The sequence below is a fragment of the Pygocentrus nattereri genome, chromosome 11 (genome assembly GCF_015220715.1).
Source record: "Pygocentrus nattereri isolate fPygNat1 chromosome 11, fPygNat1.pri, whole genome shotgun sequence".
In the NCBI taxonomy this organism is placed as follows: domain Eukaryota; kingdom Metazoa; phylum Chordata; class Actinopteri; order Characiformes; family Serrasalmidae; genus Pygocentrus; species Pygocentrus nattereri.
Window position 1 is genome coordinate 34303598 of NC_051221.1, and position 71259 is coordinate 34374856.

At 39.8% G+C, this 71259-nt stretch overlaps 5 protein-coding genes across 6 annotated transcripts; 2 read left to right on the forward strand and 3 right to left on the reverse strand.

Moving 5' to 3' along the window:
• Positions 1 to 1296: 1296 nt before the first annotated feature.
• Positions 1297 to 10159, reverse strand: psma4 (proteasome 20S subunit alpha 4). Of its 2 annotated transcripts, none has more exons than XM_017706647.2 (9): positions 10046 to 10159; positions 9452 to 9523; positions 9291 to 9333; positions 8825 to 8987; positions 7855 to 7932; positions 7638 to 7726; positions 7390 to 7520; positions 2528 to 2651; positions 1297 to 1562 (listed from the first exon to the last, which is right to left on the reverse strand). In XM_017706647.2, the coding sequence occupies exons 2-9, from the start codon at positions 9452 to 9454 to the stop codon at positions 1408 to 1410; spliced, it is 786 nt and encodes a 261-aa protein (XP_017562136.1). In that variant the 5' UTR covers positions 9455 to 9523; positions 10046 to 10159; the 3' UTR covers positions 1297 to 1407. The 2 variants fall into 2 exon arrangements, with proteins under 2 accessions (XP_017562136.1, XP_017562137.1); XM_017706648.2 differs by having other exon boundaries at positions 9452 to 9519; positions 10046 to 10142.
• Positions 10160 to 11190: 1031 nt separating this feature from the next.
• On the reverse strand, positions 11191 to 25922 carry ireb2 (iron-responsive element binding protein 2). Its single transcript, XM_017706786.2, has 22 exons — positions 25850 to 25922; positions 23803 to 23898; positions 23059 to 23224; positions 22825 to 22962; positions 22315 to 22539; positions 21682 to 21751; positions 21342 to 21525; positions 21025 to 21164; positions 20736 to 20907; positions 20523 to 20623; positions 20199 to 20315; positions 19731 to 19890; positions 18925 to 19060; positions 18176 to 18260; positions 17879 to 18035; positions 17642 to 17766; positions 17040 to 17144; positions 16782 to 16924; positions 15822 to 15969; positions 15529 to 15651; positions 15150 to 15335; positions 11191 to 13153 (listed from the first exon to the last, which is right to left on the reverse strand). The coding sequence occupies exons 1-22, from the start codon at positions 25872 to 25874 to the stop codon at positions 13040 to 13042; spliced, it is 2916 nt and encodes a 971-aa protein (XP_017562275.1). The 5' UTR covers positions 25875 to 25922; the 3' UTR covers positions 11191 to 13039.
• A 98-nt stretch (positions 25923 to 26020) lies between these two features.
• Positions 26021 to 34793, forward strand: slc25a44a (solute carrier family 25 member 44a). The gene is made up of 4 exons (XM_017706787.2): positions 26021 to 26217; positions 27877 to 28556; positions 30009 to 30136; positions 32423 to 34793. The coding sequence occupies exons 2-4, from the start codon at positions 27920 to 27922 to the stop codon at positions 32612 to 32614; spliced, it is 957 nt and encodes a 318-aa protein (XP_017562276.1). The 5' UTR covers positions 26021 to 26217; positions 27877 to 27919; the 3' UTR covers positions 32615 to 34793.
• A 697-nt stretch (positions 34794 to 35490) lies between these two features.
• Positions 35491 to 43214, reverse strand: wdr61 (WD repeat domain 61). Its single transcript, XM_017706789.2, has 11 exons — positions 43001 to 43214; positions 42640 to 42703; positions 42446 to 42473; positions 42155 to 42260; positions 40219 to 40391; positions 38295 to 38443; positions 37645 to 37738; positions 36999 to 37092; positions 36701 to 36793; positions 36515 to 36593; positions 35491 to 36107 (listed from the first exon to the last, which is right to left on the reverse strand). The coding sequence occupies exons 2-11, from the start codon at positions 42649 to 42651 to the stop codon at positions 36018 to 36020; spliced, it is 918 nt and encodes a 305-aa protein (XP_017562278.1). The 5' UTR covers positions 42652 to 42703; positions 43001 to 43214; the 3' UTR covers positions 35491 to 36017.
• An 8839-nt stretch (positions 43215 to 52053) lies between these two features.
• crabp1a (cellular retinoic acid binding protein 1a) lies at positions 52054 to 67759 on the forward strand. Its single transcript, XM_017706649.2, has 4 exons — positions 52054 to 52251; positions 55082 to 55260; positions 63678 to 63791; positions 67396 to 67759. Exons 1-4 carry the CDS (start codon positions 52179 to 52181, stop codon positions 67444 to 67446), a joined length of 417 nt encoding a protein of 138 aa, XP_017562138.1. The 5' UTR covers positions 52054 to 52178; the 3' UTR covers positions 67447 to 67759.
• The last annotated feature ends 3500 nt before the right edge of the window (positions 67760 to 71259 follow it).

The following is a 71259-nucleotide window of genomic DNA, read 5'->3' on the forward strand; positions in this document are numbered from 1 at the left end:
AATAAAATGGTAAATGTAAACTTGGTGGGCCTGGAGTTCCTTTTTCTATAAAACAAGGATTGCTCAAGGTTATCATGCTTCCTGACTGGTTTCTCTAAAAGGTTTCTGAAATTCATGTGGTTTGTCTGCAAAACAGAATGAGATGAATGAACAGATTTCAGTTTTTAGCTTCATTTCCATAGTGCCTGTTCCCTGGGTGCTTTCTCTGACGCACTCTCCAATCTCCAGGCAGGGAGACAATAGTTATCCAATCAGATCATAGATGGAGCTGTGGCGCGCTGCCAGGGCCACTGATCTTTCTTGCTATTTTGGGAGCAGCAGAACAAGCATGGCTGTGCAGAATGCCTTATAGCCCCATTCAAATTCGTAACACTGAATGCACCAGTGGTCATTATGGAGCGTATGTGACCTGACCCTGTTGCCAGGTGAGGAGGGGATGTGACCAGCTGTCGCACTAATGTAGTGAAGTGTTAAGCATTAAATAGACTTAATCACTCGTAGCACTTAGTGGTTACATCACAAAGAACTTAGAAGTATTTCACAGCCACACATTCTGAGCCATATGATTGCGTTGCCCGGTTACTGTGCAAACTTTGACGTAACCTCTGAAAGAAATCCCGTTTCTGTAAGCCACAATTCTGAGAGGACAGAAAGAGAGGGCTACTTCTGACCTTAATCTATCATTGACCTTACATAATGCACTTCAGTTTGGGGCAGTTACCACATCAAAGTCACACAGTTCTTAGAATCCTCCTGAGTGAAACAGAGTGTCCTGCGTTGTCCTGATAAAGGGTTAGACAGGAATTAGGGCTGGCAAGAGTCAGTAACTAATCTCCACTAATACTGCATCCCAAATAACACCAATGCATAAGCTGACCAAATAACATCTCCAACCCCCAAACATGTCAAACATTTTTCCACCAGAAGCTGCTTACTGGATGTTTCACCTGACCACATGTGACTACATACTGGTCTCCATCACTTGCACATATGCAAACCCACTAGGATGTCTACACTATAGCTGGGCAAACTTAATGTTACACAACAGTTACACTGCATTAGAGGCAGAGTGCCTTCCAGGGGAATGCTTTTATTTTTGATCTATTATTCAACAACATATTCAAACCATTCCACCTCCTCTGGGTAGACGGTGCTTTTAAATGCTGATCTAGGATCTGCTTCCTTTGCCTCAGAGCACAGCTGGTTTCAGGCTAATGCTTAATGGCAAGAACTTCTAGAACTTTCACTGGAATCAGTGCGCTGCAGTCAGAGCAGCAATGAACCCTCCACACTCCATTAACTGTGTTGTGTGTTTATTAAAGAAAACAGTAGACATAAAGACAGACTCAGTGGTAACCTAACCTTGTTTTTTTTATATTTCATAGAAAAGAAGAAGTGCGAGTTTTCTCATTTGTCTTTCTCTTTCTGTTCCTTCTCTTTCTTGTCTTTCTCGGCCTTCGCTTCCTCCGCTTCGTGCTTCTTGATCAACTCCTCCACTTCCTTCTGTTTCAGAACCTTGATCCTGGTCTTACCGTTCTCTCGTGTCAGTGTGGCAATCTCAACTAACAAAGAAACAGAGAGACAAAGAATCCGTCACGGACAGATACGAAAAGAGTAAGACAAGACCAGAAAAGGCACAGAACTGTCTGTTTTCTGGTGCCCCTGACCACATTTCACAATTTGATCAATTAAAATGGAAAGACCGTCACACAACTGGCCACTTTTAACAAACTTGTTTGGTCAGACATGAAACTAATCAGACAAATTTCATACTTTGTTGCAATGTGTTAACTGTAACCATGGTGACAGCTAATGTGACAGTTTGGTGACAACGATGAGCTGGTATGCCTGGCATCATAGATGCTGTTCCATTAGGTAAAAAATGCTAATATCATTCTGTAAATTAAACTGTTAAACAAAATAATATAAAAAGTAATGAGATGCTATAACTGCAGTAGCTCAATAGTACTTAATGCAATAACCCAGACTGGATGACTTCAGGGAAGAGCAGCTTGACATGGAGGGGACCACCATCGTCATCACAACGTTTAAAATATTTCCTTTGTCAAAACGGCGCTTGATTGTTTTTTGATAATGAAACATGTTTGTTAACTGTAAATTCAAAGTATATATGCTAAACATGTTTCTATTATTCTGGCCACAAGATAAACTGACTTAGTGGCCCCAGCAGCCAGAGCTAATCTTTATATCTTGTCTACCATTGAAAAGCTAAAAGCTACAGTTTGTGCAGTCTATTACAGAAACCATGGAAAGCTCATGCTATTACTCTGTTTTTGCAAGTATAGACTGCTTAGCAAAACAAATGTTGCAACTTTTCCAATGAGTGGAGTTAATGCTGGTGGAAAAGGGTTGAAACTGTGCCAAAGCCACAGCTATGCATAATGCATTTGCATGCTTTAGTGCCAGGCCAACTCAATTAAGCAGTCTAAGGTAGCTATCTTTTTCCATTACTCATGTGCCAAAGACACACAAGCAGACAGACAGTGAGACACACGCATGCACACACCTTTCTCTGCAGAGAGCTTGCTGACATCCATAGTTTTGTTGAGCACTTTGATAGCAAGGGCAAGGGCAGCTGAAAGTGTCATCTCTCCCTCTTTATAGTCCTGCTTCAGCATTGACACAGCAGCCTAGAACACAGCACACACAAAAGACATCATGACTTACACGTTCATACAGACCGACAAAATAACAATTATAAGAAGTGACCGTTCTGCATGTATAACTACTTAATAACTGTGAACTTTGCTTACAAACCCTTCCTTATAATGTTAGGTAATGGAAGGTGGAGCTGTTAAATCACTTATCTGATCAAAGTCAATGCATTTTTAAATGTGAACAAAAACCGCATGTCATATGACAACCTGTAAAAATGCACAGAATGTGGATGACAGGATTTTAAATGGATTTCACAAAGCCTTGATTTCCAAAACAATAATGCAATAACAACAACAGGATATTTTAACATGTAAATGTTAAAATGTATAAATTGAGGTGTTCAAGGATTTCAGCTGTGACCCAGTGGAACAGAATGTTCTTGAACATGCTGATGTCATCGGCAAAGCTCTGATGCCCCCTATTGATCAGGACTTAAAATGACCACAGGCAGTGTATTTCTACTGTTATCCACTATGCATTGTGCACATAATTCTCACAAAATGACTTTACATGCTTCTATACACAGTAACATTATCTATGAATGCTTGATTGGAAATGCAATGGTTTTGAAGCCCCCATATTACCTAGAACAGCTGAAGTGAAAAGTGACGAACTTCAATGTTTTAAAAAACATGTTCTCTTGCAGCTACTCACCATTTACAGAATCTCAGGAAATAAGCCCCAGTTTCTACATGCTAAACACCACCTCACTTCCTTTTTCACTAACTGTTCAGACTATTGGGTTTTCATGCATTCTTATAATGTAAAGAGAGATTAAATAATTAACAGTACACAAAGAAATACACTGCATGGAAAAGTATGTGGCCACCCTTTCTAAATAGTGAGCTCTGCTATTTTAGACATCCACACTGCAAACATGTACATACAATCAAGCAGCCATACAATCTCCATAAACATAATCCTGCTTCTGCATGACTTCGCACTCAAACACAAAGTGGGCTCCATAAAGAAATGGTTTGCTCAGTTCAGTGTACAAAGAACTTGACTAGTCTACTATGGCAGTAGAATGAATCACACCAAAGACCTTTAATGTGGTACTCTACAATGCATCTTACCAACAAGTCAGTTCATCAAATGTATGCCTTGCTAGATCCGCAAGTGCTGTTACTGAGAATTGTAAATGTCTAGGAACCACATCTTTCAAGTGAAGTGCTCACACAAAAGATCACAGAACAAGCGCTGAAATGTGTAGTGCGTGGTTCCAACTCTCACTAGCAAGCGCCAACTAACTGTGGATACATCATTACTGTTCTTTAGGAGCCTCATTGATTAGGTTTCAATGCCTGAATAGCCACACAAAAGCCATGCACAATACAAGCGTCAGCTGAAGTGGTGTACAGCACACTGATTGGCCTCTAGAACAGTAGGAATGTATTCTATAAACCAACAGTGCCAACAGTAAAGAGAATTAAATAGCTGCTGTTTTTAATGGTTTAGAGCCATAAAGTTTCAGTGAAATTAATTTTAAAGCATGCATGATCACATTTTAGACAACAGTGTGCTTTCAATTTTGTAGCTTTGGTGTAGGAAAGTCCCTCTCCAGTTTCAGCTCGACTGTGCCCCTGTCCACGTTGCAGACTTTGGCGGAAAAGAACTTGAGCAGTCTGCACAACCAACCTTATTAAATGCATTTCATAACAGCTGCAATGTGACAGTGAGCTGGGCTTTATCACCCAACATCAGTGTCAGACCTCGTTTATGCTCATGTGGCTTGAATGAAACCTAATCCAGATAATGCTCCAAAATTTAAGCTGGAGACAAGCCTTCCCAGAAAAATTGGAGACTGCAGCAGAGGTGGGTCCAACTCCATAATCATGTCTATGGTTTTGAAATGAGATGTTCAAGAAGCATAAACATGTCCTATGTGCGTACCCACACACTGTTGACCATGCAGTGTATTTTGTTTTAAAAAATGAATATGATCAATGTTACAGCAGCAAAACCCAGACACACAGGGATTTCTCAAAAGGATTCCTGGCACTGTCAATCTCAGAGAAAGATAGATGCCTCAGAATCCAGGATTTTAAACACAGATATTTTTGACAGTGAGACTTACATGGATCTACAAAATATTTATGACGCTTCTTGTAGAGCAATGCAGATAAGTAAATATTCACAAAGACATGCATAAAGGCTTATACTCCATATGAAGTGTCAACTGTTTTCATGAAGATCCTAACACTGAATCATTCAAGCAAAATTAAACAATTGCTCTGATCTAAAGTTCTGAAAGCTGGGTTTTACACGTGACCTGACTGCACATCACCTAATATCAAAAATGTGTACACAGTGCAAATTGTCACCTCTGTTGAAAGCACAACGCATTTAGCTTAGCCTATTTGTTCATGTCATTCGGTTGCTATTTATTCATTAGGGATGCACAATCAGAATCGGGCAAGCTAAGTATTGGCAGATTTTTTGCTCAAAACATGACACTGGCTATAAGATAATTTATTGTTTTTACTTTTGCAGATCTCTGTTGCAAATTGGTCATAAACTATGTTAGGCAGGTACGTGCACTTTGCATCTAAATACTGATGTTCTATGCATACAAACATGCTGTAGAATAGTTATTCATGACTTTATTACACAATTGTACTAAATAGCCAGTTATTTTCAATACAGGGCTTTAATGGATTCATACTGGATTCAAACAGGGAAATGATTTAAAAAGTAAAAAATTAAAAATGAAAAAAATCAAAAGCTTGGCCCATTAAAGAACAAAATGTTTTAATGTTTTAAATGTATTAAAAAGTACCAGAAATGTGCTGAAGTGTTTCATTTGTTCATTTATACCACTCAGTGTGAGTTTGAACTTTGAGCTTTTGAACTTAAAAGAAAATAAAAATGTATAAAGGCTAATACAAGTTGGCCCCAAAAAAATTGACTTTAAAGAAATCAGAATCATAACTCACTATTAAAAATGTATGATACATGCATCTCCGTTTTTGAGGTACTTCAACTGCTGCTGACAATTCAATTTGTCCAGAAGCAGCAGCGTCAAAAGGTTATTGTGACTGGAGCGAAACTAAACTAACAGATGATTATACACAGAACAAGCACTTCAAACTGCTTTGGACTTTTAAGTATGAGGTTTTATAATGTTTGAGAGTGCTCAGTTGTAGTCTCACTGGACTTTTCTATTCAGATATACACTATGTGCACAATTATTGGGCAAGTGAGTATTTTGACCATATTACCATTTTTAGGCATATTTTCTAACTCCAAGCTGGATAAACTTGAATGCTTAATGGATTTAAGCATAGCAGGTGATGTGTATCTGTGTAATGAGGGAGGGTGTGGCCTAAGGAGGTCAACACCCTATATGAAGACGTGCATAATTGTTAGGCAGCTTTTTTCTTTAGGCAAAATGGGCCAAAAAAGAGATTTAACAGTCTCTGAAAAGTCAAAAATGACCAAAAGTCTCTCAGAGGGATGCAGCACTCTTGAAATTGCTATGATAATGGGGCGTGATCACAGAACCATCAAACGTTTTGTTGCAAATAGTCAAAAGGGTCACAAGAAAAGTGTTGAGAAAAAAGACACAAATTAACAGTCAAGGATTTGAGAAGAATCAAGTGTGAAGCTACCTTGAACCGGTAAGGAAGGCTGAAACCCGACCACCACTGAACAAGACACATAAGCTGAAGCATCTAGACTGGTCCAAGAAATATCTGAAGACAGATTTTTCAAAGGTCTTATGGACTGATGAAATGAGAGTGACTCTTGACAGACCAGATGGATGGGCCCGTGGCTGGATCAGTAACGGGACAGAGCTCCACTTCGAGTCAGACATAAGGTGGAGGTGGGGTACTGGTATGGGCTGGTATTATTAAAGATGAGCTGGTTGGAGCTTTTCAGGTTGAAGATGGGCTCAAAATCAACTCCCAAGCCTACTGCCAGTTTTTAGAAGACACTTTCTTTAAGAAGTTTGCATCTTTCAAAACGACTTGTATTTATACTTATGATTTATATGATTTATATATTATATGATTTATATGATTTATAAAGCTCCATCACATGCATCCAACTACTCCTCTGCATGGCTAGCCAGTAAAGGCATTAAAGATGAAAAACTTATGACATGGCCCCCTTCCTCACCTGACCTGAACCCAATTGAGAACTTGTGGGCAGTTCATAAACAGGAGATTTACAGTGAAGGAAAACAGTACACCTCTCTGAACAGTGTCGATCATCAACAGATCAAGAAACTGACGGACTTCACGAATGGAAGGCTTATCACTGTTACTGAGAAGAAGGGTGGTTATATTGGTCACTGATTTTTTTTTATATGTCAGAAATGTTTATTGGAAAGTTTTGAGTTGTTTGTTTATAATTCTCACTTGAACAGATGAAAATAAAAAAGTGAGATGGGAAAATGTGTTTTTCATTTAGCTGCATAACAATTCTGCACAATAATAGTTGTCTAATAACTGTGCACATATAGATATTCTCCTAAGAAAAACTCACTTTTACTTTCTTAAACATTCACGTTTGAGGTTTATTAACATTTTGGACAAACCAAGAGCACTGTAGTTGGTGATTAATAAAAATAATCCTAAAAAAAAACTTGCCTAATAATTGCGCACACAGTGTAGTAGTTCTGGTGACTGTAAAGTGCAATGAAATTCCATTGAAGCTATGCTTTTAGAGTAGTGTTACAGCTATCAGCCCAGATAATGCACTTACTGCGCTGTTATTGCCGATGCAGGTAGCTTTCCAGCCTCCGTAGTTTCCACTGGGGTCACTCTGATAGAGCTGGAAGCCATAGTGCTTATCCCATCCCATATACAGCAGAGAAACACCAAACGGCCTCTTACCTACACACAGACGAACAGCAGCAGTGTTAAAACACCAATCTTTCATCTAGAATAAAATAGTTTCTCTAAAAGGCAGAACAAATAGCAGTTAGAGAGTGTGCAGTAAAGCTATAGTACCTCCAAACTGTGTGTAGGCTTGTTTGATGTCACAGAGTGCTGTAACAAGCTGCTCGCAGGGGATAGGCTCCTGATACTGAAGGAGATACCTGTAAATACACACCACACAGCATGGTGTTGCTTCATATATAAAAAAATAACTGTTGAATTTTCTAATTTAAGTGCTTTCAAATTATAAATCAGCACTGTGGCTTCTTTAGATGGTCACTTCGCTCACCTTTGTGCAATTAACCTTAGTTCATTAGTGAGGACATTGGCATCAGATGTGATTCCTGCTACACTGCAGGCCATGTCTCTGCAACACAACAGGTAAACACGAGTGTTTAGATTAAATCCTACCAAGTTTCACTTACATTTATATCCTAAATGATCAAGTCTAAACAAGTCCTTACCAACACCGATGCTGATGCTTTTAGATACTGAAGACTAATGTTTAGGAATCTGCATATACATACAGTATCTTCAATGCAAATGCAACGGCAGAAGTAAAGCTACAACAACCCAAATATATGTCTGCTGTCGGAGGAAAACTACATATCTCCATTTTTGCCTTTTTTTCAATCTTTTATGTAATTTGAAAATGCGTGTTGGCATTTACGCTGTAAAACATGAAGAATAGACCAAAAGAACAGCACAAAATGATCTGGAAAAAAGGTTCTCTCTTGACAACAGTGATATGTATTATGTATTAGCCTGTGAAATGCATGCGTGCCTTAAAACGAAACCACATTTCACCCAAATGACTGTCATTTTAAAGCACTGAAATTTGTACTATAAAATCTACAAGAGGAAAATGCTTTGTGGTCAGGTGTAAAACCTTCTGAATGACATACAGGGATTGACAAAACGGAAAACAGTATATCACAATACTTAAAGAGATCGTAACGATGCAAAATACAATATCATGTGATGAAATGTCTCAACTGTTCTTCAATTTACACACTGTACTGCACTGAACTCGCCGTGTTAACATAGTTGCTCAGCGTTCCATGATTACTGATGATTTCCACAATATTCTAAGCACCCTGCATATCACGAAAATAAATTGTATCACAGTAACAACAAAATACTGTCATATTGCCCACCAGTAACTGCATAGTTGCTTTAGCATCTCACAAATGACTCTCACTTTATTGCAGCAGCACAAGCAACCAACAAATACCAGAAACTCGTTCTGAACCACTTACTCGTTGAGTTTGTAGATCTTCTCTGAAAAGAACACTTCATCCAGCAGCTTGTGGATGTTCCTCCTCTCTGCTGCCAGCAGCACACCATCATTGGCGAGAATTCCTAAACAAGTACCAGCGTGGCCAATAGCTTCCATGGCATATTCTACCTGATACAGACGCCCTGTTAAAGAAAGGAAAAAAAGGAAAACCATTCAATAGGAGGATTTACCCTCTTCCATATTCGTACTGACAGCACTTCCTCACGTTCATTCCTGGTTTAAGTCACATGCACTTACAGCTGATAATTTAAAAGAAGGTTAAAGAGGAAAAAGCATCAAATTTGGTACTGGTATCAAATTAGTATTGTATTATTGTGTATCGTATCAAAATGTACTAGTATCACTGAGAACGACACCGAGTTTATACTCAGGGTTAATAAAACTTTAACCTTGCACGACAGAAATAATACAAAAATAATAATTACCTTCAGGGGAGAAAATGGTGGTTCTTGAATCATATCTCCGAGACTATATAAAAAGAAAAACACAATTACATTTCACAAAATATTAATATATATCGCACAGCCTTCAGCTCACTGTACATTGTAAACAACAGTGACGGTGAAGCGACTTCGCAGACACTCACCATACTGTCCTCTCAACAGGCGAATCCGGCTCACACAGGGAATACAATCCGCAGCTCTGCAGCGTTTTCTATCTGGATCAATTGGACAGGACGACACAAAAAGGCCAATTTTAGGAATATGCAAGCTATATCTCGCTGGGCCCGATCCACAGTAAACACAGAGAAACAGAAAGAGAAAGTACCACAGCTAGCATTAGCCCGCTGGTTAGCTTAACTAACCTGGTTAACTAGCTAACCTACCATCAACTGCAGCGATTATTCACGTGCAGACCTTTCGACACTAATTGGTGGGTTTATAAAGCTAAATTACAAACTCCTGAAGTTGTTCTGGTTGCTCGAATCCGGGTCTCTGAGTTAAAGCACAGCTGTGGTTCAGCTAAGCGCTGTTAGCCATGTTAGCTTGCTCGCTCACTCAGCGAGCATGAAGCAGCAACTTTTGGTTTTCGGCAAGAAACCAGCGAAAAGCCAAAACAGCGCAACATACAGCGAACACAGTTCAGCTCAACGCGGCGCGGTGTGAAACATTCATCATCACTTTGTCTTTAACTGAAAACCCGGGAGAGAATCAGCTTTATGCTCTTAAATGTCAGTTACCGTTTCAGCGCCGCCGGCTCGCTCAGCTCCCTCCGCTACAGACACACAGGACCACAGAGAGAGCGGGAGACCTCCACTCAGAGAGGAGCAGCGCCCGCAGCGCCTCTCACAGGACTGGAGGAGCAGAGCGAGAGCGAGAGAAGAAGGAAGAGGGACAGTGAGTGACCACACACACAAATATGTATGCACACAGATACACATACACACACACGGATACACACATATGTATTCATTGTTTTTATTTTGATTATATAGTCTTTTTCTGAATTGACAGCTCTACAATTTAGCAATTTTGCAATGTTTAACATTTTAGAATCTTTTTTTTTCTTCTTCTGAAATTGCCAGATTCTACTGTGTTCACCTCTTAAATCCTTGATGTTCTGTTTAAAAATCTTTGGCAAGCTTTGGCAATACAAATGTAGCATATTTGTCATGCTAATAAAGCACCTTGAATTGAAAATTGAGAGAGAGAGAGAGAGAGAGAGAGAGAGAGAGAGAGAGAGAGAGAGAGAGAGAGAGAGAGAGCGCGGCAGACCTCCACTCAGAGAGGAGCAGCGCGCGCAGCGCCTCTCACAGGACTGGAGGAGCAGAGAGAGAGCGGCAGACCTCCACTCAGAGAGGAGCAGCGCAGGACTGGGGAGGAGAGGAGAGAGCGAGAAACCTCCACTCAGAGAGGAGCAGCGCAGGACTGGGGGAGGAGAGAGAGAGAGCTCCACTCAAAGAGGAGCAGCGCAAGCAGCGCCTCTCAGGACTGGGGGAGGAGAGAGAGGGAGAGAGAGAGGGAGAGAGAGAGAGAGAGAGAGAGAGAGAGAGAGAGAGAGAGAGAGAGAGAGAGAGAGAGAGAGAGAGAGAGAGAGAGAGAGAGAGAGAGAGAGGTGGGGGAGCAGCACCTCTCACAGGACTGCAGGAGCAGAGAGAGCAGCAAACCTTAAGGTACACATTTGTAAAGGAACTGTAAACGTGATATTGCAGTTTCCTCAAATCTCTAACCAATTACAACTCATCTATGTCTGATCCTGTAGGACTGGTCTTGGTACTCATGATCCTACTTGAATGAAAACCTTATGAGGGCTGACTTCACAATACAGTGAAACTTACTTGAGTACCAAGCTTTTCAAGTCAAAACAGGCAACAAGCACCACACATTTACTCTTGTTATCATTTATTACAAATTATTTACAACGGCAAAACAGAATGATATGTATTCTTTTCTTTAATACTAAGAGAGGAACTTCCTTATCTTTACCCCACCGCCCATACTCAGCAGGTGCGTTTGCATACGGTCATTTCACACGAAGAGTGAAAAGGATCAGCAATACATCCAGAACTGTTCTAGACAAACAGTCATTGTAGTACACGTATACAGTAGAGGTGTGTGTGAAAAGAAAAACACCATGTAGATGCATAATCAGAAAATGCAGTCCATACAGGATCGCACTTCCGAGGCAAATGATGTTACTACAAAGCAGAACCATTAATTGGGGTACATGTTAAATTTACTTTCAGCGTTCCTGGTATGATAAGCATACTGGGATCGTTGTGGGATAGCTGTGAGATAGAACTAAAGGAGAAAGAATTAGCATTTTTCAGTCCTGTATTATTACTCAGTGCTGTTCATATAGCTGGCCTTATAGCTCATCACATTACATTGAAAAGCAACTCAGCTGGCATCATGATAAGGAAAGGCATTTTCCTCCAGGCACTTGCTCTAGGCAGTCAAAATTTCTCGCTCCTTCATAGATATGATTGTTTGAAGCATCAACAACAAATGTGCATAAACATTTAATTTCTAATTTGGGCCGTTTTCAGTGACTTCAATGATCAGTGATATAATGATCACTTGTCTAAACTTTGTTTTTCACCTAATCAATCATTTGTATTCTTTCCTAAAAGTGGCCAGATCATCAACCAGGGTCACCACTTAGTAATATTATTCACCTTTCAAAAATGGAAACATGTTATCTAGTTTCATAAGGAAAATCCCACTTAAAGTGATTTAGTTTAGCTTAGATAAAAGCACCAAGTCAATGGCATTGTGTTTATTGCAGTAACTAAATCAAGGCATTGATGCTCTCTAATACACCTGAAGGGCAAGTAATATCCGTAAACTGATAAAGATTCTGCACTGGATCGGATCAAGACAAATAGTGCTTTTATCTTCATAATGATGGCAATCTCTGAGGTAACATTCATACTACTAAAAAAAAAACACATTTAAATTGAATAAAAAGAGAGTGGGAATAAGTGAGATGACTAGGCATTTTGTTTGACTTCGTACACTGTAACATAGTCTTTTACACAAGTAAACAAAACAAACCCACTGAAACAGAAAAGAAGCTCCACCCATTTGCCTGTAAGCACTATAGCAGAAGTAAAGACCAGTATCAGTTTAAGAAGCACTGACGAGAGTGAGGACATCGTGTAGTCTGTGCGAGAGCCTAGCACCAGGATCTTAGAGCTTGACTGGAAGTCCACTGGCGTGCTGAGCAGATACGGCATTTCTGTTTTCAGTACCAACAGACATCTCAAAGACCATGCATCTCAGCCCAATGGGAGCAATCCAGAATCGATTCAGGAGTTCTTACTGTTCTAGAGCTCTAGAAGCGAACTCTGCTTCTTGCAAATCATTTACTCAGAGCTACAGAACTGACACTGCGTGCACTCTGGATTTCTTCTCACATCCTTGTAGGACAGCTAGCCTTTACAGAAAGAAACAGCAGACTTTTTTTTTCTTCTTTTTTTTTTGTGCAAGAGAGATGCATCCTCTAGCAGAAGCCCTGCAGGGGGGTGCGATAGAGGAAACAGCAAAAAACAGGCACAGCAGAGTCCAGGGCCTGAAGAGTCACTGATTAGAGTCCAGAGCCATTGCCAGGCCTTCAACAGCCCTACACAACCAGTCTGTGGCTCAATCTGGATGGAGCTTAGCAGTCTAGATTACGAGCTCTTGCTCAGCATCTGAGTCTACAGCCATTGACAAAGCAGGCTGGAGAGACGTTACTGCAGCATACTGCGGGCCACGTATTTCAGGAGGCCTCCATGTCTATAAAATGCCACATCCATCTCGTTCTCAAATAGGGTCACCACACTGAAGCTCTTTCCAGTGCTGGTCTGAAACACAAAAAGAAAAAAAAAGAAAAACATTAGGATGTCGCAACTATCAATTCTACTCAAATTCAGTTCTGGGTGGGTAGCTTTTACACAATCAACGATGGAAGCAGCTAATTTTAAATAGCAGTAAATACAAGCTCAAACTGCATCTAAACATTGACAATGATGGTAAAATCTTGTGTTTGAAGCCATAACGTCAATTGTTCACAAGAACATAAAAGGTTAGATTTAAGCTGAGTTCACACTACAAGCCTTAGTGCTTCATACAGATTTTTGCTCAGATCTCATCTCTTTGTTTTTCAATCATGTAGGTAAGTCACTCAAAACTGTCGTTACTGTGAACAAGCAAAGATAATTTGGTCTAAACTGCTCTCAGCTGTACAGTATCAGACTGAGACAAAGGTGAAAAACGGTCAGATGCATTACTTTTGCAAAGTTTTTTGGCCGTAACTTCAGGTTTGGTGCTGCCATCCTGTTAACACTGAATGATGGCACAGGAGCAGTGAAAAGAACTACATGTAATCTGAGTTCTCATTTCATGTGCATGGCAGCGAGTTTGATAAGCATCCGATCTAAGACCACATATGACAGTGATTCAGGTCAGATTTGAAAGTCCACACAGCTCTAAAACCATCACATTCAGGCAAAAAAATTGGATTTGTACCACTTCAGCCTGGTAATATGAACATAGCCTTAAAGTCCCATGGGGTCACACTGTAATTTACCAAAAATGTTCGTATGATACTAAAAGTTGCTATATTAAACATCCAACTTAAACACCAAGTTTGTATGCAAAAACAGGGTAGAAATATAAAAAGCCTTAGAAATTGTTTATCACAAATATCTGAGAACTGCCTGGCCATGGTTGTAATATTCTGATAAGCATGCATGATCGACAATCATCAATCCAACACTCCCATCACGCTGCATTATTGAAGTAGAACTAAACAGCACCAGTGGAGGGAAATGAGTGACCTTTACATAATGCAGGTGGTCTTGTAGACCGTTCTCACTGTGAACATGACTCACTTATATGGCAAATGTCTTAATGAACACTTTATTCATTTTACTGCTGGATGTGCATCCAGGATGTGGCCAGTTGACCAAACAAATGAATGAATGGTTCTTGCTAGCTCAGTTATGCTTGCTAGGTTGGTTTTTGTTCGTTGTTGAACAGAGTGAGAGAGACACCATGGGGGAACAAACTTTTGTTAAACCTCTTTTAGCAGAACAACTCACATCAGTGATTGTAACTGGTGAGAATAAAATTCACTGGCCATTTATTAGGTACTGAAATATTATTCACAGCATGTGCGCTGCACATATATGTTGTTTGCTCACAAAAGCAAGATTACCCTACTAGGTTCCCTGGGGTTTCCCGTTCTTAACACCCCGGGAAGTCTGAAATTGCTTCCTCCTACATCCGAAGAGCTTGCAAGTCTGCAACATTCTCATTTATTCTCAGAAATAAATGCAACCGTGAGTATGCTAGCTAGCAATGGAGTTAAAACTGATGGTCAACAAGATACGTTAGGAATGTAGTCTCGACAGTTGTGTTCATCTCTGAAGAGGCTGCTACGCTTCTGGTGACAAGGGAAAATTTACCCTGATAAACAAACATTTGTTACACAGAGGTGTCTGGTTTCATAAGTCAGTCAGCTAGACTTTACCGTTTTATAGCATTTTAATTATTGAATATTCTGGGAAATTCATTGCAGCTCTCAAGAATTATAAAAAAATCCTGTGGTAACAATGCAGCACTACCAGCATAATCCACAAGGAAGTAAGGTTTTTGCTGTTGTGACAATGCTATTTTGTCATATTAAAGCCAATAAATAATTATTAATATAAAGCTTCTTAAAATAACAAGAAACTATTAGGTACTTACAATGATAAACAGCCACAGGACACATACAGTGTACAAGCCAAGTAATATTATACTGCGGCTACCAAACAATTCAAATGCACATCTGTTGATAGTATAGAAATATCCTACCAGTACGGTTAGCTCTTGTTGGGGAGTGAGCTCCTCTGGGAGTGAGATAGAAAACCTTTCCTTCCCACTGAGCTCCAGTGAGTCAGCATTCTGCCCAGGTAGGAACTGCAGAGGCGCAATTCCCATCCCCACCAGGTGGTTCTTATGCATCTTCTCAAAGCTCTCTGCAATCACTGCCCGTACTCCCTACAATCACATACACAGTGAAAACATCTGATCACTTGATAAAATATCAAGATGCAAGATAAAAAAAAAAAAAAATTCTTGCTTTGTTGCTGAACTCCTGTTCTAAAGAGTGGGAATCATTCAAGGATCACAGCAGAGGAATCTGTCGATTCATGCATGACTAAAAAACTGTGGGCTGGTGTAGCAGACATACCAATAGGTAAGGTCCTTTGGCTGCCCAGTCCCGGGAGCTGCCTGAGCCATACTCCTTCCCTGCTAGGATGATGAGAGGAAATCCATCTCTCTGGTACCTCTCAGCTGCCTCAAACACGTCCAGCTAGCACAGAGAATGAAAAAGCCTGATAAAGCACTAACAAACACATTTATGTTGTTGTCTGAAGGAAAGTCTTGGAACAAAAAAAATAAAAATAAAAAAAAAAATATCAACCACTGCAGTATATCAAGAGGACATCTGAGCTAATATGAGTCAACACTGCTTGATCTCACCATCTGTCCGGATGGAACGTGCAGGGTTTTGGGGCCAGTCTTGCCAATGAGGCGGTTCTGGAGTTTGATGCTGGCAAAAGTTCCTCTTGTCATGACAGCATCGTTCCCTCTACGTGCACCATAAGAGTTGAACTCACGAGGTGTCAGGCTGGGTAAAGGATGTAAAGAAAGAATGTTAGTTTAAAAAAAAAAAAAAAAAAAAAAAAAAAAAAAAAAAAAAGTGAATCCTTAAAATGTCAACCTAGTCCCATCAAAAAACAGAATTCTGATTCTGATGTTAAACCTTTAACACAACAGTTTAAGATGTGGAGTGTGAAACTTTCATTTAACAAGGCCTACAATTCAAAACTGTTGACAGCTTATGCTGTTGATGTCTTATAAATCGGGCAATCAATCAATCAATCAATCAATATATATATATATATATATATATATATATATATATATATATATATATATATATATATATATATATATATATATATATATATATATCACACTTCAACAGACTGACAACAGATTTCCAATTCTCAAAGTTTTGCCCTTACTACAATGCAAATCATGTTTCGGATATGAACAGAAGCTCTTTCATGTTGGGAAAAGGCCATCAGCCAAACACCATTACATGCCCAAACATGTTGTGGGACTACTACAGTTTGTATCCCATAGCAACTACAGCAGAAGTGTTGGCTGCACCTCTCTTTATCAGCAGTGCAAGACAACATGGTGGCACACAGAAACCTCAAATGTTTTTGCATGTTTTGTGTATCACACCAACCAAGAAACTATTAATGAGGGAATCCCTTTTCAATTACAATATTTGCATGCACAGCTTGCAGTCACATGTCTCTATATGTTGTTTAAAGAGACCAAGTTTACACTCCAATATCTGCCTTAGGTTTAGATGTTTAATTTTACTGTACGTTTCTGAAAAAAAGTAACTCCTACAAAGTCCTTTACCGTTTGCTTTGTAGATACTTGGCAGCTGCGCTTATACGGGCAATGCTGCCGGCAGGAGAGATGTGATCAGTGGTGACCTTGTTTCCCAGAAACAGCAGAGCATGAGCATTATCGATGGACCCAGGCACAGACACCTCTTTAGACTGAGTGAGAGTAGACAGGACACATGCTCAGACACAACTCATTTGATAACAGTATAAAACAACTCTCACAAACTACATGAGTAAAATGTTTAGCAACAAATGTTTAGACACTCACAAGTTTGCTAAAGAAAGGAGGGCAACGAATGTATGTGGATTTGGGATCCCAGGGAAAAAGCACAGAGTCTGGAACGTCCATGTTATTCCAAAATGGGCTCCCTTTCTGAAAGTAAAGGACTATCAATATACATGGACCACACATTGGAAATGACAAAATGGCACTATATAAACCAAGTAAATATACATATTCATTTCTTCATCTTTATCAGTTTTATCTTGTAGCAGTTTTTCCACTTTTTTGCCCAAAAAAATTTTAATATATCAAATCCAACATTTCATGTAATAAAAATCAATAGTTTACATAATATTTACTGCTTAAAATATCATTACAGAAGGAGTCTTATGTTTAACTAGTTTGGCGAAGTTTAATAACATTATATTTCGAACGCAAGCTTTACCTAAGCATCATTGATCAACTAACTGGTGTATCCATATATATGCATTATCAAATAAAGTTTGTTAAATCGATAATCACACACACAGTATCTTCAGAAACACAATCAGAAACCAGACAACAGTGTCTGGTTGACCAGTGTTCTCCAATTTATTACTGAATCAAATCAACAAGAGTACAACAAGAAACCCAGTAAAATCCTCCACCTGAATCCGACTCCTGAGAGCTCTGAATATGGAGGCGACAACTGTGTGCTCCTCTACATCCTGCACTTCTTCTTTAGATGGCCAAACATCTTTCAGGAACACCTCCTTACCTTCTGCATTCAGTCCTACATGCAAAACAAAGCAATACATGAAATAGTTTCTTCTCAATTTACACAGACAATATGTTTTTGCAGGAATAATGTTCTGTGTGAGTTACAAAAGTCCACCAAGTCTTACCAAGAGGCTCTTTCTCAAAGTCAATCCCAACTGTGCCTGCGATGGCATAAGCCACCACCAGGGGAGGTGAAGCTAGGTAATTGGCACGAACACAGTCACAAAGGCGTCCCTCAAAATGCCTGCTACCAGACAACACTCCACATGCAACCAAATCACCCTGACAAGCAGAGAGTAGCACAGGTCCACTTTCAAGTGTTCTAAACAGATGCAGTTTTCTTGATAATAAATATACATAAATAAAGTATCCCATCTCCGGATTAACAGAATACCACATGAGAGAAAATAAGCATGTAATACCTCTTTAATGGCATCTACCACAGATTCAGGCAAAGGTGCTGTGTTCCCAACACAGGTGGCACATCCATAACCAATAACCTCAAACCTGCAGACAGGAAAATACCATTGTCAGTCTTGATGGAACAGCTCAAACAAAATGTGTAAACTGGTGTAACAGGGAGTGATGGCAAACATAAACCAGGCAGATTTTGCATTTGGGCTCAGTGGAAAATTAACCATAATCATTTTTTTGGTATGCCACACAATTAAACATAAAAACGCAACATAAAAACACACAACATGGGCCCTTTATATTTTAAAAACAGTGCAATGTGATTATTGTCGCAGTGACTGACAAGCTGAAAAGATGACAATGGAGGTTCCACTGGTACAAGCTATACTATACAACATCTACTTTACAACTACACTTAACAGCAATGCTCTAGTTGCAAGATAATACATTAATGCCAAGCTAACACACTAGCAACTAGCAAACATACTAGTCATGATATGATACAACACACTGAATTCCTGTTACATTGCACTGTTACATTCCTCACCTTTATATGTATTGCTACATACTGGCACCACCAGCTTCACACACAAGAAGACCTGTTGCTGCCCACTGTCCGGCAGCTCACTTTCTACCCAAACATAAATTAAGCTTAACGCAGCAAAATCACTGTGGAATGTGGATGTGAATGTCAAATGTGGAACTTTACACTGAGAACAGGAGTGGGATGTATACAAAGAAACGTGTGAGTGCGTACCCAAGCTGGCTGAGGTAAGGCAGCACTCCGCTGGCGTTGAGGTAGTGTGTAACCATGCCACTGCCTGGAGCTAGACTGGTCCTGATGTAAGGCTTCACTGTAAGACCTGCCTCCTTTGCTTTCTTTGCTAGGAGGCCTGTAAACACAGCAAGCACAGAATTACTAGGAATCATTACAATGATTAGGTTCACAAGACAAACCAAACTGTAGGCTAAAGTCTGTACTGCTCTTGCTATCCAGCAAAACTTTGTCTAAACTCTTGTTTGAAGGTCAGTTTTAGCTGCTCTGTTCAATCACGTTCTCAAATTAAGAGGCAATCTTGGACCAGTTAATCCTTCTAACGATGATAATTATGAAGGTCAAAAAGGACAGGTTAGAGAACAGCACTTTTACTTGAAGTAGAGGGTTGCTTTGTTAACAAGACCAACAATTCTGTGAAACAGTGAAATTTTATGTTGTTTTCTCAGAGAGTTTACTCATATTTGAAAGGAAGTAAGTATATTATATTACACTTTGTTACTCTGATTTGCTATGCTTTAACATGAGTGTGTTGCCAAGGACATGTTTTAAAAAAAACCCAAAAAAAAACACCACACACATGACAGAAGGTAGAAGTAGCGTGAACATCTCTGACATGACTAACTAGACTTGAACTGAACTCTAATGTTGGCCAAAGTCCATTTTTTTGTTGTTGTTTCCTTCCTGGTGATTAACCAATTACCTGATAACTAACACTCAAACATGAATATCCCTAACTCTGAGATGTTTCATACATGGGGCCCCTGGCACTATATCAGCTTTCTCACCTGCAGTGAGCATGACTGAGGGGTTGCAGTTGTTGGTGCAACTGATGACAGCAGCAATGACGACCGATCCATGAGACAACGTGTACTCAGTGCCCTCGTGTTGAAACGGCACCAAAATGCCCTGCTTCTCTCTCGGAATGTGGAACCCTTTAAAACCCACCTGATTCAATAAATAAATTATTAAATAAATAAATAAATAAATAAACAAACAAACACACAACACTTGTAGACTGGTCAGACTTGTAGATAAATTAGACAGTGTTACACCAAGCACCCAGACTATGAAAGTTGGGTTTACTTTTGTCACTTTGTACTTGAGTAATGAGTAATTGAAGCCTGTGTGATCTCACATAACTGTCAACTTGTCAATGAATGTAAATGATAGACAATCATTGTTATCAGGTCTAAGTTTGTATATCTCTACTCCCTTTTCAGTTTTTTGTTTCTATTCAGAGGAAAGAGACTTGCCTTCTCATTGAGACAGCTGAGGAAGTCCTCCTTCATACAGGTTACAGGCACCCGGTCCTGCGGCCGTTTGGGTCCACTGACCGAGGGCATGATAGAATTGAGGTTAACCTCAATGACCTGGAGAGTGGCATGAGGACATGTTGTGAAACTCACTATAATACAGCATATTATCTAATGCAAATGCTAACTTTATAAATTAAAGAACCTCCGATCTTCAAGGACGTGTCTATGATTTGTTGATTAAAGAAATCAAAGACCACTTATACTTAAACACCATAAAACTACTCTCCAGTGTTGACATTGAGTAAAACCAAGCAGTTCTACCTCAGAATAATGTGGATCTTCTGCCTGGTCATCAGAACTCCGGAACAGCTTAACAGCTTTAAGGTAACTCTCCATAACTTCAAGTTTCTCTTCTGCAAAGTCTTGAACAAAATAAGGTCACAGAATTTTCATGCATCATCATACAATGCACACATGCAATTACAACACATCAACCAATGTGAGGAACTAGAAGATAAAAAAAAACGTCCTTACTGGTCTGTTTAAAGTGCTTGAGTGTGGTTTCATCCACGGGAAAAAAGCTAACAGTAGCATTGTATTCAGGGCACATGTTAGCAATGGTGGTTCTGTCTGCTGCTGAGAGCTGCGACACACCTGGACCAAAGAATTCCACAAACTTCCCACTGATGCCAGCCTGTCGCAAATGCTGTACAAATACACATGACAGTTTTTAGGCTTACTTCAGAAAGCATTTTTAGGCGGTCTCTCAATCAGTTGCCATGGAAAATAAATGGAAATAGCAGAAGCAAACAGTTGTGTATACCTTAGTGATGCCAAGAACTATGTCTATAGATGTAGCCAGTGTGCTGATGGATCCCACTAACTTACACCCCACAACCTGTGGCAGTGTTAGAGATACAGGCTGACCTAGCATAACTGCCTCTGACTCTATCCCTCCTACTCCTGAGAGACAGAGAAACATAGACAGAAAGGGTACAGAACCAGAGAAGACAGAGAACAGGATTAAGATGCTATTACACATAATCATAGCAAACAATAGATGCCAAACAATGACCATCCGTCTGTAAAAGAATACATTACTATGGAGTTACGTTCAAGGTAAAAGCAGGAAGCTCTCACCCCAACCAAGTATGCCAAGGCCGTTGATCATTGTAGTGTGAGAATCCGTGCCCACTACACTGTCAGGAAAGACAAAACCCTCGCTTTCCTGCACTACCCGAGACAGATACTCCAGATTGACCTGGTGTACTGATCCAATGTCTGGAGGAACCACACTCACGTTCTTAAATGCTTTACTACACCACTGTGAAAAACATAATTCTCAATTAGTTAAGAAAAGACACCTTTATTACTTATAACACAATGACCCCTAAACTGAATTAAGCATGTCTCCATATACATTCATGTAGTTTATGCAGCACACAAGCTAAACTTCAATTTCAGCGAAATATGAACTCACCTTAAAGAACTGAAGTCTTTCTTTGTTTCTTATGAGCTCCATCTCCTGGTTTTTGAGCGCAGTCTCCTGCCTAGGGGCATGCAGTAACAGAGCCATGAATCCTACTAGTCTTCATAAACACCAATCAACAAGTCCATCAGCACTAGCTCACACAAGCTCAACCACACTGCCATTAAAAAACACAAAACAGTAGCTTTGCATTCCCACAATAATTTACTCACATGCATAGAGAGTGAGTCTTGGCCTTAATTTATAAACACAACACATTTAACATAACACTGGGCTCTAAAAAAAAATAAAGGACTAAATTACAGTCTATGATTACTAGTCTATGGCAACACTTTGCAGATGATGACACTTTAAGGTCCCTCTAGTCAACCAGACACTAGTACACAAGCATTAACTGACTCAAGTCTTAGAGATGACAAAGGTTAATATACTACACAGTTAAACACAGCAAGCTGCATAGCTAACAGAAATTGAGTTCAGGCATCTGTTTAGGCAGAGGAAATAAACTGTTTTGGAAATAACTGTGTGACCCTCAGACACTGCAAGTAAAACACAGATCACAACTTCAACTCTACAGTCCTTTCTGAGCACAGGCCATGCAAAGCAAAGCAGCGTTGCTCTTACTCTGAGACAGGCTGCAGGTGAAAGGGGCAGAGAAGTGGTGTGTTCTCTATCTGTACTACGGGAGCTTTGCTGGAGCTTGAGGGAGCATCACTGCATGAGCCTTTACTGCAGCCTCCTCTAGAACTCCCACACTGACTGCTTCTGGAAGACAGCCGACCAGGGACCGAGCGTTGCGTCGCCCCATGTCCATCACCCCCACCAGGATTGGGTGCGTTCTGGATGGCACTGAAGGAAAGAAAACATACAAATAAATAAATTACTTGCATGAATGGCTCTATTGGTTATGCATCATATATATCAAGGGTACGCATTCCTTGTCCTAGGGAGTTTAGGTCCAACGCAAATCTAACAAAAATGCTCCAGGTAATGAAGGCCTTCAAAGGCATCCGAATATTAGAGTCAGATGCGATGGATGAAGGAACACACAAAAACAAAGGACTAGGATTAAGAACTATTGGCTTAAGCCATCAGTCACTATAATAATCAATTTCAGCTATTAATGAGCTTTACCACTTGCTGAAGTCAATCTGTAGTGAGTGATCTACTATAAGGTCAGTAGGACATTTGGGATTGATGAGGTTGGGGTCGATTCCATTCTTGGCCACAGCATCTCTCATGGCTGCCAGGTCCACCAAGGCGGGAATGCCCCTGTGCGCAAGGTCAAACACAAATCCATATTCATAATCACGTGACCTATATAACATAGAAAACAGAGATAAAAGCTCCATCAGTTCAAGAACTCACGTGAAGTCCTGTAGCAGCACTCGCGCAGGAGAGAAGGGAATTTCAGCCTCATTCTGCAGCTTTTCCCAGTTCAGAATATTTTGCACATCCTCTTGCTTCACGTAGAATCCATCACACTTTCGGATGGCAGCCTCCAGCAGCACGCGAATAGAGAAAGGCAGTCTCTCTGGATGACATAAAAATACTGCAATTTAGGAATCATTTAGTAGCACAACATCTAATACGCAGTAGGTTTAAAAATGTGTGGACTGGTTTCACCACAATATAGATTAGTAATGGACATCATTTAGGCTTAACTATTATCCTGATGTATAATCCATAATGAGAGTCATCTGGCATGGTCATGATTTCATTTATCCTAATCAGCAGTCATCTTTGATAATTAGTGCTGCATTTGTACGAATATTGACCCCAGTGTCATGAAAGACTCCAGATTTATTCATCATTAATTGGTAAGTGAGGCATATTTACTGCTGAAAAATTAATGTTGAACATGCTTAATCAATGTAAAAGGCTTAGACCATGCTGGGTTTAGGCTGACCTGCTGAATTATGTAAGCATAATCATTGTTGCGAAAAACATTATATTGAGAAATTTCCAGATAACAGTGCCCACTACTAGATTTAACATCAACCAAAGGGGTTATTTGCATCCAGTACATCAACCAGGTTCCTGGGAAAAAGAAAGCCTGCCAGAGCACTGTGGCAAAGATATGATGTGCTTCTCTCACTTCACTTGACTTACCATATTTGGGATCCCCAAGCTTCTGAGGATTGAAATATTTTTTAGCTTTATTTTTCTCTGTCTGTAATGTGTCAATCAAATGGTTGAACGGGTGCGCTGCACAAAAACAAAACACAAAAACACTGCATTTCACATGTAACTTTTTCATACATACAACACAGTTGAAGCCAGTATAAGTAGAAAAAAAAAACCCTTAACTTTAATAATAAATCAAAGTCACTGTAACCATATATCTTGAACCTGGCTTTTTTGCTCCTGAATATCACAATATGAAAATCATTTTAGATGCTCTACTGTACAGATTCCCAATCCTGGTCCTGGAATACCCACTGTTCTGCATGTTTTCTTGCTCCAAGAACCTACTTTAGGAATAATTGTTTAACCTTATATTTCTCTGTGTGCTAGATTCAGTCCCTGTATTTTTTGTATTTATAAATATTTATTTATATGCTTTGGAATCTGTATCTACAGATAGCAGCACATCTCCTATTACTCTTTCCCATGTGCTGGTGTATGATGACGCTTCTAAGGCATCCAAAAATCACTACACATTTATACAAGAAAGCAAAAATTGTGTATTTTGAATGACATAATAAATCCTGCTTACCATCACCTGTGACAAGGAAAAAAATAAAATTAATTTCAGACACAAATATATCATCAGTGAAACACGGTGAGCCCTCTTCCATTCAGATATTTTGTGCAGGAGCCAGAATGTGGTTGATTTGGCTACAGCAGTGCGCACCTGCTCTGTTCATCTCATGACCTGATATGCACTCAGCAAGGCTTCCGACTCACCGTTTTTCCTCTTCAAACTTCCATCTACAACATCAGCGCTATTCTTTAACAGATCAGTAATAATTCTCTGAATCTCAGAGACGTGTGTGGGCCTGGAGTGGAATCTGGGGTAATTTTACCAGACTTAATGTCACTATCATTACAAGAGCAGAGGTAGTCATTACAATGTTGACAGTAGTTTGCAAAAACAGAACATTCTGGTCAGCTCTCAAGAAGATGTGCCTCAGAAATCAAACGTGGAATGGAGAAATGTACTCCTGTACCTCTATTGACATAGTTACATAAGCTGCAGAACAAACAAAAATGGGCAATCCTGCGCTTAAATTGTGCCATTAAAGACTGATAGGTAGCCAAAGTCTTCATACAGTCAAATCAAATGCCTCCAGGTCACTGTCAAAGGACAAAACCAAGTATGGCTACATATCAAAGATGAAGGAGTCCGACGTGTTACTGTGTGCATTAGATAACTTTAATGACCACAAACTCCTTCAGTCAAAAGCCCTCTCTCTCAAAAAGCACTTTAAAGACCAAATGAACCCAAACCTTCAGTGAAAAACAGGAAAACCAGGCAACAGCGTCGGGCTAGCGCTCAGGAGCTGCAGACTGGGAGGGAACCTTCCCCTTATCTCTGCAGCCAAATGCTCTACCTAGATTAGCAGAGACCCCCGCCGAGGCAAGAACAAAACACACTTTGACCATCTGAAGATTAAAGTGTTCATAACCCCTTAACTTGAACACCAGACCTTCGACAACAGGGGCGGGCAGGGCTGTGTCAGGATGTGAACCGCGGCACGCTGGTCAGACAATAACAGTAGGTTAACTGTCGTTGGTGTGGACGGGCTCTAGCGTTAACGTACCCCCGGAGGTTTAGCGTCATCTACTCGCCCCACCGTTCCGCCCAGTACTGTATATAAAACTCTAACGCCGACTGTCCCTGAGAAACAACGCTGCCGGCCACATTTGACTGTTAACGTTACGGCGAGGGAATAACGCCCACTGTCAGTCAGGCGTCGCTGCTCTTAAATGTCAGCAGCACAACCGGCAGCTTTAGCTTTAGCTGGCCGTTATCTCTCAGCTAGCTGGCTAACCCTCCGAGAAAGGAGCAGGACAGGAACGCGGCGGCTTATAAAACACTGCAGTCACAGCCGAGAGTGCCGCCCGATAAAGGACAACCGACACCTCCCTCTGAGAGACAGAAAAGCTGCCGACTGCGCGTAAATAATCGTGAACCTGAGGCGAGGGCTCTTACCTTGCTGCGAGGAAGTGAGCGCCATGATGACTTCTGCGATTAACACGACTCCGTCCGAGCGGACCGTGGCGACGCCTCCTACACAGCCAGCCAATCAGCGGGTGAGGTCCGCCCGAACCGGTCCAGCTCCGCTGCGTAACAGAGGCGCCGGATGTGGCGCTGAGAGGAAGCTCCTCCTCGTCCTCCTCCTCCTCCACCACGGCGTGACTTTAACATGGAGCTGTGTGTTTCTCTCTAAAAGCCGTGACAGCGCAGCTAATTCTCTCTTAAAGACGCTACGCTGCTGTAGCCAGCGGTGTTTCAGAGCCATGGACTAGCTGTTTACCAGTGAGCCTCATGGGAGGCGGGAATAATGTCAGGCTAAGCCGGTAAGTGAATGTTGTGTGAGGGAGGTCACAGGAGCTGTCAGCGTGGAGCTAACGACACCGCTGCTACCCCCGACAGAGAACGGAGAAGGGGAAGAGCAGACGCGCTCGGGTTAAATGATACTTTTACTGTATTTCGTGACATGAAGCGTCAGGTATGTTGCTTGATAGCAGCATTGAATGTGAGTGTGTTTAACGTGTTGGTCTTGGTAGTGAAAATGAATGTGGTGGTAGATTTAAGACCTGGTCGCAGATGTGTTGACAGGGCGGGGGGCCACTGGCTGTTGTACTCTCAGCACACGAAGAGGGTGCCAGTGGGAACAGCGCAAATCCCATTATAACTAAATAAAGACAGTTCTTTCATTATCCCCATCATTTATCTTCCTTTTGTCTCTTCTTTATCCAGGCGAATACCACCTGGATAAGCCTTGTAAGGAGGTGTGAGAGAGAAGAAATAGCTCGAGGTGTAGCTCGTCAGGCAGACACAGTTAGAGATGGAACAATGCTGCTTTTTCTTTTCTGAAACCAATACTGAAACTTTGATAATTGAGAGTATGATTATTGGCTGGCATACAGATCCAATCCACATTTTTCTTTAAAAACTACTGAGCTTCAAAATAGCTCTTCTGTTCTTTAGCAACTACTAAGCTTTAGGACTGAGGCAAGGGCTCTCATCTTGCTGGGAGGAATTGATGGTGGCATCCAGAGACGGGTCATATGGGAAAATGTAATATCAGGAAGATTTTTTGTGATGCATGATGCCACAATATTAATTTTTTCTGAAATCCAAGTTAAAGCAGATAAAGTTGTGAGACCTCTACAATACTAGTTTTAAAAATACTAGTTCAACAGGACTTATTATGCTCTCTCTGTAATCGAACATGCAGTTGGGAAGTGTTTTTTAAGTATTGACGATATCTACAATGTGCTCAGAAAAGCATATTGTGACACATTGCGATGAAAATTCTAACAACAACGATAATGATAAATATTGTCATATTGTCCAGCTCTAATGGCATCTGAGATTATCATTCAAGTAGTCTGTGGCACCACTTCTTTTAAGATGAACATCTCAAAGTAGATTATCTTAGATTATTTTACTGTGGGGCAGTAAATCTACTCTACTACTCTAAATACACAGCTAACAGCATCTCGTCACACAGTGTGAGTGCGTGCTTTTTCAGGACAGATTGTTTTCAGATAATTTTCTACCTACAGTGTGTCGGTCTGATACCAAAGCTACCTGTAACGAAGTCATCTCTACAAGCAGTGTTGACACATTTCAGAATCATGTCTGTGATTGAGTTAAAATAAGCATTGTAAAGCTTTTATGTGTTATCTACCATTCATTCCCAGCCTCTCCTTGTTTTTGTTTTGTGTTGTGTGTGGAAGGTGTCAGGTGGGTAAAGGTGATTTCATTGCCCTTTGAACAGTTCAATAGTCACTGAAATGCACCTCACACTAATCATGTCAGGCTGGTGGGCTCATGTAATCTGAAGACCTTTGGTCTTTTTGCACAGCAGTGAGTACCAACAACACATTAGCTGAAGTTGCTTTCAAGATCGGTTTGACTCTTTTTAGTGGCAGTGATTTGAATCTGATTTTCACTCCTGTTTTGTTTCGTCTCTTGACTGCATCCTTCTTCAATGTGTTGATGGGCAGGTGCGGTGTGGGGCCTGTTGGGTGAAGGTGACTATCATCTGGAATGATGCAGCAGAAACGGAATATCCGGATCATAGAATGGGAGGACCTGGACAAGAGGAAATTTTACTCTCTCGGAGTGTTCATGACCTTGACCACCCGTGCCACCGTCTACCCGTTCACCCTGATCCGAACTCGACTGCAGGTTCAGAAGGGAAAGTCACTGTACAATGGCACTTTTGATGCCTTCTGTAAGATCCTGAAGGTGGAAGGAGTGCGGGGACTGTACCGGGGCTTCATGGTCAATACCTTCACGCTGATCTCAGGTCAGGCCTACATCACAACCTATGAGCTGGTGAGGAAGTATGTGTCTCATTATTCCTCCAGCAACACCTTCAAGTCCCTGGTGGCCGGGGGCTCAGCCTCACTGGTGGCCCAGAGCATCACTGTGCCTATCGACGTGGTCTCCCAGCATCTTATGATGCAAGGCCAGGGGGAACATTTCACACGCTTTAAGCTCAAGCCCAAGATAGTGATGGCCACGTCTAAACATAAAGTGACTTTTGGTCATACCAAGGACATTATGGTGCAGATTTTCGCAGCTGATGGCTTTCGGGGGTTTTATCGAGGCTATGTGGCTTCACTCCTCACCTACATCCCTAACAGTGCCCTGTGGTGGCCTTTTTATCACTTTTATGCAGGTAAAGGCAAATTTTGCTGTTTGTCCTTCACAATTGTTCTTATTACACAGAGTTCTCATTGAAAATCTCTTTAGTATTTTACTTCTGCTGACATTACAGGCAACGTTTATCTTTTGCCATGTTGTTTAATGACTAGTTTCAGAACATGGTGTACATCAAGAATGTCTCCCCCTCCTTCTAGATATTTTAACTTCCTCAGAGTGTAGCTCTGATCCTTATCTAACACTTTTGGCTCTAATATTCAGATGCTCCTTCAGACCATCAGTACATGGATCAAGTATATAATATTTGCCTTTGATCTGAGCTAAAAGAGATCTCACACACACACACACACACACACGCACGCACATTTTCTAAGCTGTTTCTCCCTCAGGGTCACAGGGGGGTTCTGGAGCCTATATCAGCGGTCATTGGGTGGAAGGTTCAGAATTAATATTGTAGTATAATTGTTTATCTTGAGAATACTTCTGTATTGCAAGTAATTTTCACAGACTGAGAATCATTAATTTGCAGATGCTGCTGGTTTACCATGTGACAACTGATAAATAGAAGGAAATTCCCAAAGTTTTGCCTTGGAATGTTTGTCTAGGCTTCCCTTCTCTGTTCATGGGTTTATACACTGATCAGGTGTAACATTATGACCACCTCCTTGTTTCTATACTCATTGTCCATTTTATCAGTTCCACTTACTGTATAGGTACACTTTGTAGTTCCATAATTACAGACTGTAGTCCATCTGTTTCTCTGCATACTTTGTTAGCCCCCTTTTACCCTGTTCTTCAGTGGTCAGGACCCCCATGGACCCTCACACAGCAGGTCCTATTTGGGTGGTGGATCATTCTCAGCACTGCAGTAACAGTGACGTGGTGGTGGTGTGTTAATGAGTATTGTGCTGGGATGAGTCTGTAATTGTAGAACTACAAAGTGCACCTATATAGTAAGTGGACAATGAGCACAGAAACAAGGAGGTGGTCATAATGCTATGCCTGATCGGTTTATATGTTTAGTCTAAATATAGTTGTCATGGCAGTGAGCTCTGAGTGATGAAGAGAGGAAAAACATGGCCACAGAAAAGACCCAAAACATTAGCGTTCTAAAAAAAGGTTCACTGCTTGGCCTGTCTTTAGAAGCTTTCTATAATTCTAGGTTAAAACAGGCTGTGGAAAGTCTGAAACCACACATTATCGCATCCTGTCAAATGATGATAGGAAAGCAGAGGAGGTTGGGTGCTGCATTGCTAATGTACCAAGTGTACATGTAAACAATGAAGTTATTGTTCATGAGGTATTCCGTAATTTGCATGTCCCTCATGCTCACTACTTATGTTACTGGTTTCATGTTTAGTTATTGTGAACATAGTTCAGACTCTGCACATGCAGCTCCATATAACGTAGTCCTTGTTGTGTTCATATACTAAGTGATCATTAATGCATTATCTGTGTACTGAAACAGAGCAGATGTCCAGGCTGGCCCCCTCCAACTGCCCTCACCTCCTCCTGCAGGCTGTGGCTGGGCCCATGGCTGCAGCCACTGCTTCCACCATCACCAACCCTATGGACGTAGTGAGAGCCAGAGTGCAGGTAAAACTAAATTTCAGCTTTGTCATTCTACTCACATACAGGGGGCACAGTGTAGTTTCTTGTGTACCACAGTCTGATACCAAAGAGTTATTACACATTTTACAAAATCCAATTAAACACACATTTATCCTTATATAACATAAACATTTACTGCAGATAGGATCAGCAAAGTGACGAGACATATAACGTAAATATGTAAGAGTTTTTGTTCCTGTGATATACAGTTATAAGTACATGTTTTGGCATCCCTGGTCAAAAGACATGTTTTGTTGATTTTCTAAGTGAAACACATTCTCATCAAATAAATAAAAAAAATTGTGCACTAAAGTTTTAACTTGGAAAACATGTAATTTGACCAGGGGTATTAAAAGGTTTGCAGTAAAAGTAAAGCACCTTGATCTATAAGGTACTTTGCACCAAGATAAATACAGAGCGCTGAGAGATGCAGGGTTGGTCAAGATTTATTATGTAGCCATAAAACTGAGAGTAGAGGCTGGCGATGGGGTTCTTTTGCAGCACAGGAAACTATTATTATTATTATTATTATTATTATTATTAGCCTCTGTAACACCTGCCAAATGATTAATATAAACAAGATGCTGATTTAGAGTTTAAAGTTATTCAGAAGCAAAATGCATTTCTTGCTTTCACAATTCTGTGGTCTGTAAGTGGAATGTTGTAGAAAGTTGTTTTTCTACAACTCAAGCAGCAGGAAAAGATTTGCCGTCACTGCCAAGTAGTCTGTACATACCTGAAACATGAAGTTATAGCTTAGTCATCTTGTGTCAACTGTAAACAGAAGGATGGTAATGTAAATAAAGAGGAAGAGAAAAAGTAAATATGAAGCTATGGTATGAGTGCACAGTGTATGTCAGTCCCAGTAGTGATGCTGGATAGTGCCATATGGGTGAATAAGGTTAGTGCAGAGAAGAAAATGTACACAAAGCCTCAGCACTAAGTATAGCATTATGTGAGTCAGTATTTCATTTCTCCTCTCTGCTTTTGTGGACCCTACTGCACCAGCTGTGCACCAACCAGTTAACCAACACTACATGTTCCCAAAGGTGTCACTGCCATTATGTTCATCTCACACAAAACCATTAACATTCACATCAAAAGACACTAATGTTCATGCAATAAACTACCCAAACACACACTCAGTTTCTTTCCCATGTGCATCTAAATGGCTAAAGAAGATATTTCTGAACAGATTAGATAAAAAAAAAAAACCTACTTGCATAAAAAAGGAGTTCAAAAAACAAGTAAAAGACACAGAGGAAAAAGAGACTCCTAACAACCATGTGAGACCTGCTAGACCACCAAGATAGATAATTCTTAAAGCTTTCATCTTTAAAAGAAAATCAAGCTCCATTCTGGTTTCATATCTAAAGAAAAAGACAACAGGTGTTTCTGTCCATCCTTCCACTGTGACAAGACTCAACACAGAGTCTGAAAGGATGTGTAGCTGTCAAGAAGCCATTACTGATGGAAAAAAATAGACAATGAAGAGGAAAGTATGAACATGGAAGCTGGACATCTGAGACGTGGAGTAAGGTTTTATGAACTGATGAGTCTAAATATGGGACTCGTAAGGAAACAAAGGCACAGTGTGTGTACGCTGCCAGAGAAATGCACTTTAAACCTTTTCTACAACCATCAGTCAAGCATAGTGAAGGATGTTGATGTAGCCATGTCTGGAGTTGGTGATTTGTTTTTGATTATCAGCATTCATGATGCGTTCAAATATAAACCAGTTTTAATATGTGGAACAATACCCTCTGGTAAATGTTGGAAATGGAACGAAATCCATAGTACTATAAGATAATGATCCCAGACACATGGCTGAGATCAAGAATTATTAAAAAGAAGCTACTAGTGTCCTGAACAATGGACTGACCCCACCAGAGAACAGACGTCCACATCACTGATTGTGTTTGGGATTATTTGGATTGTGAGAAGCAGAAAATGCAACTTTCTAAGACTGAACGTTGAATATCTGCTGAAATTGTTACATTTAGTTATTGAAGCTTCTGTGTAATTTTCTGTTGATTGAATGTATTTAATGCTATTTTCCTGATGAGAAAAATTGAATAAGTTGTACTTAATGGCTGCCTTCACTGGAATGGTGGTCTGTGGCTTGGGATCAGTACTTTATATTTATCTGCAACTGCTTCAGTTGTCTCTCCCCACATCAGCGTTTCATAGTTCATTCATCATTCATCTAAACCTATGTAGCAGGAATTGTATATCCCTTTTTGTTCTTAAGTGATTGCCTTTTCCTCCAAGGTTGAAGGCCGTTCCTCTGTGATTGAGACGTTTAAGCAGCTCTTAGCTGAGGAGGGCATGTGGGGTCTGACGAAGGGTCTCTCAGCACGTATCATCTCCTCAACTCCCACCTCAATCCTCATCGTCGTCGGCTATGAGACACTGAAGAGACTCAGCCTGAGGCCTGAGCTGGTCCACACAAGACACTGGTGAAAAGTGGTACCTACAGGAATGCTAAAAAACAGTCCAGAACATCTGTACCTCATACGGAGCTTCACAGACAGCCCCTCGCTCTCCAGACCTCTCTGCCTTTTAAACAGATGCCTTTTGGGATATTTTAAGTGTGGTCAGGTTGCGTGGGTTTTACAGTAGATTATTTTGGGAAGTGGACCAGGGGAAATTGTGGTTCACGATGTGCTCATCATTTCCTCCTTTTTTCAAGGTTATATATTTTGTACTGTTTTGTCAATCAGGAGATTTGAGCCTAATTAAGTGTATGCAACACATACAGGTGCTTCACAAAGGGCCCATGTAAAACTTGTATTTCCAGATACAGTTTGCATATGTCTTTCAAATGAAAGTTAAAGTAGGTCTCATTTTGATATCTGGTATGAATGCAAACTGAATCCACATCCAATAGCTGGATAACAAGATCATTACAGTTCAGTGCTTGCAGTTACATCTGCAGTGAAAATGCCACACGGCGACTGCTTATCAGATCTCACTTTCCCTTTCATTGTGCAAACAAGCTGAAGTCTGGTACTAGCCAGAAAAACAGCAGTGTGGTCAGGTCCCTGAGATGTGCCAATCGATTCTATTTCTACAGAGTGGATCCAAGCCTTAATGATGTTACTCACTAAATACACCAAGGCTGGTCATATTTCATCCACAAGCAAATCTCGGTGTCCAGCAAACACCTGTCCACCTAAGCAAGCTCTGGATGTGGTCCCTGGTCAGCAACACATGATCATGTTTCAGGCAGTATTCACTTAACATGTAGTCAGGGTTGGGATGTATCAGAAGAAAAGTACTGAGAAAAAAAGTATTCAGAATACACAAATTAAGTATAAAAAGTATTTGTATTCAGTCCAGGTTACATTTTGAAAAAGCAGTATACAGATTACAGTTACCTTTTACATTTTAGGAGAATACTTTTAGAATACTTACCAATAACATAAAAATGTGGTCTTCAAAAAAACACATTTAATGCTTATTTATTAACTATGTTAAAATTGGCACAGGGCATGCAGCAAATAGGCTCATTAGGTTAACTCTGAAAAGAGTTAACAGCTTCTTTATGAATATTGAAGCTCTGACTAAAGTCCAAGTAGACTGATAAATCACTGTTATGAGCCAGTTATTCATTTCAGATTAACAGTCTCCTTGGTAGGACATGTTTGCGAGTGATGAGCTTAGTATTGGTAATGTACTGGACTATGAAGATCATGAGAGCAGCAGTGGACTGAAGCAGGTGGTGAGAGAGAAAGAAAAGCTGAGAATTGTTATAAGTTAATTATAAACAGATTTTTCATTAAATGTATTAATGGGATAATTACATAAAAAACTGCCAACCACTAACAGTAAAGAAGTGCAAATGCCTTACCAAGATGTATTCTAAATGTATTCTTAACACATACCTTTATATATTGTAATGGAAAACGTTACTGAATACATTTAGGACCGTGTGTTCAGTATTCAGTCATCATTACTTAAGTATTTTGCCCAGCCCTACATACAGTGCCATTAACATTTATTTTTTAATCCTTGCATTGCACATTAATGCCAATATCATAGTGCTTTATGAAGGTATACTTTTGGAGTGTCTAATGTAAATTCAAATGACTTGTTTCTTTGATCCCGCAACCCAGAAGGAGAAGCGGCTTAGAAAATGGATGAATGGATGGATGGATGAATGTTTCTCTGATAGATATGTGACATTTTAAATCATCAGGCATAATTGAAATCAGGACTGGTGCTGCTGGTGGGACATTGGTCAGAATTAGTATGGGGGTTACAATGAATGTATTGTTGAGTCATTATGTATTTAGTGCTAAGTTGAGTCAGTAGTGAAATAGTTACACTTGTGGTCTCATTAACTCCTTTTCATCTAATTGTGTTGAATAGAGGGCCATTTGTATTTATGTGTACAGGCATTTAAATCTGGTGGGGTCTTTTTCAGGAGGCCTTGTGTTATACCATAAAAAGATTTTGTGTGCTTTGGGGCCAAAGTTAGGTTTTACACTTGAACGTTTTGTAAACATAACATATCTTTATATAGTATGGCCTGTAGTAACGATTCCTTGGGAGGATGTGAATACATTTGTGTTTCTTTCTAATCTAAATGTGTGTCAATCACACTGGAGCTCATTAAATGAAAGAGTGCACCAACACATTTTTTAGTCATTGTGTTGAATGAGAACTTATTTGTTCAGTCCAGTGCATTCATATACAGATGGACTGTGGGCATTTAGTTTTACCAAACAAGTTCTCTATTAAAGTGAGCTTACTCAGTGAGAGGGTTAAGACCTAGAATACCAGTCCAGTACAAACTGGAATCCTCATAAACACTTGTCTCAGCAGTGTGTAGGCCAGGCATAAAGCTTACATTTTTTTTATTTCTGTTGTTATAAACAAAGTAACACACTTGAGAAGGATTACATATCGCTGTTGTCGGATGAAAACCTTGTGTCTCCAAAATGGTAACTTGACAGGAGAAGGAGAAAACATACTCTACTTCTAATGTAAGTCAATGGAACCAGATGTCTTTTCAAATAATTTTGGGCCATTTTCTTTGGGTCCATTCATCATGACATTTACACACAACGTAAACAACTGGTATTTCCAAATAAAGTCAAAAACTGAAAAATGACAAAAATGGACAAGGTTTTGTTCCGAAAACAGCAATATGTACCTGCAAGTACTTTATTCAGGAGCTGGACTCCATGCAGTAATTAAATAAGTCCAGCAGAGGGTGTATTGCACTGAATGGATGTTGGCATCAGCCACCACATATTGGCACTCAAGTTTATGCTCATCTGAGACACTCACCTAAATTCTGCAAACAGACAGAAAATGCACAACAAACAAAGTATTTAAAAAATGTTTAATGTCTGACAAGTTTGCAATTGTTCACATAACCATTAAAAAAAAAAAAAAAAAGATCATTCCCATATTATCTCAGACACAGTGTGTACAGGCACTGCTTTTTTTTGCAGATTGACCCAAAGCTAGCTGGTAAAAGGAGCAGTGCAGAGCATTCAACAGCAGACTGGACAATAGCTCAAAGAAACAGAACAGATTCTGTTTATACAGAGAGGACCAGAATTCACTGCCGGCTGTTGGATGAAAGTTTCAGACCATGAGCTAAAGTGAGCACAAAGCAGTCCAGGTTGAACGGGGAAAACCTTTGCTTGAGAATCAGCTGGGACTGTATGCATCTTATATTAACAGTGCTGATCTAGGATCAGTCTTGACTTTCATATGCTTATTTGGTCATATTTATGTTCTAAACTTAGTTACGTATGAACGGGATAGCTGATCCTAGATCAGCACACTCGAGGCCTTCCTGCCCAGTGGCTCTGATGTAAAGGAGGAGATTTTGGTTCCTCTAGGTGCTTCACATGGGACAGTCATATATGTGGATTGCTCGGTCGTCCCCAGCAGAAATGATCTTCGAGCCAGTGCTGTTGTACTTCACACTCCATACCTACAAAACACATCACATGTCTCGTGTAGACATCCTCCATTTTTTCGACAGCGGATGCATCTAGCACCAATGAGAGAATCAAATCTGCCCTCAGCCACATACAAATTCACTATTCGTTGCTAATGTGACAGTGGCTAATCCCATTTGACAATGACATAACATGCACAAGTAAAATGACAGCTCAGCTAATATAGTCAGTCATCTCTCCATCTACAAAAGAGAAGACCTAGGAAGGTCATCTGAGGATACTGTCATCCTCTCCCCTGTCTGCACAAAGAGACATGCCTCAGCTCTGAGGCTTCCAAAAATACCCCAATGATATGGGTAGCCCACTCCTGTTCTCCACAATGACCAGCACAGTAGTTCAAACTAAATAGCCATGTAGAAAGTGAAGATGAGAAACACACCTGGTCCTGATGGTCAAAGAATGTGTTCACACATGCCCTGGTGCTTGCCTCCCACACCTTTACGCTTTTATCTGATGAGCTGAAAACAACAATGACAGAAAAACAGATCACATTAACCAACAAATGTCCTTAGAACAGATCCGTCCCATCTTGGAGAGCATTCATTAGAGAAAATTCTGTTCTTACCTGGAGACAAAGTGTGTGTTATCAGGTGAGAAGGCCACATTAAGCACCCAGGATGCATGTCCACTGAGCGTGCCTGCCAGGTTAGCATGCTGCCTATAATATTAACAAACATTTTTATTAGCTGCATGCACATTAACTGTGATGAGTACTACACAGTCAAGACAACTGCTAGATCATTTTTGCACGAAATGAATGCAACAATTTAACACCAAAATAATCAACAAAGTAACTTCCAAATAGAAGCTTCAGAAGTCACATGAAAGCATAACAAGCCGCATAATCTCAGGGGTTGGCTTACACATCATAAATCTTGATGTAGCCATCGTCTGAGGCTGTGACTAAGAGCTGAGAGTCGGGAGAGAATGTGAGAGATCGGATGGGCATAGCATGACCTGTGAAGAGAATAGAGACATACTGAGAGCTTCACCAGAACCTTAGAAAGAGATCTGTCAAAGGATAAATCCATTTAAATCACCTTACTATCAAAGACGTACATAAATACACACACACAAACAATATATGAACCTTCTTAAAAGTTGTAGCAGACCCAATAAACAAAGCGACCAAAAAAACTCTCTAGTCTTCCACTCATGCTCATGTGCTTAACAGAGCGAGAGTGACTGATGGAAGAAATGAGAAAGATGGAAAGGTACAAATCACAGTGAGAGGGGAAAAAAAAAAAAAAGCAGTGCCAAAAGCAGGAAACCTGAGGTTATGACTGCAGGGGGAGAGCCAGGGGAAATGCCTGGGCAAATGCCTTATACTTTTCCATTGGAATCCCCAAACCATCCACTTTGATATATTTAACAGAACAGTTCAACCAACTCCTCTTGATAGACCACAATAAATAAATAAAACCAAATAAATAAAAATAATCAGTGCTTGGTCTTAGATTAACATATTTCATTAAAAATACATCAAGGACTTCTGAGGCATAATTTTACCTTCCAGCGTGTGCAGCAGTTTCCCAGTTGCAATATCAAAGATATTAATGATTCCATCAATGGCACCGCTGGCTAAGTACTTTCCATCTGGGCTCTGGAAAAGGAGAGGTAGAAGGGGAGAGAGAGACAGAGAGGGAGACAGGGTGCAAGTGAGCGGATAACTACAGATATTAGATATTAGATCACTACAGATATTAGATTTTTTCCCCCCAAATATTCTCCCTTTTAACACCTACATGAGAATAATATGTACCGTGCAAGAAAAAATTCAGTTTAGAGATAAGAGAATGCACAGAGAGAATTGGGGGGTGGGGGGACCTATTAGGCAGATTTTCCCCAGAAATGTTTTTCTCTGGGCCTGTTGACAAGGGCTGCAAGCAAGAACTCCCAACATTGGCTTTAGGCACATATGCAGAAAATAACACAAGAGAGTCAAATCTTTAATATATCTGTAACAAACTGGCATGTTGGATATCCTCTAATCTTTGTGAATCAAATCACAGACAATAACTAACTCTCCACTAGAAACATGAGCCGCTGTCACAGTGACAACAGTATTCATTATGCATTTTAAACTGCCTCCAGCTTGTCAATATAGCTCTCGTCACTTTATAACAATTTATATATGGGTAGAATGGCGGATGTCTTACATAGGCGATACTCAGAATGAACTTCCCTCTGGTGTCTAGGGAGTATTCCTTCTTTCCACTCTCAACTCCAAAGATGTTAACCTTCCCAAGATGGCTGCCTGTGGCGATGTATTTGGAGTCAGGGGAGAAAGCTACAGTCCAGGCGTCAACTGCAACATGAGAAGGGAGGGGTCATCACATCACATGACATCACATGGCACACCTGCACTAGCATTAGCAGAATCCCCTGAGCCCTGTGTTCCTTTCCGTGTGCTCTTGCCCAAGGCAACTTATGGAGGACACGCCTATAGTTGGACATGGTAAAGCTGTGAATTAAACAAACCGATTTTCTTCTATTGCAGTCAGCATCAACAATCATGATTATTATGTTTATAATCATACTAGGCAGAGTGACAAGAATGAATGAGACTGAATGTATATGTGAAATCATAAGAGGTTTAGAATGCATTTCTATGCATTTTGACAAGATTCTCACAATTTCTGATTCCACAGGGCCTTTAAATAGACAATGGTTTGTAAACTTATCTTAAATGAGTCAGGGTAATGAGGAAGCAAGACTAAGATATTTTACACTAAATCACAGAGTGACAAATCAAGTGAACAAAGAAAGAATGCTGAAATTTTTTTAATGATCATCAATTATCAAATATTAATGAGAAAAAATTTAATCCCTGGGGACATTAAATAGATCAGCATTAAATGTTTTGTTTTTCTGGGATGAACAAACAAAACAGGTCAGCAACAGTGGGGAACAAAATTTGCTCTTTTTTAATCACATGAAAACAAATTTTTTGCATGTTTTGAATGTTCAGAATATACTACAAAATATCAGTGATTTAAACCCAGACATGATTGTTGGCTGGTTGAGTATATCCTGGGATTTTCATGCACATCAGTCGCTAGAGTTTGCTCAGAATGACGCAATGCTGACAGAAAGTCTACGGTAACTCATAACCACTCTGCACGTTTGTGGTGAGCAGGAAAAAAAAATAAAAATCTCAGAACGCACAACATGTCAACATGTCGTAAGGCAAGACGAGCTACAACAGCAGAAGACCATGTCGAGTTGCAATTGTGTCAGCCAAGAACCAAGAAACAATCTGGTCTGATGAATCTCAATTTATGCTGAAACATACAGTTGGTAGGGTCAGATCAAAAGGATGAATCCATGGACCCAACTTGCCTTTTGTCATCAGTCCAGGCTGATGGAGGTGGTGTAGTGATGTGGGAAATGTTATTGTTCAGTTTGGGCATCAATTATTGCTTGAATGCCAAAGCCTATTTAAGTGTTGTTGCTGACCATGTGCATCGCTTCATGGCCACAATTTATCCAGCATGATAATGAACCATGTTACAAAGCAAAAGTTGTCATAATAACGAGTCCAGCATTCTTCAGTGGCATTCTCAATGACTGAATCTGAAACCAGTAAAACACTTTTGGCATGTGGTAGAACATGAGATTCGCAGAAACGAACATGCAGCTGAAAATCTGCAGGAACTATTTGATGCAATCATGTCAACATGGATCAAAATCTCAAAGGAATGTTTCCAAAATCTTGTGAAATCCATATCATGAGGAACTGAGGGTGTTTTGAGAGCAAAGGGAGGCCCTGCCCAGTATTAGTACAGTGTTCCTAAAAAAAATTGCTTGGTGAGCATATTTTAGGCACCCTAAACCTTTCACAATTCAATAAAGAGCACCGGCAAGAAAAAAAGATACTGACACAAATGTGCATTTGCTACTCTTACTCTGTTACCAACTTAGGCTCTCAATCTAAAAATTGTACTCTCTTTTGCCAAACATACAGTAGCCTATGTACACGGCCCATCTGTATCCCGAGTAGTATTCATTACACTAACATAGCTGGGAAAACACCTTTTCTCCCAAGTCACATTCATCAAGTCTATTCTATGCAGCTCTTACCTGGCCCTGCATCCATGGATTTGATCTGTTTGCCTGACTCCAGATCCCAGAGCCGGATATGAGCATCCAAGGAGCTGGAGGCAGCAATGGAGCCATTGTGGCTGATGTCTACAGACACCACACCCAACTGATGTCCCTCCAAAGTCCACTGCAGCTCTAACTTCTCATCTGACCTGTAGGAGGCAGTCAAAAACACAGCAGAGGAATATTACGAACACAAAACTATGGAAGACAAACTAGTGGCTCAAATGATGAGTGGATATGTTTGTTTGACACTTTGGTTATTTTCCCCACTCAAACACAGGTTTCACCTCTGCAGTTAATTGCCAGAATTTGTTCATGTGTTGAAGAGGAGGAAAATCAATTAACTATGCAGGAATGACTGAAGTCATGCAAACTACAACCACAATTCCAATGAAGTTGGGACATTTCTGTTTTTATTTGTTTTATACATACGATGATTTGCAAATCCTTTTCAACGTATATTCAATTTAATACACTACAGAGACAAGATATTTAATGTTCAACCGGATAAACTTATTTTTTTGCAAATATTCACTCATTTTGAATTTGATGCCTGCAAGACGTTCCAAAGAAGTTGTGACAGGGGCATGTTTACCACTGTGTTACATCACCTTTCCTTTTAACAACACTCAGTAAGCGTTTGGGAAGCGTCTGGTTATGACACTAATTGTTGAGGCTTTGTAGGTGGAATTATTTCCCATTCTTGCTTGATGTACAACTTCAGTTGCTCAACAGTCCGGGGTCTCCGTTGTCGTATTTTGCGCTTCATAATACGCCACACATTTTCAGTGGGAGACAGGTCTGGACTGCAGGCAGGCCAGTCTAGTACCCGCACTCTTTTACTACGAAGCCACGCTGTTATGTTGCATATGTTGCTCCAAAACTTGCATGTACCTTCCAGCATTAATGGTGCCTTCACACATGTGCAAGTTACCCATGCCATGGGCACTAACACACCCCCACACCATCAGATGCTGGCTTTTGAACTTTCCGCTGATAACAATCCGGACAGTCCTTTTCCTCTTTAGCCTCTTTGGTCCATGACTTCCAGTAACAATTTGAAATGTGGACTCGTCAGACCACAGGACACTTTTCCACTTTGCGTCAGTCCATCTCAGATGAGCTCAGGCCCAGAGAAGCCGGCAGCGTTTCTGTGTGTTGTTGATATATGGCTTTTGCTTTGCATGGCAGAGTTTTAACTTGCACTTGTAGATGGAGCGACGAACTGTGTTCACTGATAATGGTTTTCTGAAGTGTTCCTGAGCCCATGTGTTAATATCCGTTACAGAATGATGTCGGTTCTTAATGCAGTGCCACCTCAGGGATCGAAGGTCACGGGCATTCAATGTTGGTTTTCTGCCTTGCTGCTTACTTGCAGAGATTTCTCCAGATTCTCTGAATCTTTTGATGATATTATGGACTGTAGATGATGAAATCCCTTCCTTGCAAGTCCATGTTGAAAAACGTTGTTCTTAAACTGTTGGACACGCAGTTGTTCACAAAGTGGTGAACTTCACCCCATCCTTGCTTGTGAACGATTGAGCCTTTCAGGGATGCTCCCTTTATACCCAATCATAACACTCACCACTTAACAATTAACCTGTTCACCTGTGGAATGTTCCAAACAGGTGTTTTCTGAGCATTCCTCAACTTTCCCAGTCTTTGATTGCCCCTGTCCCAACTTCTTTGGAATGTGTTGCAGGCATCAAATTCAAAATGAGTGAATATTTGCAAAAAAACAATAAAGTTTATCCGTTTGAACATTAAATATCATGTCTTTGTAGTGTATTCAATTGAATATAGGTTGAAAAGGATTTGCAAATCATCATATTCTGTTTTTATTTACATTTTACACAACGTCCCAACTTCGTTGAAATTGGGGTTGTAACATAACCTGCCAAGAACACGTTACCATTTCCACACTTTCACCATATCATCCAGAGAGCCAGTGATAATGGTCTCTGATCCATCCTTCTCACTTTTTCCCCAAGCTGCTGTCCATATGGCATCATCGTGGGCTACAGCAGAGACAGTCATAGAGGCACAGAAACACAACAGAAAATACAGCTTTCTTGCACTGACAGGTCAGACAGCTTTGGAATACTGTGACTACAATCCTACAAGGCATTAAGAGACGTGTTACGACTCATTTAACACAAATCCACTGGCATATTTATGATGAAACACACTTAGCATCACTTACCATGCTCCTGTTTGAACAGTATGCTGTACTGAATTGAAAAAGAGGGGAGCGTAAGAACAACGCAATAAGGCCAAGCAGGAAAGCTAAAGTCTGGAGAGTTAAACTTTAGGGAATGAAACACATTTTTCTGTAGGAGACTTTGTTCAAACAGTAAGCTAACCTAGCTAGCTGGGTTAGCCAGAAACTCAAGTTACCTGCGTACTCATCTTCGGGTGTTGTCTGTGGTGAAGTCCTCCGTCTTACGCCGTTTAAGTCGTTCTGTTCCATGAAAACAACAACTCATGTCAGATACCAAAAGACTGACCAGTTCCAATCAGACAAACAGCGACTAAACTGACTGGGCGAGCTGAACTCCGCCGGCCCGTCTGGCTGCTCAGCTAACCGAGCGACCCTTCACCATTACACAGCGAAACGGAGCCACTGTCTAACCGACTCTACCAGCGTTTAAACAGTCCCGGTACGGGAAACCAGCCTGGTGTGCTTTAAGGAAAGGCATGAGTGATAAGAGATTAGGGTGGCCGCTAAAGAGGACTCAGCACCGTCTCGTCAACATACCGCTTTCTTTCTTCACCAGACAGCCGCCATGACAACCACGCGCGGTGTGTTATGGGGCTTCACGAACCCCGCTGCGCCGCGAGAGCGAGACGCGAGTGGCAGCGAGTCGCAGATCTGCGGTTTAGGGATTTATGGATTCTTTAAATTAGTAAATTAAGTCAAATGTCCGTTTTTTTTGTCACGCCGTCACACCAGACAGACCGAATCATGCCATGTTGGCATGAAAATGTTTCTTTAAAATGTCCAGTTTCTGGAGTTACAGAGTGAACAGTCCTGCTGTCAAAATACAAGCACAGAAAATAAAAATACGCTTTAATTAACTGGGCCTTTTATATGTGCGTGTACATGGTCAACTGTCCAAAGTTACTTTAAGATAGTCAGTAACAAGAACTTTATTCTTGTTAGTTAACAGAAGTTTATTACTGCCTGTGTGCCTCTTTGACAGATGCAATGGCCATATTCCTCCAGATGTTGGTTTTAAATGTTTGAATATACACTGAACATAGACGGCAGAAATTATACATTTAAAAGCATTTTTCTCACAAATACGAGAACGTGTATGACGACTTTCCGGCTGAAAAAAACAAAACAAAAAAAGCAGCACAGATTAGTGTGAACACAATACATACTGGTTTTGCTGGTGTCTGCTGTTTTTTCTATCAGCACTGTGAGGCATTTCTCCATATAAAATATCTCCAGATACTTGTTCCTGGCGTTTGGACTCTCCTTCAGTTCAGTCAGCTGCTTTGCAATGTGTTGTAGGGGACAGGACAGCCATGTCAGTAGCTTCATTTTGTGGTCAGTGAAGCATTCTTGCGTGGATTTGCTTTGGATAATTGTTCTATTTTAAGATCCAGCCATGAGCCAGCCTTAGGTTAACAGTTCAGGGATCCCAGGATGCAGCCAGCTCCTGTGATTGTCCAACTTTGAACCTCGAAGAACGAAGGAGACCAAAGCACATTTGCACCTTCTTACAGGCAGGTTCACCACAGCTGTAGTTGTTTGAAACCTCTTAATTATTTGCCTTATTAGTCGAGGTATTTTAAGGTGTGAAGCATTTTTTTCATAGCTACTGTCTGATTCATAAAAAAAGAGAAAAAAAACACCAATGTCAGCAATAACACATAATAAAATAAATAATTTTAAACATATCACTGTTATCAGAACAAAACCTTGCACCTCCATTTTTGTCGATTATCAGTTTTGGACATAATTTGAAAATGCATGTTGGCCTTTGCATTGTGGGTAGATTTCATGAAGGATGGACCAAAATAAATGGCCAAAAATGACTTGGAAAAAAGTCAGGTTACATTGACTTATATTAAAAGTAATGCATTTTTTCCCTTCTCCTGTAAAGTTACCATTTCAGAGATATGAGATTTTGTTCTGACAGCTGCGATATGCAGATGTGTGGCAAATTGAAAGAAGACACATGCACAACAATTTCAAAACTCCCCTACGCCAGGCCACACCATTTTCTAACTTCTGAGACTGAGCTCATTTCTCTCATTAAATGTTCAAACTTTGTTGTGTGAAATAGCCAGATAGTGTAGAAAGTGTGGAAGTGTGTTGAGTGTTGCTTAAATGCAAACAGACAAGTGACTAATTATGGGAAAACCCAACACAGAGTGTCTTAAGGTGCTGGACCACCATCAGCCACCAGAACGCCAGTGGTATAGAATCTACAAGTCACTGGAACTGTACTGGAGGGATGGAACGTCATTCATCCAAAAGATATTGCCTCTATTCTGATGATGGAGATGGGCCACGCTGTCTAACACCAGTCCAAAACGTATAACGTGTTCAACTGGGTTGAGATTTGGTGACTGCAAAGGCCATTGTGTATGATTTACATCAATTTCCTACTTATCACACCATTCAGTGACCCCTTGTGCCCTGTGGATCGGGTCATTGTCATCTTAGAAGACACCATTTCTGTCCTGATGGGAATGATTGAATGATCACAGGATAGAGCTGTGAAGAATACGTTTGTATTGTGTTGCAGTACCTCTACCCTCTAAGGGGACAAGTGTACCTCAACTATTCCAACTATTTTCCTCTTGATCACAAATATAGCTTTTAATACATGCCACAAAGCATGGTGGGATGTTAACTGCTTAATTGTATTAAATCAAATCACATTTACTGTCACATCAAATTCACACAGGTGTGAAGGTGATTGAAAATCACAGCCCCCTTGTAATTTTAAGCATATTAAAAAATGAAAATAAATAAATAAAATAAAAGGACATGGTCATAATGTTATGCCTGATCGATGTATATTTAAGAGGTACAAGATGTCAGTCTATAAGTGCAGGTATGGAATTGCTAGATTACATTGAAGTTACAGTCTCTTTGAGGCATAGATGCGGTGTGGGTTGTCCATGGAGAGCATCATCATGGTGATGACTCAGAGGTGTAGCAACTGTATCATGTACATCATGTCTGGAAGCACCTGCACTGATGATGGCTAACTATTTATTCAGTTTTTTCCTTTAATTTGTCACTTGTCTACACATTGTATATTGAACATATACTGAAAAACACATGTATGCTGTACAGTTTTTAAAGACAAATACATTGCCATTTTAGATATGCTATGCAATGCTGATACATCTTTCTTTGAGTGCTAAGACCATAAATTGTGACCACAGATTCCAAGAGATTTTAATATTGTAATATTTAACTGACCTAGATTTTGAAGCTAGAGAGAGAGAAAGAGGGAGAAATTGAATGTTGTGTGTTTTATTGTCCTTGGGGGGATTTTCAAAATTGCAATAAATGGAAAATATGTTACAAGACAGACTGATTCATGAAAGTAGGCCAGTAAAATTATGCTTTGAATAAAAGTGTGTTTTATCAGAAACATTCATGTTTAATATGGCAAATCTTTTTGTTACCATAGCACTTATTTTGTCTCTAAGGCATCTTCACTCACTCTTACAGTGACCAGTTGCTTTTGTAATAATGTAAAAAGAAAAAAATGGAAAAAAATTAAAATAATAAAACAGTTGCGGTTGCCACACCCATATTTTTAAACCCTGTTCTTCTTTTAAAATAGGATGTGTAGTTTAAGATCTTGCCAGTTTTTCATAGTTTGAATTGCGGTTTTCTGTATCTCCATTATCCACACAAAGTTGATAGAAACCACTAGGACAAATGTTAACATTTACATTCCTGCATTGGTCTGGACTCTATTATCTTTGGTTTAGTGGATATTTAGGGTGGGATCAAGTCTTCTTTTTGTTTCTGAGAAATTAAAGACACAGTCTGACATTTGTTTTTCAGTTAAACCAATTATTTTTAAATAATTACTCAGTTTTGAGGCATCAAACATGTTCTACATCACTGTTTTACACTGAGTATTAAAGTGCTGGGCCTAATTACTTCCCTGCCATCTGAATAAGGTCTGTGGATGCTTCTTTGCTTATGCACCCTTCTTAGCTGGACTCAGTTGAGAATTGTACTTGCCAAGCCTTCTTAGCCACTCTGAGGACAGTACACATATTTACAAGGAAATTTTTTTCATGTGAACTGGCAATTAGTAGGGCCTTGAAAAGGCAGGTTACTTATCTAAAGCACGCCACTTGACTTCACCTGAACCCTGGCCTGACTGACTAAAGCACTGGAGGAAAAATGCACTCTTTTCCGATGTTCTTGTGAACATCTTTTGGTTTATAATGAAAACACACTTGTTCCCAAAACTGACAGACGTTACTTTGGTCTGAAGTGGCTTTTTCCCAGCGGAAGCAGCTGAAGAGCGGGCGCTCTGAAAGACCTTTTTCTGCTGCAATTAATTCACCAAAGTAGAATTTCAGTACAATGAGTCAGTGTGTTCTTTCCTGAATATTTTCTATGGCTACCTAGAAAAGTGTTTTTTCAGAATGACGCAATAAATGACTGGACCGGACTCTCATGTAGGCCATTTGTTCCTCATAACCTGACATGTTATGATTATTTAGTTTTCGCTTCCTTTGAACTAATTGAACTAATTATGAGCATGACTAAAACATTTATTTGATGATTGTTCTTCACACACAGTCTTGTTCCTAGCCAACAGAATATTTTGGGTAGACATTCTTTGGGCCAGATTCATAAAGCGCACGGACAGATGTTCTCTGGGCCAAAGAAGAATAGGACCCTCAAAATCCAGGGACTGTCATATTGTGGGTGGGTATTTGTGCCCATGTCATGAGTAACTTGCCCATATGAAGGTACCCTTAACGCTGAAAGACACACATTTACACATTTTGAAGCAACATATGCTTAGTTCAACATGACAACACTAGGCCACATTCTGCATTTGATCAGAGAGTGTGGGTGCTAGACGGGCCGTCCTGCATTCCAGACCTTTCTCCCACTGAAAATATGTTAAGTGCAAAATACAGACTTGGATAACAGAAGATTTGCAAAATTATGCTTTCAAATCTGAATCATTTTGTGTCTTCAGTCCTGATATGATTATTAAATGTTGTTTAAAATAAAGATGATGTAAAACAGCAGTAAACATGCTCCTGCCCCAACTTTTAAAATGTGTTGTATGCATAATATTTGAATAAAAATATGTTTACAATAATAATAATAATAATAATGATAATATAAAATTTGTAAGGTAAAACATAAAATACTGTGTTTTGTATTGTTTTTCAACTTAATATGGTTCAAACCAAATATGCTAATCATGTTTTTCTTATTTATTAGCATTGCACATACTGTTCTACTAATTTTGTGGAATTGAGGTTTGCATTTTATTTTGATCACATTGTTTTCATTACAGTGTGCATCAGTTTGACTTTAATGGTATGTTTGCATGAGGCCAGCACTTTTACACATGTGAGGTGTGTTCTGGAAACTTCTTAAGAAGTTTAAGAAGACAGGGATTTGTTGTGTTAAAGAATCTTTGCATTTCTTAAAATTTTGCTTTTAACTCTCTTTGATACCCTAATCACAGAGACAGGACCAATTCGCTTGGCAACAAGCACTGTGACAGGGTGACTCGCTGAGCGTTTTAAGCTGAGCCACACCTCCGTCTCCTCCTGGGATGAGCCCAGCTTTGAAGATCAAGACCCTGGTGAACTCCAAAACACAGCAATCAGCAGAGAGAGAGACAGTAAGAGCTTAGTCAGCAGGGAGGAAATCCCACACTAAGTCTATAATACTGTCAAAGAAGAATACTTTCACATTTACATTTACTTTTGTCACAATAAAGAAAATAAATGAAGAAATACATCTAGGGGTGCAGAGTTCAGTTCTCAAACAATGTGAACTCGAACTAAAGGGCTACGAAGTAAAGTCTTCTTCACCACAGGACATAAGTGCTAATCTAAAACCTTCTAACCGGACACTATTGACCACAGATAGAAAGTGATAGGTTATACCATGCAAAGCTAAGAAACAGAAATTTCCATAAATCATCAGTGTCTTCTCATAAGTGGAACCTAAATAAATGATTTTAGTTTGGGAGAATATTATGCTGTGTGAACATGTTATAAATGCCCAGCATAGTATTTTCAGACAGTCACAGAAACTGAGAGGTAAGTGAAATAAAATCAGTGCGGCTATCAAATGATTTAGTATGTCTGGGTCTCAGCTTGTGTTTTCAGCTGAAAATAAATGGGTAAATAAATAATTAAATGATTAATTATATGAAATTAATGAAACAAGGTAACTATAAATTATGGAACAGTAATGGCAGTTTATGGAAAGGGATAAATGGAAAGGAAAAAGTACAGAACAATTATGGGAGAGCAATAAAGTAGCAATGATTTGGTTAAAAAACAGCTAAAGGAGAAACCGACAGTTGGTGTAAAACATGTATTTGGCTGTTTAGTCACTGTGTGATGTAGGTCACTCTTCTGCACAGTGGACCTCACATTTTGATCCTAGTTACCTCCCTGCTTGCATGTAACATATTTTTCTTTGTATTTTGCAGTTTTTTCATGAATGCTTATGAAAAAATGATTTAAGTTTAAAGCTATAAAACTTCGGAAAGCCTGTTACTCAGTTAACTTTAATTCTGCTGAGCTGTCTGTTAAACGAAATTGCTTTTGGCAAAGGGGCTGTCAAAAAACGTGTGGTGATTCATGAATATCATGACTTCATGAATATGCAATACACTGGGGGTCACGACCAATGGAAATGGAAACAGTTGACAGAGTAGGCTGAAAGTTTAAAACGCTCGGTTTAATGCCCATCTTGGGAAAATGTTGGAGGGTGACTTGCTTGAGTGCATCTGGTCAAATGACATGTTTTGATTACTGGACACCTTGTAGGCTCTTCAAAATAGGACTAATAAATAGTAGTTCATGTTGGAAGTGTAAAAAAGAAATGGGAACCTTTTTGCATCTTATATGGGAATGCCCCTTGGTTGAACCATTCTGGCACAGTGTGCTGAAATTTTTGGAGACATGGGCAGGAGTAGCCCTGCCAGTGTCTCCCCGTTTATGTCTTTTGGGAGATAAAACAGAAACCCCAACTCTAACAAAAAGGGCATGTCCAGTTCTGATGGTGGGGATAACCACAGCCGCCAGAGTCATATTAAGACACTGGAAATCACCCACATGTCCAACACTCCAAGAATGGAAAATCCTAATGAGCGAGACCACATCGTATGAGGTTATGTTAGCCAGAATAAGGGGCAAAGGGCCGGTGGAACTGGGAATTTGGGAATATTTTATGGAATATCTCACTTCTGACTAACAGGATGATTATGAGACAAGAATTAGGAGATGTATCTTTTTTTTTTTTTTTTTTTTGATAACTGGCCTTCTTTCTTCTGTTTTCTATATGATGTACTATATGAGCTATTGTTTACTGTGTTTAAATAAAAAACTTTAATTACAAAAAAAAAAAGACATGTTTTGTTGATTTTGCTGAAAGTAGTTAACACATCCTCTACAGAGAACACACTGCGGCACAAAGTAATGCACAGTTACTGTTTATTTACTGAATTTAACATAGTGAAAAAATAAAAATACGTAAATTGAGGCATGTACAAAAGTTAAACCACAGTTTCTATTCTATGTTATATTTTTTACAGTATGTTAAACTCAAGCAAATAAATAGAAAATGTCCAGACACATTTGAAAAACTGGGCTGGGTCTTAACCAAGGTATAACCAAAGAGTTGGTTTTACTCATGATGATGCAAATTCTGTACACTGCATTAAGTGACTCTGAGTGAGAAAACTGAAAAATAAACTGTGGATACAACACAAATGGAACAACAGCTAACAGGGATGGTGGGCGGGGGGGGGGGGGGGGGGGGGGGGGGGGGGTGTGCGTGTTTGCAGATAATCTCCCTCTAGCAGTCCAGTGGGCTTCAGAAGAGTCTCGGGTTTTGGCCCAAACAGCATCCCACACCCCTTCTTTCTGTTGGCCTACATTTCTGTGCACATCTAACCACCATATTTCTACATTTTTTAGGATATGCTAAAGCTTCTCTTTAAAAGGAGGCCATAAGAAGATGCAGAGAATTGCAGTAGGCAAGTGTCACAATGCCGGGATCTTCTTTTTTGTTACAGCTCACATTACAAATTCTTAAGGATAGCAAACGAAGAACACTCAAAGATCTGAAGGTGTAAATGATGCTGATTTGTATTCAGATGGCAGCTGCTTGTTTTAGCTTCAAAGACTTCTGTCACACTGTTATATATAAATAATGAATCAAGGATGGATAGTGGAGGATGTTGCCTGACGAAAGAGTGCTTGTTAAATTCTGCAGCATGGCTTTATGCATGCCACCAACCCACAACACCATCTGCAGCTGTCAAGGGAATGGAAATACAGAACGGAAAAGCATGAAAAAGACTCCAGCGATCACTGTTAAACATCTGTGACAGATGAGCTACATTAACCCCTCAGAGGAATGGTTTGTCAAAAAAATAAATAATTTACACAATTTTTCACTTTTTTCACTTACTCAAGATCTAACCAATCAGACAAGACATGTTTGATGTCCAAACTATGCTTCTTTAGTTTAGAACTAGAGCTACAAGACTAACATGGCTAAAAAAGAGCCGAAGTCAATAGTCACCCAAATAGCATCTGTAATAATACATCACCTAAACCTTTCTAAACCCACTCAAATTGCATTCAGGTCTTAATTAAGGTCGCTCAGACTAATCGATTTGTTTTAGGACACAGTATGTCTTACTGTGAGCTATAAAAATGAAAGAATCTGCAGACGTTTCAGATCAGGGCTGGTATTCACAAAACAAGACTGATCTTGGATCAGATTCATCCATATGTATCAGGGTCACTGTCTCAAAAACTGATTCCACTCTTGCTGTAGTTGTCTAAAATGTCCTCAGGTACAGGGTGTTTTGGTGATTTTTACAGATCAGAGTAAACCATATGTGTCCTAAACCACATTGAGAAGTCTGTGTGACCCTAATGAAGATTTGGATTTGGTTTGAGAGACGTTTTGGTGATAGAAGAAGGTAAAGAAGCAAAATTTTGGTAAAGAAGCTAAATTTGGGTTTCAGATGTGTATTGGCTCATCAATTTAATATGGAGTAAGTAGAAAATTGTGTAAATTAGATTTTTCGTCAGACCATTCCTTTATATCTTTATGGTCCAGTACTATATATGTCACATATCAGTTTAATAGTAAGTTTACTTACTGAATAATTCATACTGGATATGAAGCATTAAGACTAATAACTAAACAATAAGCCTGCAGCTTAAGAGGGTAAAAATGCACCATATCTGGAATGAAACACAAGCATACACATTGAGCATTGTAGTGATTCAGCTTCTGCAGAAACAGGTTGCTCAAGGCTGTGGTTTGACGGATGAGGCGGAACTGAGGAGGGAGACTGAAGACCCTGTCTGGAGTGAGTGGTGCAGAGAGAGAGAAAGAGAGAGAGCGAGAGAGAGATAGAAAGGGAGAGAGCAGAGGCACAGACAGAGGTAGAGGGACAGTGAGAATGAGAGAGTGAGTGAGAGAGAGAGCGAGAGAGAGAGAGAGAGAGAGAGAGAGAGAGAGAGTGTATAGTTAAGTGGTGAGCGAGGAAGGCAGTTGAAGTAGGAGAGGGAGGGAGAGAGAGAGAGCGAGAGGGGGGAGGAAGGGAAAGAGGGCGAGTGAAGAAGAGAAAGAAGAGGAGGCAGAAGAGGGAGAGTAAGAGAGAGAGCAGAGTGTGCTGAAGGTTCTCCTGGTCAAACCCCTATCTGAGAAAATGCACCCCAACTTTGCCGGCACTTGGAAGATGAAGAGCAGCGAGAATTTCGATGAACTTCTCAAAGCCCTGGGTAAGACCGCTTGTCTCTCTATTCCTGATGACTGTGACATTCACCTCTTTTCTCATGGTCTCCTCACATTAGCTTGAAAGCCATCACCACATCTTAAGACTTCATTTGCGTCATGTGTTAATGCATCCCTATAGGAAAACCGGAAAATAGAAGCACATGCTACTTTATCACCACTTGGTGTGGTTTTTGAGGAACCAGCACTTGAATTTCAATCAGAACAGATATTCTATTGCACAGTAGAAGGGCGGGCAGCATGTAAAGGACTAATTTTCCATGTTTAACATTAAACTAGAGCACACTGGAGCTCTGTGGCAGGAATTCTCCCATGTGTCTTGCCTTTGGTGTGCGTTTTGTTCTCCCCACCCCTTTATTCCTGCAGAACAGCCAGCGGGCTCTGTGAGATTTGGTCATAGCGACCCTGCAGGATAGTCTGCACAAACTGGGTTAGTTATATACTGGAGCTTTAGCCATTGATTGAAGATTAGGACACAATCTGGGGATCCATTGTAGCAGGTTATGTTTGTATAGGTCTGTGTTGTACTGGTCTGTTGGAAAGAGGTTTAAAGAATGCTTTGTAAGGCTGAAATGAAAAGACAGCAGAGATTAGATGAAATCTGCCTCTGAGGAAGATGATCAAATATCAGTTGTTTGGAGTGAAAACTTTGTGCCTGGTGAGCTGCAATTGTCATCCACAATAACTGAAATAAAAACAGACCTGGCCAGCTGCTCATATCTATACTGCACTAGAAGTGAATGAACTGAAACTGTTGTGTGGCAGAAAAGAAAAGCGTTCAGCCCCAACTCTTCAGGAGTGCATACCATGCCAGATTGAATTACTCATCACAATCAAATCTGATAGAGATTGGACTCAGGATGTTTACATTCTGCGAGCAGATAAGTGAGACTAATATACCCCTTCATTCTTTTTGTATGCAAACTACGGCTGAGTGCATTAACTGCTGATCAATGTGCGCTGCAGTGTTGTAATATCACCGATGCAGATTGCAAGAGATGAGATCAGAGTTTCTGTGCTGCAGCCTGAAAGCCAAGCACATGGAGATAGGGTTAGAATGTGGACAGGCAAAGAGCTGGGGGTCCAGACTAGAATATTCCCCCTATATCTTCAGATATATTAAAGCCGCTTCCTGAAAGTGGGCAAGGGAAGAGGCAGAGAATTGCAGCATACCAAAAAATAAGGTTCTTAAAAAATCTGCAAATGAAGACTCAATGAAGCAATCGATTTATCCTAAGAACAAAGATCATAGTTTCTAATGTGCTGCTAATGATACTGATCTGTGTTCGGAAATACTGTACCCGGCACTGGTGTCCCTCCTTGTTGTAGTCTTGTCAGGGACTACATGAATTAACCTCAACTGCCTATAGAAATCACTCACCCACTGTGTCTGGGATCTTCTGTAAAAAGAGACACGCTCATCAACAACTTCATCAACATGGTCATGTGAAGTGCAGATACAGCTCTGCCCTCTGATCTGTCATCAGCTTGTCTGCTGGAGCCGTGAGGCTTGGCACCATGGCCTGTCATCTGTTTAAGCTGATCTAGGATTTCCAACTTTACTTATTGCATCTATTTTGTTCTCTTCAATTAGACCACAAGTGTCCCGCTCTGGTAATGGAGGCTCTTTGAACAGCACAAATTGGTGATATCTCTCTGGTCATTTTCACCTAATTAGTTAGTTACTAGAGTTGGTAGGTGTGTTTGAGCAGAGATATCACCACACTGTGTTTAAGCCTTGTCTTCCAGAACCAGAGTTGGTTCTGTAGGGTTTCCACCTGTCCAGGATTTTCCAGGATTGTCCTGGATTTTGGTAGTCTGTCCAGGGAAAAAATGAATTTAACACAAAATATCATGAAGTCAAAGCATGCTTATATGCCAGCATTACTTCTGAACTATTTCATTTCATCCAATCAAGCTGTCAGTGTACACAGAATGGGTTTTAGTTGTTCAAATAACCCTCAATTGTGTAGCTGAACCTACAGAACCTGATCTCTCTTATATTTATGTATTAAAATGTATACATCAAGAGCACAGCCACACCACTGAATTTGGTGAAAAAAAAATTATAGCCACTGATCAAGTGTTCAGGAATCTTACAGGTCAAGGATGGCAACCTTCCACCTCAGGCTTAGTACAAGTATAGAAGAAAAAGAAGACAAACGTGAACAGGCTGAAGGTCTTTGAAAGGATGGACCTTTGGTTGACCTTCCCTCGAGAATGTCATTTCCCTGTTTTCACCAGCAGTACATGTTGATGCCATACTGCCTGTATGTCACTCAACGCCTTACTGGCTTTGTTTTTATAGCTTTTAAAACCACAGCTCTGGTCCAGCCCAACTAAACAGAGGTTGAGTTGCAATGTGAGAAAAACAAGCCAAATGTCTAAGTCTGCAGATCCAGAATTCCTCAGATTGCTCCTCAGTGACGCTATAGCACTATAGAGAGTTTACAATGCTCCATCTGCAATTGGCCCTATAAAAAACAAACTCTCCCTGCAGCACTCCCTTTATGTAGACTGAAAATTGAATTGAGAGTTAAGATAAGATAAGAAATTTTGAAAGCCTATCTGATTTCAAATAATCAAAAATGTTCTCATGCTTTCCTGGGTATTGAAACAGTATATTCTCAATACAGGGAGTGGTCTTGGTAGAGAACATTCTGGCTGTTTTTAACAGCGTGATGGCGGTGGGATTTTGTGTAGAGGTCGGGGTTCTTGTGTTTGGGGTTAGCGCTCTCAGACAGGGTGGGGCTGGGCAGAGGCAATCGTCTGGGCAGCAGAGCAGCTCGTTATGACCCCCATGCTGTGCTCCCTCAGGCGTGAACGCTATGCTCCGGAAGGTGGCTGGGGCAGCCGCCGCCAAACCCCATGTGGAGATCCGTCAGGACGGGGAGCAGTTCTACATTAAGACCTCCACCTCTGTGCGCACCACGGAGATCAACTTCCACATCGGAGATGAGTTCGACGAGGAAACTGTGGACGGCAGGAAGTGTAAGGTACAGCAAAGAGGTGACATGACTATGAAAACTGATCTCAGATGAAGAGTGAAAGAGAAATTACATGTGCATCATCCAAGTGCAAGTCAGGCTAAACAGTTCCTGGTGCAAATGCAAATTCAAAAACACAGCCATTAGATTTTAACAGTAGAGGTCTTACATTGAGATGAGAGAGACACACACATATATATATATATATACATATTTTATATCAATATTTGTTATTCAATAGTACCTTCTACATCAAAATCAAACATAAAAAGATGTTATAGCATAGTAAAAAAGCAAATATTATTAAATAATAGACTTTGTATACATCTTGTGACAAAATGACAGTGCATAGCTTTCGGTCAATGAGACTTTGTCACTTCTTCAAATATGAGGCATTCTGGATATCAGTTTTATTATAAGCTACAGAATGTTCTATAGCTCTGATCCTTATAAAACAAATTAAACTTCCTACTGTTTGAAATTTATAGAAGAATGATTTTAATGGTAGTGTGAGCTTATGCTGAATTATTTATTTATACAAACCTTCTGTAGAGCAGAGAAGGAGCATTGTTAAAGGATCAACAGATTAGCGGATACTATATTCTGATTAAGCATATTGGAGGACGCAATGGGAAACGCACCTCCTGCCTAAATCCATCTTGGTAAAATATTAACACTGTTGTCGTGAACTTGAGTGGGATAGAAATCATTTCTGATGGAGGGTGTGAAATCAAATCTGCTGTGAGAGAGGCAGATGAGATTTCGCTCTCACAGTTCAGCTCCTGATGTGACTCTGCTGTTAAAATCTCGGCATGTAATATTTATGTTGAGCATCATCAGAGAGTTCACAGTGCAGACACTGCATAATAACCTTCACACAACTATAGGACTGAACTCTGGAGTGGAGCTGTTTCTAATTCATATCTCTTTCATTGAGTGGACCTTATAGTAGTGAGTAAAAGCAGTAGAGCGGCTAAACAGAGTCCAGTATCTGCTCACGGACACTGCTTTGGTTATGAAAAAAAATGCGACACTGCAGTAGTACAGCACTGCTGTTATGATTTCTTGGTGTCTCTCAGTTGATAGAATCATATAAAGCGGAGTCAAAAATATTTGGACACTTTAACCATTTCACTGTTGGTAAACTATGATAAAGCTCTTTAGGTTATTTCATAAAATGTTGTTTCAGAGAAAAAGACTTTCAGCACACCAATCTGATGGTAGACTATGTGGAAAAAGTCTGGAGAAGAATTTATGCTGCAATAAGAGTCCTGTAAAGCAAGTAGGTTAGGTGTACAACAATGTCAAAGCCTGGGGTGGTTTTTCTTACAATAGGTTGGTGAGCTTGTGCTCATTAAAGAGATTATGAGCATTATTATGATTACAGAAGTGTATGAAGGCATTTTGGATGCAAACCTGCAAAAGTTTGGAAAGAAACTGCACAACAAATAACAGAAACCCACCGATCGCCTTTTGTGAAAGAATATTTACCAAAAATAAAATGACAGTCTTGGAATAGAATCGAACCTCGTTTGTTTTCGAACACAGTGAACTTAATACGCTTTTAAGTGCCCAAATATGTTTTGGCTCCAATGTAGCTCTGTATGATCTCCACGGATGTGTCTTTACATTAGGAGCTTTAATGCCATCTGCAGATCCAGCTGTATCTTTGACGGCACACTGCTAGTCAGTTTCAGGTCATAAATTTTAGGGATAAGTGAATAATGGAGCACCTAAAGCCACTGTGATCTGCATGAGCTTTGGAGGCTTAGACACAGCAGCCAAATCACTGACAGACTGAACAATTCAGCTCAAGTTCTTAAGTTTTTCTCCAGCCTCGAGGTCCCGAAGCCCAGGGTGAGGCCCTAGTATCGGCTGACAGCAAAGCGCTGATGTGATATTAGCTATTTCGAAACATGAGGAAAAGTGAAAGGACAGTTAATCCCATATGATGGCCATGACAACTACCTCTGACATCTCAGTTAAGAAGCAGCATTGCACGCACAATATAAAAACCAGAATGATGAACTGAACACAGTAATGCTGCTTTGCTGTCGTTCTTTATCACTCTCAGAGAGAGGAGCTCAGAGAAAAAGCACAGCCATATTCAGCAGAGCCAGGCGTAAACATCACAGGGCCAAAATAACAATGAGTTGATTAACTTGTGTTTCTCCAGTCAGGACAGCCTCCGTCAGGAATGATGGATGAAAATTAGTCCTTAATTAGGAAATCATTTGCTGTAGCATGGGCTGTCTCTTGTGTTCCTTCTCAGATTAAAATGAAATAAGGCATTGAGCCTGAACTATTCAAGTTTTCCTTGCTGTGAATGGCGCTCACCTTATGTCTCCCGGTGAAGCAGCATATCAACTCCAGACAAAGTTAACACCACTTCTGTACTTCTGTATGAATACACTATATAATATTACACAAAGGGAAAGGGCTCATATATTATCCCTCTTAGCATATTCCAACAAAAGCTGTTCTGGCTTATATAAAGAAGAGCTTATTACATAATAAGACCAAGACATGAAAGAGTCATATTTGATGTCAGTGATCTTAAGAATCAGTCTCTTAAAGTCTAATCAAAAGCATGACATCATTAGTCAGTCAAGTCAGACAAAGCATAAGCCTAAAGCCCTGACTTCACATAGAACTTCAGAGGTCCCTGCCAAAGTAAGACTACATTTCTCTGACATTTATGGATTCTCTTTGACATCTTAGTCTAGCTTTTCTCAGAAAAAAAAGGATGAACTGGAAAGGAATGTCTGGGGGACCCCAAATGAGGCTCCTACAGAACTGTCATGCAATGCTGTGCAATCATGCAGAGCTGAATTAAATAATGTTCAACGTTCAGGACTCAATCTAACCTGTTCAGTTTGGAAGTAGAGAAAATAGTGAAAGAGGGAGATAAAAAGGAAATGCATCACATTTATTCGATTCAAATGTGAACACAATTTCCATACAAATAAGGTATACATCATCAACACTGTTACCCAAAACGAGTAAAGACAAATTTGACGTTATTTTGATGAACTGATGTGAATAGATGTATTTTATTCTTGAGGAAATTTTAAGTCAAATAAATCCAATGCAGATTTTCCAGAGGTCCTACAGAAAAAATACTTAATATCAATTCAGGCTGGAGCTTATAGTGTAATTTTACTCTTTTTCTTGCAAAGGCAGAGAGCAGACTGCTGAAAGACAGACAGAATAAGAATGCCTGAGAAAGAGACACACCCCTCAGAGAGAGAAAGGAACTTGACCTGATTTTTCTGTTTCACGGAGTTGACTGCTTAGGTTCTGATGTCGGAGAGTTGGGAAAGAATCCATCCTTCATTTTATCCACCCAGAGGAGAAATGTGGACAGCTAGCTGCCCCCTATGTGCACTTTTAAATGGTTCTCTACAAGAAATGGTATCTTGCCAAGTGAAATTATATAAAATCTTGTCATTATAACAATCATGTTGAGATTGTTATATGCTTATTTAAAGATTATTAAACCTACTTCTAAATGCTTGTTACTTGTTTCAAGTGATTTTATCGAGTAAAATTATGCCGCTATATTTGCAGATAATTTCCCTTGTTTCAGTCATATTCTTAAAACAAGCAAAATGATCTGCCAATATAACAATTCTCCTGTATTGATACATACAATACAGAATGTCAAGAAGTTAAAGCTTATCACAATCTCAGCATGAGAAATATTAGATGCTGCAAATACATTTAAGGATATTTCACTTGACACAGTGTTAGTTATAACACTCTAGCATCCCCAGTGGTGCAGGCACCTCTCCTCTTGTTTTGTGTTCTAGGCTGTGCTTCTGCAGTTTATATTATATGACTACATCTACGCTGAAATAGGAATAGACTGAATTTACTCGATTCATTTTCACACTAATATAATGTATTAGGAAGATCTGAAGGGGGATTTCAGCTCAATATGAAGAAAACAAAGATTTGACAGCAACAAAGACTGCAAACCATCGATGGAGGAGATGTAGAAAAGCTTTTGCCCACTTGGATCGATTCTTAAAAAGGAAGGATCCAGCAGGCCAAAATATGACTGAGATTGGTCAGGACAAGGATGAAAGAAAGAACTTCAAGTGTAATGATTTTTCTTTCCAAACAAAGATCAAGTTTGTTAAGATGGTGGTCTTCTCTGTGGTTTGTTATGGATGTTAAAGCTGGACAGTAAAAGCGGCACAGGAAGAATATCGATGCCTTTAAGCTTTGGTGCATGTGACATCTTTTGCCTTGCTTGGCAAAGAAAACAAAGAACTGATTCATTGGAAAAGGCACTTATACTTGGAAGAGTTGAAGGTATAAGAGGAACAGGATGACCAACTAGAAGATGGATGGACACAATCAAATATAACATGGACAAGCCGTTCAGAAACCTAAAGACTTTAACAGAAGACAGCACATTCTACATGGTCCCCAGGAGCTGGTAACAACTTGACAGCACTTACTAATATTTCATCAGGATGCCAAAAGTAAGCTGAAATACAACATTGCACTGTCATAATATATTTTATTCATGTGGAAATCGTGAAATTAAGTAAACTCAATATTTAACTTTTTTTCAGTATATATTTCTCTTCAAATCCAGATTTATTCTGACCGTCGTCCCTCATGTTTAACATCCACAATCTGGTGTGGAAAAAACGGATCGTTCCTAACAATGATAAATAGTTTATTTAGAGGTGAAGAGAGTGAGAGGGAAAGAAGATAAAGAGAGAGACCTTCGCCCTCTAGCACAGAGAGTAAGCAAACCAGTTCTGGCACTGGGTTAAAAGAGCTACTTAATCTGGGGATTTAGATTTGGGGGGATCTGAAAGGCAAAAGCAGACACGCTGAGCTGAAGTGTGTGGGGCAGAGGGGACAGCCATGATAATGATACTGTGTGTGTGTATAAATGAGCAGAAAGGCCATTGATAATGATACTGTATTCCCCAAAGCCACAGTTTGAGTAATGAGCTGCAGCTGCCCACTCACACACCGGGACTTGGAGACAGAAGCAGTCCGCAGCTGTGTCTGATGCTAATGTTGTCTCACAATAGCACAGCTACACTGGCAGGAGCTGCTGGACATGGCTGCTTTGAACAAAAACGCAACACCCAGCTGCTCATCAGCCCCAGAGCTGCCAGTCTGATCACTTCTGAGACTGAAGCCAGCCACAGTAGCTGGAGCCATACTGAAAACCATTACTCAGTGCCACTGAACAGCAGTGGATTTGGATTAGGAGTGGACGATATGAAATCAAATGTGTATCATTAGCTATCCAATGGATTTCTTACAAAAATATTTCAACACTAAGTTTTTCAGGAAAAATAACATATTTACACATGTGTTTAGTGCACCATCAAGACAATAACAAAATGATATAAGACACCAAAACATGTCTGGTTTTATGTATATATATATATATATATATATATATATATCATATAAATAATAAATAGTGATTTTATGGATGTTTGTTTGTTTTACCATTTTCAATCCTCTCCTCGAGGAAGCCCAGTATTATATGTAGTTAAAAAGCAGCTCCTGGTTTGACCAATCAGTGCTTCAGTAAATTGAGCTCATGATGTAATTGATGGTATTAACAAGTCTCTGTGGCGGCTGTGAAGGTGTCAAGGAAAAATATGGCCCCAAGAAATTCTTGTTACTTTTTATTGTTTTTATGTTTATTTGAATTATGAATATGACTTTATTCTAATGTATATTGTGATAAATTCACTTCTGAGGTAAATTGTTTAAAAATGAGCTTAGATGCTTAAAACGTTTGCACAGTACTGTATATATATATATATATATATATATATATATATATATATATATATATAATGTCTATCTTTATTCCACATAAATGCCCTTTCAAGAGTAAAGAAGCCAAACTGAGGCAAAATATCACTACCTTGCTAACTTAAGCATTAAGCTCGTTGTCCTCTGCATCTGATGAGACACTTCTGTTGTTTGAAAAATCTTTTTTCTCTATAATAATGATGATTTGACGACAGTTACTACAGTTTACTTACTACAGTTGCATTTAGCTTCCTAGCAGAAACGTTAGCTCTCTGCCTCGGTTCGGCATTCACCAGCTAGTAACAAAAAACAGCCTGCCCCCCAAAATCCACCCTAGAGCAGTTGTAGTTTTTTTTAAAGTTCATCCCACCTTCCATATAGAAGAAGGGGGTTTAACAATTGTTGAAACCAGAACATACTGCAGCCCTCCTGTGGAATGTGAGCAAGCATGTTTACAATAAATGGAGTAAATTTAAGGTGCTAAATTGTGTTACACGTTTGTTATTATTCATTTTAGTGATTATTTAACTTGTTCAAAGTTTATGTTTTATTTTGTTTAGGTTGCAAGAATGTTTGCTTTTTAGACTTATCATGGTATGACATGGCAAGTCTATATCATGAATCATCACACCAGGATTCACTTTTATTCCAGTATACCTGATTTCAGTTGTTAAAGTGCAGTCATTCCCGTCTTCAAATTAGCCGCAGTTCTATTGTTTTCCCTGTTTGCAGACAGAAAACTGTGGGACTGAGGTTGGAAGACAAATGAAGCCTTTTGCCTAGCTGGTTGCTATAGAGACAGATTTCCGAAATGTTCAACAGAGCAGGCGGGATAAAAAAATGATTTCTAGAGCCAGTTTATCCATGTCAGAGAGTAAGAGAGCCAAACACTCAGAACTAATCCATATTATCACTGCTGCTGCTGCTGCATAAAATGGTTATCATGCACTGCATTACCTACGTCAGTAGCTGACCTCACAAATGCTCTAGGGGGGATAAACTCCTTATTAATACCCTTGATTTCAGGAGAATGATGGAGGAGCAGGTGTCTACGAAGTTTCGGATGTGGAGTTTTTCTTTGTGTGCCTGCCGCCTGTGTTATATTGATGATCTGTCAGATGTGTTGTACGCCCAGTACATGCCTGCGGCGGGAGAAAGAAAGTGAAAAAGAGGAAATAAATGAGAGCGACTGCAGATGCAAGGCCACTGATTTCTCTCAGCATAGCATCTGATAATACTGCTGTTTGCCAACATACCATTTCAATAGCATATTTCATAATGCCACCACACACCCTGCATTAGGAGCCAGCCTTAAGATGAAAGAAGAGAGGACTCAACTCATTAATTCGAAGCACTCCCTACAGATTCTGCTTGTATTATCATAATGAGCTGAAGACACAAGACCTATCCTTTGCTTTGTGAACGGCTGCATACAGGAGGGTTATGCCTCAAAGACAAAGACAGCAGATGTTCCGGTCAATTAACTCCTTAAGCATTATACAGACACTCAGCGGTAAATCCAAATGGCCGGGGAGAGAGCGAGTGAGCGAGCGGGAAAGAGAGCGAGAGTGAAATAAAAGCCTGGGTTGTGTTCTTCACTTCTGTGTTGGATCTTCTCTCTCTGGCCCTGCAGGCTCCCCTGATCTCCCCTGCACCTTTGATATGGTGATTAACATGGCAGTCTCATACTGCAGCTGCGTGAAGCCATGTCTTCTGGGTTCCACTTCAAACAGATACTGACAGAGTAAAGCCAGAGTCATGCTTTGTTCAAAGAGTTGAAGTGAAAGGAAGGGAGGCAGTGCGATTTATAGGAGTACAAGCACAAGTTTAACTCACAACTGGAAAAGCCATGATACCTGTCTGAGAAAGCGAGAGAGATTCGAGATTGATCTTTATCAAAAGTGTGTAACTTCTAACTGAAACCAATTTGCCTTGATAAATCTTTTTGCAGCTTAGATTTTTATGAACAGCTTTGGCTGATCAATCTACTTTGACTCCAAAGCTTGAAACAGCTGCTTTGTTTGTTCCATAATGCTGATTCATGTATGGAGCCCAAACAGAGCAAATACTAGATTTGGAGGTTTGTTTTGTGGCATGGGAAAATCGGAATAGATGAGGTCCTCAATATCCTCAGCTAGGCCTCCAAGACAGAGTTTAATTTTAACAGGATTTAGCATAAATCTGCGTAAGTGAGTTTAGGTTTAGTGTTTTGTTTCCAAGAGGCTTGAGGGAGGACACAGAGGGGACAGCTCCAAGGCTTCCCACAAACACATATGAAATTATTTTCCTGTGAGCGCTTTAAAACTTTCATGTAATGATCAATAAATCTTACTTGTGAGCATATAAATGTAACAAGCAGTTTTTTGCTAGCATGCTTTGCTTAGAACAGTTCCTCAAGCTGCAGAGACAGAACAAGTGGACTGTATAATTAGTCTATGAGTTTGCAACAGGATGGCTGAAGCTTGCTCATTGAAACTCTGCTGCTTGCAGCAATTCAGCCAAAGACACACTCATTCTTTATTGCATTAAATTGCTTTGGCCATACTCTAAATGGACTACTAGAGCTCCATTTAGAGCATGGGTGTGTGATGATGTCTCTGTATGTTCTGTCTCTTTTGCAGAGTCTGGCCACATGGGAGACGGAGAATAAGATCTACTGCAAGCAGACGCTGGTGGATGGCGATGGGCCCAAAACATACTGGTCCAGGGAGCTGCGGGGGGAAGAACTCATACTGGTGAGAGTCTGTATGTGGATACTGGGTTGAGTGCAGATGGCAAAATCCTAAAGCAATATTGTGCAAGGTTTCAGCATTTCATTAGAAGTAAAAGACAGATGTAAGGGCTTTCTCTCTGTTTTGTCCCAAAGCAAACTTTCCATGTTTTTCTTCTCACCCCAAATGCAATTGATTGGCCAAGACATGTCAGATGTCTAGTAATTTCTTCTTTAGGGTCCCACTGAGAGGGGAATACCATAAGTTTTCCAAAATGTCTTTCTAGTTTAGTTATTGAGATATAAACAAAGTCACTCAGAGTGGTTTGAAGGCAAATACAGTCACTTTATTTACTATCTGTAATGACCAGTGAATCCAGAGTGTTTGCTACTAATGTCTCAGGCAGCAAAATCATTTTGTGTAATACCTTTACGTGAGGGAGCTTTTAGAGGCATTTAGCCTTTCAGATGTCTGGTTTCTGTCACCACCACTCTGAGGAAATCTGACTCTGTTTCTCTAGGACAGGGCATTTCACATCAAATCTCTCTGACTAACTTTGTTTACATCTCAACAATTCAATTATGCAGAAAATAGGAGGAATTCTCTCTCCATGAGAGAGGTAATGAAGCTAACATGTAATAACATGTAAGAAGCTAATAAGCACTTAAAGAACAAAGCACTGCTTTGGCGCTGCTAAATCCAATGACATCTAAGAGTGGTCATCATCCTGAAGCCTGAATTTTCTCTATACTTTTGTTCATCTTTGAACTTAACAGTACGCCATACAGCGTTAGAAACCACTAAAGCAAGTCTATTTAAGATTACATCACAAAGTAGATGTCAATGGAGGCAAGTGTGTGATGAGGCAGTCAATGAAGATTGCACAATGCTAACTGGCATAAGCTGGTATTTCTTGTTAGCTATATAGCCTCGTAATTACAGGGTAAATTAAAGAACCAAACCTCCGATGTTGCTGATCAACAGCATTTGTGGTAAATCTGACTGCTTGCCAATTTAAATCATCTCAAACACGAAGCTCACAAATTTGTAAAGCATTTTCCTAACACTTTAAACTAAAATCAGGATGACACAATTTTCAAACTTTCAAAATGCTGAAGCATTTGCCGTGAGCCTCCCAAAGAGAGTAGACACAAACCAAACCCAGCGCAATCCACAAGCTCCCAGAGCCAGGCAGCGGGCCAAAAAACACATTCAGGAGCACCTCACAATCACCTCCCAGTACTGTGAGAGTTGTGGGGGTGCACCTCCTCAGAAACCTTTTTATGAACCTCCAGCAAGCCCCCACAAATAAACAATACTCCCTATTCAGCCATTGTTACATCGCCCAAAGATAATAGTGGGAAAAGAGCAAAATGCAGATGGAGCCCCAAAAAAGCAGCTCACTATAATGGCCTTCCATATGAGAGCTGACTTAGAAACCTGTTTAAAGCTTCTGATGTGTTTATTGTACTCAAGTAAAGGAAGAGATATCTCTGCCAAGCCCAATTACCTTTAATATATCTTGTGATCTATGGGCTTTCGTTCTTTACAGGAAAGGTTTGGGCAATTTAACTGCCACTGAAACTAAATGAAGTGTGCTTAAGAGTGCACACTTCAGATGAACTTCACAATGAATCTATTTTATGACTATTTATGACTATGGATCAATGGCTCAAGAGAGAGCATATGGATTTTTTTGCCTCTGGACTGCCAAAAATGTAGAATATAAAAACGAGAGAAAGAGAGAGAGAGAGAGAGAGAGAGAGAGAGAGAGAGAGAGAGAGAGAATTCAGTGTTGAAGGAGACTCTGACCCCTTGCTGGACTCAAAGCTAATGGACTGGATCGATAGAAGGACAGAATAGCCAAGATCTCTGGATGACCTGTTGTGGAGAGGTGGCTTTTCTCACTTCAGCCTCTTGTCACACACACACACACACACACACACACACACACACACACACACACACACACACACTCACTCAGTTTTCTTCATACTGTTTATCCTTCTCATAAACTCACCTCTTTTCGAAAGTACTCATCATCTCGAAATACACCCACAATCAAAAATACAACCAGGCAAATTACAGAGCAGAAACTGGGCTTAGCTACTCTTTAAACAAACAGGTACATTTCATTTTTCTGCAGAGAAAACATTCATATGCAGCTAATATGTTTTGAAAAATCTATGTCTCATCAACAGAGTGTTTATGGTGAACATAAAACTGTTATCCAGAAACCTATGGCTATACAGCCCTCACTTGGATTCCATAAAAGCTGAATTAGGGTTGTGTCTGCGGGCTGACATTGGCTAGAGAGTTCATGACAGCATCTAACCCAGACTGCACTCTGGAATGCACTGAAGAGTCCAATCCAAACGTGGGCCTGACCCGGATCTCTCCGGCTGTTCTCATTAATTCTGGAGATGCTTGAAGGTTTTTGAACAAACTGCACAGCTTAGCTATAAAACAGAGCGCGAGAGAATTATGGAGAAAAGCAATCAAGCAGCCTCAGTGTGATTGTCTGTGGCATTTTGTGATGAATCTAGGGCACATTTCCATAAGACATGCACGCTTCATTAAAGTTTGCTAAAGTAAAAGTAGAGGGGAAAAAAAGTACAATGTACCTTTATCTCTGTGTCTGATCCTTTTAAAACCCCAAATCAGAGCCTGGTAGGCTTTAATTGCTTAAGGCTTTAGTCTCACAGGAACTTTGTGTATGTGAGAGTGTCTCTAAAGACACATTCACTTTTCTGTCTCGGTATCATGTGGCTGAGCTGCACAATTGTTGACGTCCAGGCTGGCGCTCTTCCAAAAAATGTGTCAAGTTTGATAGTAATGAGGGACAATGAGTTTGGAGAACACATTTAAGCAAGTTACAGCTTATATCCTAAATCAGTGGTTTCTATCTCTGGTCCTGAAGTAGTCAAGTCAAAGTTTATTTATATAGGCTCTATAATGGGCTGTTTAGTTGATGCGGAAGTTTTAGTGTAGGGAAAATAAAGGATGCACCGGTATGGGAATTGTAGGTCTGATATTTGTCATGTACATCTTTGCCAATGCTGACATACTAACATTAATAAAAATGTAGAAATTGGGACTGAATGTGGAATTTGGGATTTTGATTATAGATATATAATGTTCACTTCTGCAGGGTTATATATGTGGAAAAATGAATAAACGCTGTCATTTTAGCACCGTTGCCCATCACCACCTAAACATCTTGACAATCCAAAGTACTATAAATCAATCATCACATATCAAATATCAGGAATTTCAGTCAAATCTGAACCTTTGTCCAATCCTGATTTTGGTAACACTTTATTTGGATAGTATACTTTACATCCTATGTAGATACTTACTTTACTATTAAATTACATTCAACAAAATATCTAATAAATTCACTATAATTTTCTATATATTAGCTCTACACTTGGCTCTTATGTCAACATTGCTCTTATCTCAATCCAAAACCTAAAAACCTAGAGCCAGGGTTGGGAATCACAGTGCACAGGGGTGTTCAGTTCTGGTCCTGAAGGGCTGGTATTCAGCCCTGAACGGGGAAATGGCCTGAAACGAGCAGCCAATCCCTTTTACTCGTGTTCTCATTTCTCTTCTCTCTTTCTCTCAGACATTTGGAGCAGATGATGTGGTGTGCACACGGGTCTATGTGCGAGAATGATGTTGCCCAAATCCGGACATGGTAGCATCTGAAGGTCATGAAATATCCTGTACCCCAATCCCCCCTCTCTTCAAGACCCCAGAGTCGTTCAACATGCAACTCCTTCTGTGTGATGTGGGATTTAAGCAGCAACTCAACTTCAGCATCTTTTATCTGGTTGTTCATGCATGTCCAGTTCTGCTATCACTGTGGTTCTGTGCTAAAGCTCCATGTAAACATGCATCCTTCACCCATCATTTTACTTTCTTAGATGTGTATTTTATTGGTATTGCACACAAAAAAGCAGGAATAAAAATGGATCAAAATGCTTAAATTGTGCTTCTAGTAATTTTTTGTCACTACTAGAAAACTAGTGTACAGTACTGTGCAAAAAGCACAGTAGACCACCCTTTCAGTGATTTAATTTCCAGTTAAAACAGCCATTAAGAACAAGTTATTACTTTTTCAGGGTAAGTTTTTCAAAGAAATCTGCAGATATTTTTCAACTCTTCTAAAGTTCAGTCTTAGAAGTTGGTTGCATTTTCTTTTTCTTATCATGATCCAAGAAATCCCAAACACATTCAGTGATGTTGAGGTCTGGACTTGGGAGTGGTCAGTCCACTGTTCTTGGAACACCAGCAGCTCCTTTTTTGTCTATTTTCTTTCCTCAGTAACGGCTTCTTGAGAGCTACACATCCTTTCAGACTCATAGTGTTGTCTTCTCACACTGGAAGGACGGACAGAAACTCCAATGGATTTGATCAGCTCTGAAGTGAGAGCGGAGCTTGATTTTTTCTTCTCTCTAAAAGATGAAAGCTTTAAGCAACAGTTTTGGAAAGTTGAAGCAACTCTGGTTTTGGAAACTCCAGTTTTTTTTTTCATTTTGACTTTTCCCTTCCTTATGCAAACAGATAATCTCTTTAGAACTATCTCCTGAAAAATGTATTACTTGTACTGGTCATTGGGACTGGAAAATGAAATAAATGAAAGGGTAGTCCTAATTTTTCACAGTAGCCTACTGTAGATCTAAAGATGGCAATTCAATTGCATATATGTTAGAATGTCACACTTGACTAGAAAATTCTCTGGTCATTTTCAAACATTTGTGCATTGTTTTTATCTACTATCCACTGCTGCTTATATTATTTATCCAGTCACATATGTATATTCAGTTAAATAAATAAATAAAATCAAATAAATAAATAAATGTATATATATATAAATATATAAACACACACACACACACACACACACAAATGTATATACAGTATAAAAATTTTACCAAAACAATTGCAGTGGGAATCTGGAACGACTATAACTAAATGAAATCATGTGGTCAGATACTTACAGCCCTGTAAGTAAGACACCTCTTTCTTTTCTCAATGTCATATTGAGTAGCTGACCTTAAATGTGTCAACACTTCTCTGTGCAAGAGAGTATCTCTGGCTCAGGAGGCATTTTTGAGGCTTTTCCGGATGTGGATTCTCCTGTGCATCACCGCAGCAATTAGTCACAGTCTCCACCACGTCCCAGACAATCCGGCCACTGATCCTCCGAGCAATGGGATTAGAGCGGAGTGGGAGAGAAAGATAAGCAGCATGCTGAGAGTGGTACAGTATCGGTCTTTACTCTTTCTGGCCCATACAAGCACTAAAACTGGCACAGATGTGATTCGATTCAGGGCTGCAGTCACGGTTAGCGAAACCTATTATCAGAGTCTCTCCTCTCTGTGAACTGCAGGCTTTAGACATGTTTAACTGCAGGAGAATACTATGAGAGATGAGAACGTGAGCATGGTCATGGAAGGGACAGTGCAGACAGGCTAAGAAAGAAACTGCAGGCAGAGTCACTGAGTTCAAGAAAAAGAAGAACAACAGCCACCCAGCACTGAGCAGCCTGACAAAAGAGGAGAAAGCAGAGGGGCTGTTACAGAGCTCAGGTTCACCACTCTCACCCACATACATGAACATTTCACACAGCTAATGAACAGTGGGTCCATTGATATGACCTGCATATCCATTATTTCCCCCAAAAAATAGTTTAATAAATGCATTAATATAAATCTATAAATCTAATTATTTAACATTATAACTTTTATGTGAAACAATTTTCAGTGGAAAGTTTTAGGCATCTAAGCAATTTTTAAATCAATTTACCTCAGCAGTGAGTTTATCACAATATACATTAGAATCAAGTCATATTCATAATTCAAATAAACATAAAAACAATAAAAAATAACAAGAATTTCTTAGGGTCCATATTTTTCCTTGACACCTTCACAGCCGCCACAGAGACTTGTTAATATAATCAATTATATCATGAGCACAATTTATTTATTTTTTTAACAACCATTCGTCACTGTGTTTGCACACTGTGAAATTAGATCTCTGCATTTAACCCATTCATGCAGTGAAACACCCACATACATGCACATTAGTGAACACACACACTAGAGGGCAGTGAGCACACTTGCCTGGAGCAGTGGGCAGCCCTATCCACGGTGCCTGGGGAACAATTGGGGGTTAGGTGCCTTGCTCAAGGGCACTTCAGTCATGGACTGTCAGCCAAGGGGATCGAACCAGCAACCTTCCAGTCACAGGGCTGGTTCCCTAACCTCCAGCCCACAACTGTGCCTAATTTTAATGAAGCACTGATTGGTCAAACCAGGAGCAGCTTCTTAACTACATATAATACTGGGCTTCCTTGAGAGGATTGAAAATGGTTAAACAAACACACGAACATCCAGAAAATCACTATTATATAGATTATATATAATCATTATTAATATTCTATACATTTTGAAAATGTGTCTTGGGTGCCTAACACTTTTGCACAGAACTGTATATAAAATTAATTTGAGCTTTTTTGCAAAATGTCAAGTGGTTCAATTGTCCAACCATATATGCTGGCTAAAATGAACTATCGAAAGAGGTAATTTAGTTGTATAAAATTCAAAATAAAATAGTTTGACATGATTTGATGTTTGAGCACTTCAAAATAAAAACCAAATCAAGGCAACTTTAAAAATGCTCAGTTTACTGAAAAATGTTCACAGGTTCTTACTACCTCAAATGTCAGGTCACACAACCAAAAATAAACTTTAATTTTGGCACGCTTTTACAAAAAAGGGTACTGCATCACAAAGAAGACCCCAAGGGATCTTCATAGTGCAATGCCAAGGTCAGTAGCCCCTTCACAACTTTTGGAGAAAAAAAAAATCTCAAATTTTTGAGTCAAGATTAGGTTGATTCAGTTTACCATGTCAGGCAGTATGACATCAGGACAACTGTCAAAAATTGTAATTATGATATTAATGTTTATTTATTTTTAAAATGTAAGTATAAACTCCAGTTCAAGGAGAAGGGGTTCTGCAGGTGTCTAAACAGATGCCTGTTTAATTTGAAATTAGTCTGAAAAGTCATGTGGCATAAATAGTAAGTCAAATGGTGCAACCAGAAGAGCAGTTCTAATAACCGAAATAGATCATTAAAAGCCTTGATAAAACTAAACATATTTAAGATATAAAATATATATATATATGCAGATTTAAAACAATCACATCCAATTTGTTATTTTGAAAACCTTATCACTGACAAGCTCATTGCTATACACTGCAAAAAACAGCATACTGCTGTCAATTGTTGCTTGCGTCAGAAACAGTAACTTCATAGAATGAAAAATGTTAAAAGGCCCTGTGCTTTTCTTGCACTTTATTTTTTCCCTTGAGGTCCACTTACAACATTTGCGTAGCTTTATGGACTAAAGTTGGTCATAATTCATTTTTACATGACTATTTTCCAACCTCTCTTTATCCCTTAGAACTAATCAGGCTGT

What these genes read in the sequence shown, in the direction of transcription:
- slc25a44a (XM_017706787.2), top strand. Translation starts at nt 27,920, where the DNA reads ATGATGCAGCAGAAACGGAATATCCGGATCATAGAATGGGAGGACCTG. An exon ending in TTTTTATCACTTTTATGCAG is followed by an intron (nt 28,557 to 30,008) that starts GTAAAGGCAAAT and finishes GTACTGAAACAG; the next exon opens with AGCAGATGTCCAGGCTGGCC. An exon ending in TAGTGAGAGCCAGAGTGCAG is followed by an intron (nt 30,137 to 32,422) that starts GTAAAACTAAAT and finishes TTTTCCTCCAAG; the next exon opens with GTTGAAGGCCGTTCCTCTGT.
- crabp1a (XM_017706649.2), top strand. Translation starts at nt 52,179, where the DNA reads ATGCACCCCAACTTTGCCGGCACTTGGAAGATGAAGAGCAGCGAGAAT. An exon ending in TGAACTTCTCAAAGCCCTGG is followed by an intron (nt 52,252 to 55,081) that starts GTAAGACCGCTT and finishes GTGCTCCCTCAG; the next exon opens with GCGTGAACGCTATGCTCCGG. An exon ending in TGGACGGCAGGAAGTGTAAG is followed by an intron (nt 55,261 to 63,677) that starts GTACAGCAAAGA and finishes TCTCTTTTGCAG; the next exon opens with AGTCTGGCCACATGGGAGAC.
- ireb2 (XM_017706786.2), bottom strand. Translation starts at nt 25,874, where the DNA reads ATGGCGCTCACTTCCTCGCAGCAAG. An exon ending in CAGATTGACTTCAGCAAGTG is followed by an intron (nt 22,540 to 22,824) that starts GTAAAGCTCATT and finishes TCTTTCCTTCAG; the next exon opens with TGCCATCCAGAACGCACCCA. An exon ending in TCAGCTGTCTCAATGAGAAG is followed by an intron (nt 19,891 to 20,198) that starts GCAAGTCTCTTT and finishes TTATTGAATCAG; the next exon opens with GTGGGTTTTAAAGGGTTCCA.
- psma4 (XM_017706647.2), bottom strand. An exon ending in CACCATTTTCTCCCCTGAAG is followed by an intron (nt 8,988 to 9,290) that starts GTAATTATTATT and finishes TTTCTTTAACAG; the next exon opens with GGCGTCTGTATCAGGTAGAA. An exon ending in AGCCTACACACAGTTTGGAG is followed by an intron (nt 7,521 to 7,637) that starts GTACTATAGCTT and finishes GTCTGTGTGTAG; the next exon opens with GTAAGAGGCCGTTTGGTGTT.
- wdr61 (XM_017706789.2), bottom strand. An exon ending in ATGGTGAAAGTGTGGAAATG is followed by an intron (nt 40,392 to 42,154) that starts GTAACGTGTTCT and finishes TGCCTCCTACAG; the next exon opens with GTCAGATGAGAAGTTAGAGC. An exon ending in ATCCATGGATGCAGGGCCAG is followed by an intron (nt 38,444 to 40,218) that starts GTAAGAGCTGCA and finishes CTCATGTTGCAG; the next exon opens with TTGACGCCTGGACTGTAGCT.